Source organism: Dermacentor andersoni, chromosome 1, assembly GCF_023375885.2.
Source record: "Dermacentor andersoni chromosome 1, qqDerAnde1_hic_scaffold, whole genome shotgun sequence".
NCBI lineage: Eukaryota > Metazoa > Arthropoda > Arachnida > Ixodida > Ixodidae > Dermacentor > Dermacentor andersoni.
In genome coordinates, this window is record NC_092814.1 from 96,945,779 (window position 1) to 97,017,867 (window position 72,089).

The 72,089-nt window shown below is 46.7% G+C and overlaps 1 long non-coding RNA gene across 1 annotated transcript; it reads left to right on the forward strand.

The window, feature by feature from the left end:
- The first annotated feature begins 22,956 nt into the window (after window positions 1-22,956).
- On the forward strand, window positions 22,957-27,307 carry LOC129388213 (uncharacterized). The gene is made up of 2 exons (XR_008615245.2): window positions 22,957-24,120; window positions 27,136-27,307. It is a non-coding gene; the product is annotated as an uncharacterized lncRNA (long non-coding RNA).
- Window positions 27,308-72,089: the final 44,782 nt, after the last annotated feature.

Here is a 72,089-nt window from a genome sequence, read left to right on the forward strand (position 1 = left end):
CTAACTGCTAGGTCCGTCGCGTTTGGTTATGCTCAAGCTCCTCACAGGCCGTCACATAGAAATGAATGGGTTTTGTTGTGCTCGTGTCAAAGGTTGTGAGCAGATATGCTGAAAAGGGGGCCAATCGCAAGCCTATCGCGATTTCTCGCTGCGACTTATGGGGCACATGGAGAGGAGTAGTCAGTAGTTAGATGTTTTGTATCATCAAAATTAATAATGTACGACACATACGATGCTTGTCGCACATGACTATTTGTCGCTCGAGGCGCACTACACCATCGTTGCCGGATGGTGCATTGTTGCTCCGGCTTCCGGACACTTGTCAGGAAGCCAGAGCGCACCATTATTTCAGAGTTACATGAGAAGCATCAGCCGCTGCTGTCATTGCACAACATAAGAGACCACGGGCGAGACGAAGTAGTTGTCTTTACTAATTCACCGGCCATCCTAACCATTACTAGGGCTATCAAGCACATAAAGAAGTTGACAGGAACAAATAGCAGATGACAGCAGTTACTAAACTTTTGCTCACTCTGTTTTCCTATCAAGCAACGCGCTCCGGAAGCATTCCTGACAGGGTGCACGCCGTATTTTGTTTGTAAATCAAGTCAAAGAAGACAAGAAGCATTTGAAGAAGAGCAAAAAGTATGTGCTGAAGAATGATGTACCAGACTGAGTTCCCCTTCCTGCTCCTCCACTCTGCGCGACAATGACCCTTCCCTTTAGTTGACGTAAAGAGAAAAAACATTAAGCTTATCAAAATTTCCGTGTGGCGCGCCGTTCTGTTAGCCACTTCACGAACAATGCTGCAAAAATAATTTCTAACGTAAGTTGCCGTATAGCGTTCCACTTCTCTATCGAGCGGTCCGCGCGGGCCGTCTTGGGCTTCACGCTGGCGACAGTGCGACGATCGAGTGCCGGCGCAGAAATGGCAATTAAGCCGCAAACGCGGAACACGGCAGCACGAACCGATGACGGCGAAGAAGAAGGCAGCGACAGAGACTGACTGTCAGATGTCCCTCGGTCCCTCGTCGACAGGCTCGATAATTTACGTTAGCTTAAATTGTATTAATTGGCGCGTCCGTCGGCGCTCCTCTAATTAAAATGGAAAATGGAAGGCCCCTGCTGGTTTTCTTGCGCGTCGTCTGTGAATTGATTATCGGAAACTCTCACTCTTCTCACGCCGTTCCCTCCGCAGAAGAAATCTGCCGACTCCCTCTTCCCCAGATAGCAACATTCTGCCCACGGTTGGCTTCTTGGTAAGGAGCAGGACACTTGACGACCCCCATCAGATCTACGGATCCTGAACAACAAAGGGTTTACGGCGACAGCTCAAGCGCGTTGCCTTACTTTCTATGTGAGCGTACACAGTAAAGTCGCTATAGTTCCACCTCGGATAATTCTAAATGTTGGTTAATCCGAACAAGACTACGAACATTTTTTTTCAGCTGTAGTGAGCCGTTTTTAGAGCATTCTAAAGCTTTTTAAACTGAGAAATATGACTCCGTTAATTCAACCTTTTCCTTTCCCGCGACTCACAAAGCACTGCTAGACTTTAGCGGTGTGTGCGGCCGACGGTGGTCGAAAAGCCACCTTTCGCCTCATTCGAAGACTGCATAATTTAGTCACGACTCGTGAAGAAAGTTTCATCTTCAAATCGCGTGTGTTCCCAATGTAATCAGCTAAACACAGTTGATTCAGAACTTTACGATTGCTGCACGTCAAACTTCTTCCGCAGATCTCCCGTTACAGCTTAGCGTGCGTAAGCTGATGTTACTTGGTGCCATCTAAAACGGAAACGCAAATACTTTTGGTGCGTACCACTGTTCGTATCTTCAGTAATGGTTTTGCCTTTGATCGAATTTTATTAACTATTAGGTAATAGGAAGTGTAGGAGATTTATGGTCTGCAGGAGCTTTACGTAATGAGAATCGACTGGAAGGCGTATAATAGGTAGGATTAACAAGGGTCCAACCGGAGTGGTTGGAAATCAACATGCTTCCAGATACTTCATTTCCCTTACCGGTAAAGTATAGGTATATCGTACCGTGGATTTGGTCCAGGTGCCGTTTTCCTTGGTTCCTTTTCCCTTCTTTTTTTTTTTTTTTTGCGACGGAGGACCGATGTCGGTTCTTTGAAACCAAATTATATGCATAGCTCTATGCTCGGCCCACACGAAAGTAGCCACTTTTGTATTATAGTGCAAAAAGATTGAAGGGGAGATAAGCAAGTCTGTTTTGCCGAGTTTACTATGAGAACTTCACTCGCAACAGTGTAGCACACCGTCAGTTAGCCAGCATAAAGTTTAAAGCAATATATAAATCTTTCTCTCTCTTTTTTTTTTGTTTTCCAGATATATGAATTTATGTGTACTGATGCCGTGCAGAGATCGAGGTAAGCTTCGGTCTCTATGGTGCGCAATACGGGAACGCTGGGCAGAAGGACTGACAAATGACGTATGCTTTCCCTACAACACATACAGTGTAAACATAATAGAAAGTAAGGCCAGCTTGCACGGGGCGGACAGCGTCCACCTTGATCTTATGCAATTATTGCGAGAAATGATCATTATATTTCGCATATATACGCTGGCCGCTCGAACGTGACGACCATATGAACTCCGCCGCCGTCTCCGCGGAGCGCTCTCTCAAAGTAATGGAAAAGCGGCTGAAGTGAAGAAAGTGTACGCGCGCTGGGAGATGGTCGGCCCACCTCTTGGCCGTATCACCTTCTCCACACAGCACCGCGCGCCGTCGTAATGTATGCCTCGACATTTCGCGCGCGCGCACGTTGATGCGGCCGATGATCCATTTATTTCGTCCCGTTGTTTTCCCCCGAGAGAGGGAGAGTGCCGGATGAATTCGGGATCGTCAGGGCGTTTGAAAAGCGCTTCGCCTAACAAAATAATGAGGGCAAAAAAACACACACACACATCTTGGCGGGTGCGAGTGCAGTGTGCGTTTCGCGCTCTAATAAAAGGGCATCTCGCCAGAGCCTAGCATTGCACCCCCCCCCCTTTTTATTTTTATTTTAACTGGCGATCGTCTTAGTCCTGGCGGCTTCTTTTCGCCTCGTCCGCTGTTGGCGCCGGACAATCTACTTTGAATTCAAGATACAGTTTCCTCGGCCGAGCGCCGAGTGAGCCCCGTCCGTGTGGCGCTTCTCTTTTCCATCTGACTGTGGCCTGCCATACGTGCGGCGGCTCCCTTTAATTATCGGACGTCTCTTAATTAATGATGCCATCTTTATTTTCCCTTCCATGTATGAAGTCGATTCTTCTCCATCGCTGGCGGCATATTTTTGTCATTTTGCACCCCGATCCCGGGTCCGCGGGGTTGCGCGTTCATTCTTTTCCATTCTGAAACTGTCGTCGGGACGGAATGTCCCCCAGGACTATCTTTTTTAGCCCGGAATGAGAAGGAAGGAAAAAAAAAAGGAATGAATGAAAGAAACACAAGTGCGACTCTAAAGAAAGCGGGAGAGAGGGAGAGAGAAAAAAGAAAGTTCTCTTTCGAAATGCGGCTCCTTTTTAAATGGCAGCTCACTGTATTCGTTATTAATGGGCGGCAGAAAGCGTTAGTTGGATCGCATATATTAATTCGCTCACGTTCTCCGGCTGCACAGTGCGCGGACTGCTTTGAACTTAGCGCAGGAAGTCTCTTCCGGAAGGTCAGAGAAGGCATTTCCATCTATGACGGTGTTTGCGTTTTAAAAATTTGTATTCACACAGGTCTGCCTGCGATATTGATTGGATAAGAGCGGGTGGATCCTTCGTAACCACCCTTTCTGCTTACGCCTGCCTCAGCCATCCACCGCCTCTGTTTTTCCCATCTCCTTTATTTGTTCCCCATGTCTGCGCCCGTTCTTTAATGCGATGCGCTCTGCCATGTTTATGAGGGGCGCGGACACCGTATGAGCTTCTCGGCAGTGTTTATTGGCTCGGTCTTCTGTGTGACGTGCATGCAGTTTCGTAGCATCCCTTCCTTTCCGTTGACAGCGCGCAGCTGTAGACTGGTGGGCGCGCCGTCGCGGCACACTCGTGAGTAGCGGTCAGCTTGGAGCGGTTGCCCACGAGGCACCGGCCGCCCGCAGATGCCTCCGGCACCCTCCAGTGAAAATAACGTGGTCTGTGTACCTATAGAACCGTAAGGAAGTTGTTTCACATGGCGGACGGCTTGCCCGAAATGTAAATGTGCGGATCCTGTCATTTTGGTCGTCAGGTGGGTTCAAGTCTCGACCAGCCAAAGGCTCCCTTTCTGTTATATGCGTATACCTTCTTGATTATACAGGGTAGCGCGTACTCGCTTTTCTCCTGCGCATAACACAAATAGCGCATTTTATTTCGCCGATATCTCTTACGCAAGAAATGAATGATGTGGTTGACGTGCCAACACCACGATTTGATTATGAGGCACACCGTAGCGGAGGACTCCGTATTAATTTCGACCACCTGGGGACCTTTAACGTGACCCGAATGCACGGGACACGGGGGTTGTTGCATTTCGACCCCGTCTAAATGCGGCCGGCGTGGCCGGGATTTGATCTCGCGACCTCGTGCTCAGCAGTGCATAGCCGCTAAGCCACCGCGGCGGGTTGAAGCAAGAATCCTGAATTGTTGACTTTCCTCGTAAGAACCAGACCACTGATGATAGATAAACGTTTTTATATTAGTACTACGCTGGTGCTCAGAGAGTCAAGGAAGTGTTTCTTACAAGATGCGCGCTGCGCAAGGACCGCTCCTGAGAACTCCCACTGTCATTCCCGCGTCTAGTATTAGCGATGTTTTTTATAGCGATCGTTGTCCAACAGGGAAGTCAGCGCTTCAGGCATCTCTTGCGTCAGGCATCTCTCACAAACAGACTCGCTAACTATTGAGCATGACATGACAGGGAGCTGCCTATACGTGCGCAGGAAAGACGTCTTTGAAAAGATGACAAAGTGTATAAGGTACAAATTTCGCCATTTGGAGGAAGAACCTGCTTTCGTGTTTAAGGCACACACTTTCCCCTTTGGTGTCATCCGCATCCGCACATGCAAGAAGAAAAAAAAAAAAACGACAGCACACACAGTACAGACAACCTATCATTAAGGAAGCGGGAGAAACAACGTTGATGTCCCCTGAGCAGTCGACAAAGCTTCAGCTGTGCAGGTTGTTTTGTAAGGAAATAAGTCGAGGCAGGGAAATAAATAGCCGCCAGATCACGCCAATTAAAATTATTTAATGAAATTACGAGCTATATTTTTTAACATAGACTGGGCGGCCGTATCCCATTTATTCTGGAATCACAATACATTTAACAGGAATTTACGCCTGTTCGACAAGCTAATCTCCTTCTACGGCGCACTAAAGAAGTTTGCGACAGATAGACATCGCCGCCAATGTAACTTAACTAAATAACAAATACATATTTCCTTTTTACCAAGTACTGTTGTTAGAAACTGTCGCTGCACTATACAGCACAAGACTGCAGTTGGCAGAAAGCAGAAGCATACAATTCTGAAGACGACTCCCACCTTCGTTATAAGCGGATATGCTAAGCTGCCCCGATATGAGGCTCTTCTTGACAACTTTGCCGCAGCGTTCTGATGGCACAACAAACAAACAAACAAACAAACAAACAAACAAACAAACAAACAAACAAACAAACAAACAAACAAACAAACAAACAAACAAACAAACAAACAAACAAACAAACAAACAAACAAAACAATGACAATGAGGACAACCAAACATTTGTTTTAAGAACTACATCATCACCTTTTTTTCTTTGCTTCAATACCAACACTATAGACTGAAAGCCCTCCCTGGAAATTGCCGCTGCAATCTGCTGTCTCTGGACTCAGAGCCTAAATCAGTGTATTGCAACTCAACATTGCCACAATGTAGTGCCGTGTTCTTTCTGACTCATTTTACTTTGCACTGTCGCATCAAAAGGAGAGCCCCGGAGTCAATCGTGATGGCAGAATAAGTAATGCTAAAACATAAATAAATAAACAAAAGAAGAAGAATAGGCCAGCGACCATGCCAAAGGACCAATATGTTTAAAAAAGATTTCTGAATGTACTTCAAGCTTGCGCATACAACGAAATACTATACCTATCATTCTTGCAATCCGCGTGTACGTAAACCATGCACCCACACCCCAACGACATCTTCCTGTCTCCTGGTGGCCCTTCCTCCATTCAGCTTCACCTGTCTTTGCTCTTTTCTAATGTTTCTAAACTTTTCTGTTGGAAAGAAAGACTCAATCCTGAAGGAGGAGAAAAAAAATTAGACAATTTAAAGTAATTCAATAATAATGCGAGAAACGTCATAAAGTTTCGTGACGCTCGGGCATGTAATATGATTGCTAATAAGCGCACAAAGCTCTGTTCACGCCAGCTGCTTGCTAGAATATTTCTCTGTATTCTTCGGTGAATCGTGTGCAGAGAACGTTCCCAACGGCAACTATATATAGAAAATAATGACAGTAATAACTGAAGGCGCACCGGCGAAAGGAAAACGAAAGAACGCTGATCGAGGTAGCGCGGCCAAGTTTCTTTGTTATGACAACTGTGAAGACATCTTTGGACATTAACCATAATGCGGTGCCTCCTCTATAGCAGAAGTGGACCGACAATGCGAGCGTCGAGTTTACGCCGGCGTCTGAGTTAGTTACCTGCGCGCTGTTGCGCCCCAGAAGCAATTGAATTACTTATTCACGCGGCCGGTGGGTCCCGAAAATCAAAGCTAACGGTTGCTTTCCCCGCGGATGCCCCTCGGTGCGGGCAGAAATGAAAGAGAGAAAGAAATACACTGGAAAGAAAGGGGGCAAAGTGCGCGCAACTCGCCCGCCCAGAAGCATCCATATTCATAAACTCTTGCTGCTGACGCTTTTCTGGCTCCGCAAGCGCGCACATGTCGCAACCGCGGCCATCCAGGGAGGACGAGGGTCCGTAGAGGGCAGGGGACCGGACTATCCTGCGACACCTGGCCGCAATATAACGCGACTTGATATCGAAAAGGTAGCGCGACGCTTGGTGCACGCGCGCGAGCAAGGCGAGCTGATAATAATGAGTGCGTCGCAACAACGGTCTTTATTTTCCCAATTCCAGGACCCCTCAGCCCTTGTCAGAAGTTGTGCTCCTAAGTGAATGCGCCACACGCGGCTCTCTCTACGCGAGCTCGGCGCGCGCTTGTCATTGGGCCGCGTTCTTGTTTTTCCCTCCTTCTTCTTTCCTTCTTCGTAAGAATCGAAAGTTATCTTGTTAAAAATCTTGCGTTGCACCTTCTAGCCCTCCTTGAGTGGAGGTTCGCAAAACATAGAAAAGCAATAGTTAACGATCTCGGAACGTTACTTATTTTACTTTGGCGCCTTTGGCGGATTTTTGCCCGAACGTGCTAAGAGGATGCAAAAATACGACGCGAATAAGGACAACAAAGAAATTGCATTTGCCTTTTCTTTTTTTTTTCCTTTTATGATTATACCATGCCTTGCGTGCAGAAGACGGCCTAGTCCTACAGTCGTCGAGCACAGATTTCAAGACATGAATCCGTGGGAGAGACAAAAGAAATGAGTCCATTCTTCCCTACTTTTTTACGTAATCTATACACGCGAAACAAGAAGCAGTTACCCTCTTCCAATGATCAAAAGTATGCAGTGCGTACTATATGTTGGTGAAGACGTCTGTATATTACCACCAAGACGATACATGCACCACTCATGAAGCTGGCGCTTCACCAGTGGTTCTATAGTACATAAAAGTAGCTATATAGTTCATAAAGCTATTTATACTATATAACGTCCGACAAGGATATCCTCCGCCGATTCCTTGCCCAATATATGGCACATTGCCTTCATTATTTCTCTAAATCAACTAGAAAGTGATAACGTAAAATGTTTACCCGGGATAGTATATCAGATGCACTTCGAACTGTATGAATGTGGCTCAGTATTTTCTTGCCGCCAGCGTTCGAGAAAACTGGCAAAAACTTGAAATAGACCGTGATGTCGTCACATACGACGAAAAACAACCATGAAGTGCGTTTCAAGTACCGCGAAATGACAAGAAAATCCATAGTGCGCGTACACTTGGGAACCCACCCCACGATGTTGCATCTTCATCTCTACGCAAAGAAAAAAAGCTTTTACAAGATGAAACATCAGGAGATGGTTACTTTGTCAATGTATACATCGAAATGCTGCTTATGGCATATAACAGTGACACCTGAACAAAAAAAAAAGAAAAGAAAACGTTTCACGGTAGTAATATACCAGTCCGTAATTCGAGCCGACTTGAAAAGCGATTATGTTGCTGAACTGTCGTCAAGCCCCAGGAGGAAATAGTCATCGCGAACCGATACTTTCCTCGCTTAGCCAGCGCCCAAAGCGCTTTCTTTTTCTTGCAGTAGTACCTAGCCAAACTGAAATTACGTTGAGCGCATGTTTTTTCGCCGCGTACTGCTGAACGTATAGCTATAGAGGACGGCATAACAGCGCCTGTGTCCGTCCGTTGATTTAGCGCATCGTCTAGTTTGAGCCGTAGGTGTTAGCCACGCGTATTACCAGGTTAGACTAACACGTTCTGGTGCAGCCCTTCGATCCCACCGGACAGCGCAAGAGGCTGCCAGGTGCCGCATAGCCGCTGCAACGCGGCTCCCGACCCAGCCGAGCCCTTGACAGCAGTCGGCAGAACGCGCTCCATGGTCGCGGCACGGCGCGCTCCATCGGGCGCTCCTTAGCGCCCAACTGTCTGCAGAGCGATGCGCCGTCTCAATCAGCCGCTGCCCAATCGCCGGGACCCAGGTCGCGCGGCGAGCCCTTCGCGTGACGGCCCCGACCAGCCGTAAACAGCGGCCCGGCCTGGTCCCTTAGCACGCTTCCAGAGCTTTATTTCCCAAGGGTGGCCGGGGCAAGAAAGCATGAGCGCCAAGAAGACACCGCGGCCCATGGTCAAACACGGCAGCAGGAAGCATCAAAACAGCGGCCGACGCGTTACAGCCACCGCGGCGTCATCCTAATCACGCAGCCTCCGTAGAAAGGGGCGCAAACTAATCAAGGGGCTTTAGCTCGTAAAACCCGCAAAGGAAGGGAGGCAAAAATTAATCTGGCCTGCGCGCAGATCTCGGCTGCCGGGCGATTGGCGCCCGGTCGTAAAAATGAAATGGGAAGACCACTGCGGTCCGAGTATTCATGAGCCACCAGTCGTTAAACAGAGGTCGATGGCACGCCGGTTGTCTCGGGCCCGTTTCCTGCCAACGGCTCACGCGGCCGGCTTCCGAGTTGCCACCCGTTGACGCACACGTCAAGCCGCTCGCCGCGAGGCGCCCGCCGACAGTTTTGTCTCCCACAGTGCGGCGCTGCCAGGGACGGACAGCCGTGTCCGACTGTCACCATGCTTTCTCTCGCGCATAAATAGGAGCTTCTACGCAAGAAAGCACAAGGGAGCCGGCGAGAACTAATAACCAACAACTGCGAGGGTGACAGAGCGCGAAACTACGGAGCTCGCTGCCCTCCTTAAATCACGGGCTAATGCGGCTCTTTTGAAGCAGAATCGGCACGCAAGAACAACGTCGAGCGAGCGGCTGGCCCGTGAGGATCGCAAACACAGACGCTTTGTTTATTCGCTTCTTATTTTCTGCCCAAGTAAGTTGTAACTACAATGTTATACAAGAACGACGTGAAGCGCACCCATCTTTCCAACCATGGGCGATTGATGCGGCACGCCTGCTGCGCTGCTCCGCCTGCATTGCAAATTGACATCCCCCGGACGACGTTCATGGGATACGCGGTGTCGTCTTTCGAGGTGGTTGAGCCGAATCGTTGATATTCAAACGAAAGCAGTGAGGAACGCTGCTGTCAACGCTGTTTCGCTGCTTTGTGAATATTCCATGTGTTACCATCTGGCAGGAGACATGATTTTGTAGAGCGGGGCTGTCTTCGAAATTGATGTAAAGTAAGCGAATCTGGAGTGGTACCGCTCACACCTGCGGAGCGTTTAGCATGGTCAGCAGTAAATAAAAGCGTCAACGCAAGCTGAATAGCTTCTTTGATTGACGGAAACACAGAAAGAGACAGTGGATCCAGAAAATGTGTCATGCGCCCTCCTTGTCGTGTGAACAAAATGAAGGTGTGCGGCATTACCGTGGTACAGCCCGACAATATTTACCCGCGTAAGCACCAACACATACCAGCAGCGCGGAAGGGAGCATACGGCCTGTTCTTATTTGTTTGTTCTTATTTCGGTCTGCAGTCCGGACAGGTTTTTAGGAATCAGCTCTTTCAGAATAGCGGAATTCTGCTTCTTCCGGGAGGGGACTTCAAGAGGCGTATAATGCATGATGAGTCGTAATTTCTTATTAGCTGTTCAGCAAAGCTTCACATCTTTAATGTTTGTTTATTACACTATGACACGTGCTACAATTGGAGAATCGGAGCCGGCCAGTTACGCAGGTTGCAATACAGCCAGCTGTAAGAACTGCAGTTTCGTTGATTGATTGACTGTTCCGACTCAAATACATGGTTGACTTCAACCACTTGGCGTTCTCAAATGTTCGCTGAAACGTGCGCCCGCATGCTCAAATCTCCGCATATTACCATTTTCGCAATGGGCGAGACGAAACCAATTCGCCTGACATTATTGTGTGAGGATAATGATTCAAGAACTCCCGATCTCTCCTCTAATTTGGCAAGAGAGCACACGGCTGGCGGAGGCTAATTCAAATAATAATACGAAAAAGACCAGACTACAGTGACAATAATAAAAAAAAAACTGCAGCAGCAACAGCGAGTACTATCGTTAGAAGAGTATCGGATGCCAGCAGGGGATGCAAAAGGTATTCGAATCGTGGGTCCAGCACATAAGCGAAGAATTTGTTTGTACACTCTGTGAAAGGTGCGGATGTGGCACCTCGAACAATACAAAGGGAAATACCCACATTTGTAGACGGCACTGACATGCCCTAGTTCCAAGCACCTATATCGCACTGCAGTCGTCTCCGAACATGAAGCCGTACCGCTTGCCTCACATTTCCAACCTTAGTATACTAAGTCACCTTAAGAGATACCAAGATACCTTGTCAAAGCATATATGCTTTGACAAGGTATCAGACGCAAACTCTAGTTCGATGCAGTGGAAAAGTACAAATCTATGTTTACTCAACATTTGGTTTGATGATGTTGCGTGTTTGCTGTTGTTCCTGCTCTCTTGGTCTACATCGGATATAACACCGGTCGTTGTTCCTTGCCCGTGGGAAAAGGACTAGATAGGGATATTTTCTTATCTCTGAATTGCTTTGAGTGCCATTAAAATGTCTGCATGCTGTTTTCTACTGTTATTATATTCGTCCGAGTGCTCATGCGAAGTTCATTCTCCTTTTTTTTTAATTACAGGGTATAACGTCCAAAGAGAGAGAGAGAGAGAGAGAGAGAGAAAGTCCGAGGACACATATACACTATCACCGCACACTACCACAGCACAGGATCGCGCCCATCGCAACCCGTTTTTACAGGTCTGGGCTATTGCACTCCATGGCTACCACTCCCATCTAAATGCGGCCGCCGTGGCCGGGAATCGAGCCCGCTACCTCGTGCTCAGCGGGAGCACGCAACAGGCACTTAGCCACCACGGCGCTCCTCATTAACTTGACCATAGGACCCACGCGCTCAGATTACAATGACTGCCCATTTTACGAATTTATATAGAATGATCGCCATCGTCGTCGTATACGCACGAGATCGCGCAACAAAAAGACAAGCAGCAGATGGTCACGCACGTCCATCGGCTGCTTGTCCTTCTGTGCACGTATATTATATTAATCTAGGCGTGGATCTGAGTATATCTTTCTGAAGTTCCGCCTTTTGGCTACAGAATAGTCACCGCCTGACTCCATCTCTTCCGTCAACGAGACCTCCGAAAACTCAAGAGCGACATCGCTGGAACTGATACGCTCACCCACGTCAAAATACCGAGGCGACGGGCATCCGGGATCCAACTGTATGTACGCCGTTATCAACGCTTAACGACATTTTCTTTTTGTTTAAAAATTATTCGGAATTCGACAACTTCATTCGTGATGTTTTAGCGTCAAATATATATGTTCCACTCTAGTCTTTGTTTCGTAAATAATGACCAGAGTTTTACACTAACGGCGATTCCGCTGTTGGTGGATAAGTGTTTAGCTGCTACATGAGAAAAAAGAAGCAGAAAGAAAAGAAAAGAAGAAAAGGAGCTAGTCATGTATCACTCGTGTATGGAGCGTCACGGGGCTGCTGTATATATTAAAAAAAAAACAGCATTTAGCCGTGTGTTTCTCGTATAGCCAAGGCCAATTATTATTTTAATTACTATGTACCAACGTAATATAAAAGAACACCATGGAATTCACAAACTGTTCGAATATTTTGGTAGTACGTTGAAGTTATTCGAAAACTATTGGGATTCATATTGAAATTCAGTGTCACTGCTATACGACTTGTACTAATTTAGCTCGAAGAAAGGAAAAAAAGAAATCTTCAGAGTCGGAAATTAAGCTACTCTTATATAACTCCAAAATTTCTAGCTCATTTTCACCGACCGATAGCTTTCATGAACGACAATGACACGGCATAAAATTTCGACGCAACACGTGACAAAGCGCCATTTCATTGCGCATGAAGCAAGAGTTACAGCTTGACAGGATAAAAATATAACCGCTCGTAATAGAACGATACAGCACGATTCTACAGGGGAGCGTAAGATACGTCATACGCATATTCACTTAATCAAGCGAATGGCCTTCGTGGGCGCGAAAACATTGTCGGAAACGTAACAGCCTTGTTCTGTGCCTACTTGATGACAATGTCAGTGGAGTAGCAGCCTGAAGACAAACGTCTAACAACGCTGAGCTGTGAGGTCGAACCAAAAAGGTAGCAAATATGGTGGAAAGCGAGACAGAGTACATGCGGTGCATTCATCTCGTACCTAGCCGCTGCAGACAAATGAAAAAGAAATGGAATAGAATTGTAGAAGAGTAAGGCTAAATTTAAGCACAGTCACTTGCAGGTGTTCTCTAAAACAAGACGGTTTTAGCTAGCGTTGTCTGCAATAAGTATACGTGCTCCTCTCATCGCGCTGAGGAAAAGAGAGAACTAGGCAAGTTGTCAACGTTTCATAATCTCACTAACCGAAGTGTAATGAAGATGACCAGAGAGAGAGAAATGATTTTTAATGTCAGAAAGGTGCAGAAGTCGGCCTGAGTGAAGTGCCTCTAGCCTGCTGCGCTAGCTCCATGCTGGGGTAACGGCTTCGGGGAATAACAGAGAAAGGACGTGAAGAGGAAGGAGGGCGGTGGTATGGTGAATGTGATGATGATGAGAGCTCCACAGCATACCGTACGTGCACACTTCTCAGTACAGCATAGCACAATTATCTTCGCGGGCAGAGGTAGAAGTTAATGCAGTGTAGCTAGGAGACTGTCTGTAGCTTTCATAACTTTTGCCGCTGTTAGCGCCACTGGCGCATTTAAACCAGACAGTAGCAGCTGCAGGGCGTTGATTATTTGTCGCAGCAAGGCTTTGATGACAGAGTCCGATGGTGACTTTTCAGTGCACTGTCCCTGCTCGCGCTGGCAGTCTAAGACCCGTGTGCGCGGCGGCAAGCGTGGCCATACATTCGATTCCTGGCTTTCGCGGCTCGCTTGAACCAACGGTTCTGAGAGCTCTATCAATGCCGATTCCTTCTGCTGGACCTGCGGAATTGGTGCGAGGGGGCTATTGCTTGGACCTACAGCTTGTCCACGTCGACGACATGATCTTTTCCTCTGGTGTTGCACTGATGCTGCCGCCTTTCTGTGGCACCTACTTGTGTTGCTCATTTGGTTCAGCATTTTTATCTCCTTTTTCTGTTCAGGACAGTCCTTGGAATTGACCTCGTAGGGTCCATTCAAATTCAAGCATTTTATTTCCTTTACTGTACATGAAGATATGTCATGGCTGCCCGCACAGCGGAGGCATGCCGTCTAGCCTGAGCAGACAGCGCAGACATGGCCTAGCTTCAGCCACTTGTAACATTGCAGTGATCGGATCACATAAAGACGCACTGGGTGTCTCACGTAGCCCACGTTGACATGATAAGGTAGCGTGTGTCCCTAGAAAAGGAGCTTGACGCTCGTCCAGCGACTGAAGCGATGAAATTCGATGACGTTCACTCTTGAAGCCTGAAGCCTTTGTAACTCTTCGTCGCTGATGTCTATCACGACAATGGAAATAACGCCTCCCCTAGTGCGGCCACCGCGCACAATGAACGACCGAACTTCTATGCGTCTTAGTATGCGCAAGGTTTTCAATTTTTCTAGGGCAGCCTGCGTCGCTACTTGCGCTGCGACTGTTTTTCTTGGTATTGAAACGCACTTCGTTAATTCCTTTCGGAGCTACATTACCATGGTAGGTGTTGAGAATCTGTATGTGTGCGGAATTTAAATTCTTAAGGACGCCGAGGGGCGCAAAATCAATCCTGTTAAGTCGGAGTAGGCGGTCCGTTGGGGCCCTGCTCACTCACGTCTTTGGTCGTCTTGCGGTATTTCCTGTTCAGTCGCTTGCCCTCCACGAGTCGGAGTCCATGGCTCGCTGTTGGAGAAACAGGAAACGGACATCTCTATGTCGACGTGCCGAGCCTTACACTATCTCACTGGGGAACGCAGTGCGAAGACGCGTGCTCGACGCACTGATGGCGTGCCGTCTGTCATAGCCTCGGACGGCTTCTCGCCCACGAAGCACAATTAAGCCTCCACTATGACAAAACTATCAAAGCAAGGCAAGAGATACGCTTGCTCAGCTCACTTCGCCTTCGTCTTCCTTCGAAAGATCTGGCTTTCACTCACAACAGGGAAGTCTTCGCGGCGACACCATGCCACACGCATGCGTAATAGTTTCTGCGCAGCGGGTCACAATTCATGTGGCGAGCTTGTTCTATACACATGTCATTCGTGATTGCATGCGTTACGCGCTTCACACTCAACACCACCTCGACAATATAACGTCCGTGAATGCGTTATAGTAATGGTGATGGTATTTATTGGCTATGTACACACGATCGAGGTCGTGGGTAAGAGGGCCGCACAACTTCGGCTGAACGCTGCTACAGTCTCTAATGCATTTCAGCAAAGCGGAAACAGGAGCATACGGAGATATCAGTACTATTAAAGCGCGAAACGGAATGGAAAATACAGTGCAGACCACCTCATAAAAGCCACATCGCTTCAGCATAGTATGCGATAGTAAAACACCGCATGGAAAGGGATCACGAAGTGCTACATGGAATCGAATAAGAAGCGCGAAAAGACCACAAAATGAGCGCAGTAAGCGTAGCGTACGCCCGTGCAACCGAATAGCGCGCCGCGCGCGTATCCCTGCTTGTTTGCCAGTGGCGCCATCTAGCATCACACGTTAGAACTAACGCTGCGCGCGGCCGGAAACTCCATGCATTAAGCCGTGCATTGATTGCTCATTTCACGATATTAAACCGCGCGAAGCACTGTAATATTCAGGAAGCCGTAATTTTAATATAGCGAATGAAACAACTGCTGCGATTTTCACCGAAAGAGTGTTTACAGACGTGAACTGAAAATAAGACAATATAGTATATCCTCGTGAGCACAAAAATTAACACTGCCCGCCGAACCCGTATTTCCTGAACGATGATTCTGTCATACCTTTGTTCCCGTCCTAAAGATGTCCTTCCATAACTAAGGCCGAGTTTCACGCATTCATTTCGATCGCAATTTGGGAATACAACCAAAATGCTACAAATGCAAGAAGAGGGCGCGGAATCAAATACCCGCCCCGGCAGCCGCATTTCGATGGGGGCGCAAAGCAAAATCGCCCGCGTGTCGTGATTGGGGGCACGTTAAAAGATCCCCTGGTGGTAAAAATAAAACTGGAGCCCCCGTCCCATACTACGGCGTGCCTCATAATCAACTCGTGGTTTTGGCGCGTAAATCTGGCACCGGCCATGGATGCTGCGAGGAAAGCTTTAAGAGTTGCGCGTTTCTAAAATCAAGAACCGACGTTGTTACGGTTTCTTCTTGATTTCTCCAGCCTACAGCGCACCGTACCTTCTTGATCTATTTTCACCCCCTACTGACGTAAAAAAGTAGCAAAAGAACAAAAAAAAAATGCAATTGGGAACAGTTCCCCCACCCCACGCCGCTTTCTTTGCTTAGTTCTTCGCTAGAACTACGCCCTGCTTCACTGTGCTGGAACAAAAGTGTGCGAGGTGATTGTAAAAATTATATTTGTAAAAACTTATTATTGAACAGCAAGCCAAACCTCTTGTGCTTTACTAAGCTTGAGTCATTCGCTGTTTTAGCATGAACGATGGCCCCCAGCCCGCATCCACAAGATGTTCTTACACTACAAATGCTCTCAAGAGCAGATGTCATTCAATAATGATGTTGTGCATATTATTAGCGAAAGGTTCCAGCGAGCGACAAAAAGTACTTAGCTTTGTCAATTTGGCCCTGCATTATTTACTGCAGGGCCAAATTTACTCCAATTACTACGTTTCGGGAAAAAGGTATTCATTACATCGTTTCCACAAACTTTAACTTCACACTTGTTCTGTTGGATTTGGAGTCGATGCCAGAGTTCGCATTGCCCCCTCACCAACCTGTCTCTTCACCACTTTCGCATTCAAGTCGCCGATGACTGCAGCACACTGAGCTTTGAGTTTTTAATTGCTAATTGCCGTCTCTTCGTAAAATCTCCTACTTTATTATCATACCTGCAAGTTGGTGCATAGATCCGTACAAAATTTAATTTATAGAAAGTTATTTAGCTTTATTACAACTACTGCAGCCCTTTCGTTTATACGATATACGGTATACGTTGAAGCATCAGCTATGGTTTTCTGACTCGCCGTGGTGCTAAAATCCAATACTATTCGTCACCGTCATGATCTAAGATATCACCAAGCCTCCCTCTCTCTCTCTCTCTATATATATATATATATATGCCTCACCATTTCTCATAGCCTTGTTAAGCCATAAGACATCCCTAATAATTCCTCAAAGAGCTGTACTAAGCTGTTTTCACTTTGTAGGGCTTACGTGTTGAACGTTGCCAGGTTCAGTTTCCAGTAGCGGCCTGTCTGGATCCCCAGACACTTAGCACCTTCTGCTACGCAGCAGGTCTGACCGCCGCCTGGGTGAGGCGTTCATCAACCGTCGCGATTCATTAAGAAAGTAACTGATTCCTCTTCTGGTGAGGAACTGCATTTCTGAAGCTCACTGGCACAACTGCAAGCCTGAAAACAAATTGTTATGGCTTGGACGAGGATTCCGCTTAAACACACTCAGCAGAGCAACGCAATGCTTTACCTCTCCTCAACGCCACCATCAGTATGATTATTATGTAGAATATTGCAAATATAGAAGTAATAGAGGAGGTATAGCGGCGTGCTCATTGCTCTAAAAATTCACAGTCCTTCTGCTGCTATTGATATTAGTAGCCAAATAGAAATACTTGTGATCCGCACGACATAATCTTCTGCGTCTCTTTTCGGATTCTGATGAAAAATCTTCCTGTCTTTTTTTTTTTTTTTCATTGGAAGCCTGTCTTTAGGTACAGTAGTTCCAGTTGATATAGTCTCAATTCACTTCACCTATACCAGCGTAAAAATTCCTATAGTTATATCGCTCCTTTTGGTGCCCAGACGCTGGCCTAATTTCCTGTACGAGTAGCACTCATTACTTTATTAAACTCATCTTTGGTTTTTAACTTACTCAACAGTTTCATCAAACAACACATCGGGAAAGTAATTTATATCTCATCCTTACATTCGCCATTGATAACGTCACCATTTTATCTTCTACTTCTGGGTTCAGTGTTGAGTAGCCACTTGCTCCTCTGCAATATTCCCCAATGCCGTCTTGTTCGCGTAAGATTATACAGAAGCACCTTCATACTTAGTGCACTAAAGCAAACATTGTTGCTCATTAGCCTGGGTCTGGAAATCTGCAAAAACTATTCTTCCTGCCTTTTCCTCTCGAATAGTTTCCGAAATTCTGGCTGATATAGATAAGGTATGTCACAAGCTATTACTATACAAACTAAGCCTTCTTAATATTGACTGTAACCTCTTAAAATAGATAGAATGCTTTTAACCAATCGTTTTCAGTTTGTCAGTGCTAACGACCATAACTCTGCCTTGACTAAAGTATGCTCAGGTGTACCACAAGGTTCTGTACTAGGTCCTCTTTTATTTCTTATCTTTATTAACGATCTTCCTTCCGAAATATCCTCAAATATTCACCTTCTTGCCGATGATTGCGCTGTTTTTTGCAATATAGGCAACTCCAATGGCATCACTGCACCGCAGGCCGATCTAAACGTTATTTCTAGCTGGTGTAAGAAATGGCTAATGAAACTTAACATTAACAAATGCAAAGTAATAAGAATATGTCAAGCGGCTCATGCCTCACCTAAGTATTACCTGGATAACATTGCCCTTGAATTCGTTGAAAACTATAAGTACCTTGGAGTTCATATTACGACTAACCTGTCATGGGCTGTTCATACTAATTACATAAATAACTATGCCAACCGGACGTTAGGTTACTTGCGCCGAAATTTTCATTCCGCTCCGCCAACTTTAAAACTACTGCTGTACACGACCCTAATACGGCCAAAATTAGAATATGCATCGGCTGTTTGGGATTCATGCCAAGTTAACCTAATTAATTCTCTTTAACTTGTTCAATATAATTCGGTTCGTTTCATTCTATCTATAATAGAACTGCAAGCATAAGCACTATGAAAACTAACCTCAACTTACCGCCATTGGCTTCTCGCCGAAAAATATCCCGACTAGCTCTGTTTCATAAATTATACTATAACCCGGTGCTACGAAATGATTTAGTTACGCCACCAATCTATGTCTCTCATCGCATTGACCATTCCGTCAAAGTAGGGTTTGTATCGTGTCACACCAAAAGTTTTTTTCAGACATTTCTTCCGCGAACATCACGGGAACGGAACCACCTTCCTCCAGACATCGTTACCATTACAGGTAACAATGTCTTTAAGCTAGCTGTAGCTAATACTGTATAAGTAGCAGCTATCTTGTACTCGCCAAACATTATTACTGTCTAGTTTTCCTAACATGACTTTATGTTCCTTTCACTTGTACCTTAGCTAACATTGTATAATATGAGCAATGATTATTTCTTCTTTTTTATTGTAACATACTGCATCCTTGTAACCTTTTGAAACTGTTAATACCACTCCCCTCTGCAATGCCCCCTGGCCTTGATGGTAATACAAATAAATAAATAAATAAAAATATAAAGCAGCAATTCCTTTCGCTCGATTCTATTCCTTTCTCAGTATATACCGCTCTCCACCGGCCGATCTTGGTGATAACATAGGCGGGGAGCCATTCGCACCGCAGACGAAATGCAAAAAAAAAAAAAAAAGAAGAATTAGAATAGAATGGTTAAATTATTGCCGACCTGGTCACTGTTCAAACAAAAGCTAGCGGCCTTAATTCATGCGCACCAACCACATATACCACTGAGAATAGATTTCTATAAACAGCAGTGCTATTGACCGCTATTATTGCGATAGCAGTTAAATGGACACTCCAAGCGCATTTTTGCCTTCGTCGTCGCCGTGAGGTTTCCTATAAAGTCAAAGGGCGATGACACCGTCGCCGCACGCCCTGCGCTGTGTGTGCCAGTGAAAGCAGGGGAGCCGACGATCGGGCGGCTCAGTGTTGCCCGCGCGACGCATGCGAAGAGGAAGCGCGGCGCGCCGTCTTCTCTGGCGCGCGAGCCGCCCACCCTGCGCGCGGTCGCGCGGCCGTTTCCCGAGAGCGTTGGGGGCAGGCAGGTACGTCGGCGGCTCGCAGCTTTGCGCGTTCTGTGTGTCCTCGGCGCTCGCTTTGCGTTGAAGCGACAGATGGCACGAATGTCACTTCGCTCGCTGCTGCTGCCGCCGCGTTCCTCACGCCAGCGTTCTGACAGCGAGTGTGCGCTGCCATCGAGTGTGATATCTTCGTGATTCCTGTGCGTGGTGACACCATGCTTATTAATTTAGTTAGCAAGCGAATGTTTACAAATTTATACGGCCAATAAAACTACTATCCTTAAATCGTATTACTGCCTGCTAATTTGCTATCGCAATCGCCTTTCAGGCGAAACTGCGTTTTTATTATTATTATTATTATTATTATTATTATTATTATTATTATTAGTAGTAGTAGTAGTAGTAGTAGTAGTAGTAGTAGCAGTTTTGAAAACATGTACACACTTGACAGGAAAGGGAAAGCGAGGAGCAAGCTGGCAACTGCCACCGGACGGGGCACAGGGCCTGTCTACTCTTCAGAAAGGAGGAGACAGAAATATAGAAATGAAATAAAGGAAGAAGGGAAGGAAATGGGAAAGAAAAAGATGAAAAATCTCAAAGAATAAAGCAGAACGCACACAGTACAGGTCACGCACGGTAGGACCGGCCGCTGCAGGTCACGCTACTAAATTGACATAGAAGAAATAGTGTCTGAGGTCTTGGCATTTGAAAATAGAAAAAAAGCTACAAACGTGAACCTAAGTTAGTTACGTCTAGACAAGTAAGGAGAGTGCGATGAGCCTGATTGTGTCGGGATGCACAACCACTGAGGTACAAACATTCGTCGAGTGTCGTACACCGCGAGCCAAGGAGACGACAGTCCCTCATTGACGACGTGCGCTGCGCAGTGAAAGCGGGACACTCCAATGCCAGGTGATGAAGTGTCTCGCAGCAACAGCAAGACGTACACGATGGACTCGCCACATGTCCCTCTCGATATGAACGTTCGCACACGTTTGCACAGCCAACCCTTAGCTTGAGTAGTTGTGCTCTAGCACGACGAGGCAAGCCTCGACCGCAAACACAGGGCGGGATCAAAAAGAAACGTCTCTCTTTAGGGTTGCTAAACGCTCAGACACCTTTCTGCCTTTGGCGAAATGCACGGTCACGGAAAAGATATACTGCCGCAATTTTCGTATTTCCAGGCACACGTTCCCTTCTTGTGACGTGCTGTTATCCCTTACAAAAATGACTTTAGACTGTCTATAGAAAGTCTATAGACTTTTCATAGACGACCTTTCCTTTCTATAGATTTGGACTTTTGTTGATACAAAGTCTATAGACTGTCTGTAGACGAAAGTCGATAAAGTTTCTATTTCTTTTTGTCTATTCGCAGTCTATAGACGGTCTATAGAAAAAAGTTGATAAGGTGTTTGTTTCCTTTTTGTCTACTTCCCCTCTATAGAATACCTACAGACGAAAGTCGACACAGTCTCTATCTATTTTTTTCCATACTTTGTCTATAGACTTTCTATAGACGAAAGTCGATAGGGTTTCTATTTCTTTTTGTCTACTCGCAGTCTATAGACGGTCTATAGAAAAAAGTTGATAAGGTGTTTGTTTCCTTTTTGTCTACTTCCCCTCTATAGAATACCTACAGACGAAAGTCGACACAGTCTCTATCTATATTTTCCATACTTTGTCTATAGACTTTCTATAGACGAAAGTCGATAGGCTTTCTATTTCTTTGTGTCTACTCGTAGTCTACAGACGGTCTATAGAAAAAAGTCGCTAAGGTGTTTGTTTCCTTTCTGTCTACTTCCCCTCTATGGACTACCTATAGACGAAAGTCGATACTGTTTCTATCCATTTTGTCCATACTTTGTCTATAGACTTTCTATAGACGAAAGTCGATAAGGTTTCTATTTCTTTTTGTCTACTCACAGTCTATAGACGGTCTATAGAAAAAAGTCGATAAGGTGTTTGTTTCTTTTGCCTACTTCCCCTCTATGGACTACCTATAGGCGAAAGTCGATACAGTTTCTATCCATTTTGTCCATACTTTGTCTATAGACTTTCTATAGACGAAAGTCGATAAGGTTTCTATTTGTTTTTGTCTACTCGCAGTCTATAGACGGTCTATAGGAAAAAGTCGATAACGTGTTTGTTTCTTTTTTGCCTACTTCCCCTCTATGGACTACCTATAGACGAAAGTGGATACAGTCTCTATCTATTTTTGTCCATACTTTGTTTATAGACTTTCTATAGACGAAAGTCGATAAGGTTTCGATTTCTTTTTGTCTACTCGCTGTCTATAGACGGTCTATAGAAAAAATCGATAAGGTGTTTGTTTCTTTTTGTCTATTTCCCCTCTATGGGCTACTTTTAGACCAAAGTCGATACAGTGTCTATCTATTTTTGTCCATATACTTTGTATATAGACTTTCTATAGACGAAAGTCGATAAGATTTCAATTTCTTTTTATCTACTTGCAGTCTATAGAAAAAATTCGATAAGGTGTTTGTTTCTTCTTTGTCTATTTCCCCTCTATATGGACTACCTGTAGACGAAAGCCGATACAGTTTCTATTTATTTTTGTCCATACTTTGTCTATAGACTCTCTATATTATGGACAATATAGTCGACAAGGTTTCTATTTCTTTTTCTCTACTCCCGGTGTATTGAATATGTTTAGAAGAAAGTCGATAATTTGTAATTCCGAGTTCCCATACCCCCCGCCCTCTGCGAACGCGATGATATGGCACTGGTTCATGCACGACGGCACCGCAACTCCGGCGCGGCGGGCAAACCGTGCAGACTGCTAGTCTGCGTTCGGTGCAGCTGCCCCGAACGAGGATCGCGGTGGAGCAGGCACCGTCCGAGTCACCAAGGTCTTCCAGGCACCCGAAGGCCCTAAACCTGGCTGCTTCCCGGACGTACACTTCGCGAAGACCAGGTGGTGAAGGTCAGATGGTGATGATGTGGCAAAGGTGGTGAATAAGTGGCGAAAGCCGGCAGACCAGGTGGTGAATTCACCACCTGGTCTTCCTCTGAGTTGTCGTGGTCTTGCATGTCTATAGATTAACAATAGACAAACATCGTTAATCTGGGCCCAACTCGTGTACGCTGTAACCAAGCGCAGGTACCGGTGGATAATACGTAGCTGCGTTTGATATAAGCCACTGAAGTTGTATACTGCTGAGATTGCTGTAGAGCCTATTTGTAGACATTAGTATACACATAGTGTATACCTCCGCATTTGTTGACCACATGATATCATCTACGTAGCCGCTCTCGGCAATCCCAAGACAGTCTTCACAGTTGTCGCATCACTTTTGCGGCAGTAGAATAAAGTAAGCAAAACGCCGATCCAATTGTTATAATAGATGTTATGAACGCCAGCTTCAGCTACAAGTGGATTCCAAACAGGCATCAAGCTAACAGCAAATACACTCGTAATGTTTGTAGCTGACAACGCGGACTTTGTGAATGTGCGATGAACCGATGTCGCGCATGTGGTCTTCGCGTTGTGTGTCGTCCGATTCTCGGATACATTTCACATTGTCTTCATATCTCGGCTGCGTCACTAACATCGGGCGGTTTTTTGTTGACTGATATCCTGCGCTATAAACCTATCAAAGTTTCTCATTCACTTAAAATAGGTGCCAAATTCTCTGAGCCCACCCAGTATTTCGCCGGCGGTATGCCTGCGCAGCCACGCATATGAGTACCTCAATGCTGTACTGATTGCTTTGACCTATCATCGGAACAGAAAATTAGCACTAACATACGTGCGGGCATCACATTTGGCGGTACGCTGGAAGATATGCTACAAGTACGCTGTATTACTAATCGACGCTGGCAATAATGCGTCTGAAACGTCTGAAGGGCCCTGTAACGGCTTTTACAAACAGCGCATTCATGTTAGCGTTCCAGTCTCATACGATAGCCCACAGCGTTTGTCATACAACCTACCAGCGCATTTCCTTCGTCCATGAAAAAAGATGAATAGTGGTGTTAAAGATGAATAAGCCACCCGTTCCGGCGCGCATGGCGCGCAGAGAGAGAGAGAGAGAGAGAGAAAGAGACAAAAAAAAAATGAAGGAGGAAAAGGCGCTCACACTCCTCCGAGCGCGCACGCCCTCGCGCGCGGAGCTCCTGCGCATGCTCGGAGCTCTTGCGCATGCGCGGCGGTGCGCCGTCTCAACGAGTGCGCCAGGCACGTAAACGGTTGTACCGGTGTGCGGTGTATGCCTGAACGTCGGTGTCTGTGTATGCGTGTCATCTTTGTGGCATCACACGTCAACTACACTGAACGGTAAGCTTTAGCAAAGACGTTTTGCGTCAATAGCTCATGATTATGTGAGCGCATCTCTTAGCGCGAAGCGGCTGCATGTAGCGCAGGCGACTCGGGTATAGTGTCGGTTTGTCGTTGACATGGTTTGATAACGCGCTCTTGTTCTCGCTTCTACTATACGGAATGTTTTACGGCGAGCGATCGCTCGGGCTTGTTGATTTTAGCATTATAGTTTACGTGCGTAAAGAAGGACGTACACCATGTTTTAACTTGATACTGTATGTTGTGTATGTTGTGTATGTTGTGCATTGTGTATGTTGGGCAGCCAGTGCGGTAGATCTAATTTCGTGGCGCTTGATCCGGCCGCGATGAATGCTGCGCCGCATGTCTAGTGAAATTCTCGTGACACGCTTTACGTATATATCTCGAAATTGTGTTAGCATCAAGAATGTTCAGACAGACACGTATAGTTGAATAACTGCTAACGTACTCGAATGAAAGGCCGTGTTTGCGGGGCATGCATCAGCAGTGTGTGCGCTGCCGTTTTCGCATCGTTTGGGAACTTACCGCAAGTTAATTTTGGGAAGTTACCGCAAGCAAAACACGAGACTTGAAGAAATATCAAGCAAAAATCTCTAATTCACCCAATCTATTTATATGCAACCACAAACGCTTTGGAGCATCAAACCTGCGATAAGCTCAGTCACTTGCAGCTTCGCAACTTAGCCGAAAAAATTGGAGAACACTAAATTAGTCGTTCCGGGAAGCACCTTTACACGTTTCAAACTGAAGGCATTGCGTTTGACGGTAGTTGGAAGATTTTTTTTTGTCTCTTTTTTTAAACAGTTTAGCAGCAGAAGTTATCTTTCGAGCTATATGAAAAGCGTTAAGCGCCTTTCGATGCTTCGGCGTTATGCAGTTTACGTGCTCTTAATCACTAGGCAGCTGCTGGCGCAGATTCGCATTGTGCCAGTCGTGCATGGTATGAAGCCCTTGTCGTGTGTAATAAGTGTTCCGGTTTTCATTACTGTTGCATGTAGTGCCGTCGTCTTGGACAGACTGCATACTATATGCGCTGTACAAAAGAAAAAAGAGCCAGATTATCAATTTGGTGGTCTTTTCTTAGTAGATAACGCACAGATTATTCAAATAATTCAGTGGACATTGCATTTGTTCTACCCTTATCACCACGAATAAGAGATTGTAACATGTTTTAGTTGCTAAGTAACCTGATCAGTACGCCCCCATTCATGTGCATTCTACTGAAAGTGTGGCAAATGTATTCATCTCGAAGTATGAGAAAAGAGACATTGCAGACTGTTCTAAACGGAAATAAATTGCAAATGTTAACGTGATTGTTCAAAAGTGCAGTCAGTATGCTGAGCATGTTCGTTCGGCACGGGCATATTGCATTAACACCTGAAAAATGTGCACAGTCCAGCCGGGTATCTTTGTTTCAACAATTATTATTATAGGAATCGTTTGGGATTCTCGCATTTATTTTATTTTTATAAGTACACTGTGTGTCACATGAACCTGTCTTGAAACGAAACGTACCGTTGCTGGCACCGGCGACCATTACGGTTGTCTAACTGCTTATCACACTGTAATATAACGAAACATCATAATGGTACTGATTAATATTGCCATGTAGTCTTTAGTCAGAGAAACAAAGTTAAACTAGAGGCATAAGTGATGAGAGCAAATTATATAAAAAACTACTATTGAACCGTAAAAATATCTCATTGTATAGTTTTCGCTCACATTGTTGCATTTGTTTTACGTGTGTCTCTGTGTCTTCCGTGCTGTACTCGTGTGGCCATCAATTAGGAACTTGCCGAAGCCCTTGTCAGCTTTATTAAACAAGGGATTCAAGTCAGTTGCATCTAATACTACATATCAAGTGACCGACGTGTTATTCGTTTTATCTAAATATTATGGACTGGCAGTACTTGGCAAGCATTAAACCACAATATTTTTTTTTATTGCACTTAAGCTGCAGGCGTCATAGATTGCCAGAAAATTTTCATGAAAACAGCCAGGGAAGGCTTGGAAAAAGATCGGGAAATCTTAAAATGGCCACATAGGTATGCTGTCTTGTCATATGTCATACAACGTTACCAGAGAATCTCTGTGTTAAATATATTTTTAAAACCTTTCACTTCATAAAAATTGAGGGAAATTGGTCCTATTTATTGAAAAAAAAAAAAAGAAAGTCAAGCATACTGACAAGGCATTTCTTACTCAATATGTTTTTTTTGCGTTAACGTCCTGAACCTCGATAGCCTAGAAAAAAATTTCATCTTTCAAAGCACCTTAAATAATTTACTGTGATAGAATTCATTCGAACTATCTTATCAGTTCTGTTTCCTAGGAGGTGCATATCTGTCGTGCCATGACACAAAGTGCTCGTGTGGTATTTCGGGTGCTCATGTGGTATACCTAACTTGGAAACCTGTTAGCATGCCCAAGAGGCCTCATTACCTGTAAGAAATTAAGTGACCATATCAATACAATCAACCCATCTGCCTTCTGTTGAAGTTATGGCCAATGACCATTCATTTAAAAGTATGAGAAAGACATTTAAATGTGTATTAAGCAAAATGAATTACAATCTTAGGCATGATACTGTGAATATTCCAGTCACGTCTTCTGAAAATATCCCTCTGCACGGGCATACTTAACTACCAGCCAAAAAATTGTACAGACAGCACAACTGGGTAACGTTTCAGCAATAAATATAGAGACCATTTGGGATAAGTACATTAATGCATCATATATGAACTTGTCATAAAAGGGAACATACTGTTGCTGGCACGAGCAGCAGTTGTGACTGTTTAATTGTTCACCATACCATGCAATAAAACATTGTATAAAGGTACTGATTTGTATTGACAAGCAGCCCTTAGTCATAGTTAAACCGCATTAAGTATTGACTTAGATGGTTTGAGCAAATATATTAAGCTGCTTAATGAACATACAAAGAATACACACTTGTTATTTTTGCCTCATATTGCTGCATCTACTTATTTGCAGCATACACCTGCAGCACCTTTGGGACTAATGACACAAAGGTCAAGGCCAGCCTGGCGACCATGCTTGCCAAGGAGTAGTGTAAATATGTAATCTGTTTCCATAATTAGCATAAGACATGAATTTAAGGAATTCATATATTATATCGAGCAATAAAAACGGTTAATGCATTGCCGGTGCATTTGTTTTATTTTTTTTGCACTGCATGATTCAACACTATATAAATTCTTTCTGTTTATGCAACATATATGAAAGTACAGCTGGTTCAGGAGCATTATTAATCTGCTAACGGTAATGCATAAGTGCAGATGAAAAGGAACAGGTGCACATGCATAAATACATTCAAAACGTTTTGCTACCGCATGTAAAGAAAAATGTAAACTAACTTGTAAAAAAAAAAACTAGTAGGTAGCCGCTATGGAGTTATGGCCTTATACACTCTTTGTAGACTTGTCTATAAAATGTCTGTGTCTATAGAGTGTCTGTAGATTAATGAAAATGCATGTTTGTTGACAAATGTCTGCAGAATGTCATAGAAGAAAGTGTATCGGATTATAAAGTTCTGTTTTTGTAGACTGAAGTCTATAGAATGTCTATAGACTATCTATATACATTTGTCTATAGACATTCCATAGACTTCAGTCTGCAAAAGTAGAAGTGTATATATAGTTCTACTTTTGTAGACTGAAGTGTATAAAATGTATACAGACAAATGACATCTATAGACATTCTATAGACTTCAGTTTACAAAAGTAGAACTGTAAGCCTATACACTTGTCCATCGACATTCTGCAGACAACTGTCTACAAACATGAATTTTAATTAATCCATAGGCACTCTATAGACTCAGACTTTTTATAGACTAGTCCATAAAAAGTGTATGGCCATAAGTCTATTGACAGTCTATAGGCTCAGACTTCTTATAGACTAGTCTATAAAATGTGTATGGCCATAAGTCTATAGATAGTCTAAAGACTCAGACTTTTTATAGACTAGTCTGTAAAAAGTATGGCCATCAGACTATAGACTGTCTATATGTAGTGTATAGACAGTCTATAGACTCAGACTTTTTATAGACTAGTCTGTAAAAAGTATGGCCATAAGTCTTTAGACTGTCTATATGTAGTGTATAGACAGTCTATAGACTCAGACTTTTTATAGACTATTCTATAAAAAGTGTATGGCCATAAGTCTATAAGCGGTCTATAGGCAGTCTATAGACTCAGACTTTTTATAGACTAGTCTATAAAAAGTGTATGGCCATAAGTCTATAGACCGTCTATAGACAGTCTATAGACTCAGACTTCTTATAGACTAGTCTATAAGAAGTGTATGGCCATAAGTCTATAGACAGTCTATAGACAATCTATAGACTCAGACTTTTTATAGACTAGTCTATAAAAAGTATGGCTATAAGTCTATAGACTGTCTATAGACAGTGTATAGACTGTCTATAGACTCAGACTTTTTATAGACTAGTCTATAAAAAGTGTATGGCCATAAGTCCATAGACTGTCTATAGACAGTGTATAGACTGTCTATAGACTCAGACTTTTTATAGACTAGTCTATAAAAAGTGTATGGCCATAAGTCCATAGACTGTCTATAGACTAGTCTAAAGAAATGTCTATAGACAGTCTATAGACTCCATAGACAAATGTCTATAGACTGTCTATGGACTTTCTATAAAAATTTTTGTAAGGGATTGATTAAAAATAAATCGGGAAAGTATTGAACAGCCTCTTCTATCAACACCACCATGGATATTTCTTTGCTGGATGATTATAGGTCACAAGCTACACCAGTCAAATGCACATTTCCGCTTAGAAATTATAGTGTATACTGGTGTATTTTTTACGGAGGGGGGACAATAGTTCCAGTTCCATTAACTCCAGCATTTAATAAATGAAACTGAATTATAGATACAGGAATCACATTGTCATAGCCGCCGCCGCTATTTCATAATTGATAAATTGTTCAAGTATAGACCCGCACAGGAATTGACGATATGAGCATAAAATACGTAAGCCCATCGTTACTGTTTTAGAATGACACTTAGCGACATTTTTTAGCATTCCTTATTAACAGGCGAAATACCGCATGAATGCCAAATTAGCAACGCAATAACCCTATTGAAATCAAGCAACAAGAAAAGCGTTCGCGATTACCACCCGATGTGGTTAACGAGTCTTTCCCGCATACCTCTTGAGCACGTAATTGCGCCTTACATTGCCCAGTACTTGGACGCCAACGAATTTTTCTATCGCAGCCTACATGGCTCAATATAAACACATCCACAAAATGTATGTAGCACAGAAAAGCGCAAACGGACAGAAGAAGCGGGACGACAGACGAGCGCTACCGACAGAATAGCGCTAATCTGTCGTGTGTCTGCATATTTATTGTCTTTTCAATATATTTGGATTGTGTTGTGCGTTGTCTACTAATAGAATCACTACAGCACTACACTCGGTAAATAATTTCCTTTGATTCCGTAGGCAGTTCAAGTTCGCCAAATAATTTTCTCCTCCTCAAGATGATGTCACATCCAGTGTTCTTGTCCTTTCTTTTTTTTAATAAATGTTCTCCCTCCTCCTCCTCCTCCTCCTCCTCCTCCTCCTCCTCCTCCTCCTCCAAGGTATTGTTGTTGACCCTTTATTATTATTTTTAGTGTACAATAATAACACGTCATTATGAATCTCTTCTATTATTCGTCTTTTCGTTGATGGTTGCATAAGTTATTGGGAAATTCGTTCAACAGAATTTCGCCTTACTTTTCAATAGTGTTCTCAAACGATGCTTATTACTGATAAATCTAAATAATGATATTCACCTTAAAAATATTTTCGATTTCAACCGTTCCCTTAATGACAGCAGCGTAGATCTCGTGTCATGTCTATACAAGCACCTCTGCGTGCATCAGCCGCCCAGCTTTTCCTGGAAGAACCACATGGATAAAAGTCCAGCTCAAGCATCACGCGCGCTCGGCTACTTAAATCAGAACATTCATGATGTACACCCGTGAGCAAAAGTATATGGACCAAGGGGTCGCTGAAAAAAGAGAATTTCGTCGTAATTAACACGCATAAGCGGAAACTGACGAGGGCACTAGAAAATTCGTAACGCCAAGTTTGGACTGCAGTCTTTAATTTCAAGTTGCATTCAGAGACAGAGGAGAAAGTGAGTTTTATCGAGCAATCCCTGGTCCGTAGGCTTTTGCTCACGGGTGTACTTTCAGCCCCTTCCCCCCTTCCAGCCAAGAGCTTGCGTAATAAACATTTATTTTTCCTCATTGTCACTACAAGAACAGGTTCGAATAATGGCCCTTGAATATGTCCAGAGTCATGCCATGCGTTTCATTGCAAGGCACTGAGTCAACGTTGTCACTGCTTTCCTTGGATTCGCGCAGAAAAATCGCTGTTGTCTGTCTATGGCATAGAATAAATTTCAGCCAGCACCAAATTACCTCTATTTCTCGCCACCACTTTGCACGCCTCGCCGCTTGCACAATAATCATCGCTCCAAACACGTTTTCAAGCTTGCCAACACTTTCAATTCATCAGCACTACTACGTCCCCTTGAAATATGAAATGGTCTGCCTGATAACCTTAACATTCGTGACCATTCAAAGATGAGACAGAATTTAACTGCCATATTCCTTACGACGTTTTTGTTCGCAGAGAACAGAAAGGAGAAAAGGAAACCGAGGGATCAGCCTATAATAAAAATATTTTCGCACACCATGTGCAGGTTCGGCTTGTGGTGCATGATGGCCTGATGGTAACTGATTACTCCACGCTCTCTTCGTATCATCGAATATGGCTGCTGTGCAAACTAATGAAAGAGAAAAGTCACTTTCTGTGTAAATGAATGCTAACTCACCTCTTCCGTGAATCTCAACTAATTTTGCATGTTTCTCTATAGTTGAAGTGTCCTGCATTTTAACTGGATAAAACTGTGTTCGCTTCTGAACTCCCCATTTCCTTCACACGCTGATACGAAATAGAATTCCATCGATAATTAGACATATTCAATTGAGCTCTTACTAATTTTCACTAATCAATCAGGTAGCATATCCAAGCCGCGAAGAAGGCGTACTGACCCGCCGCAGTGGCTTAGCGGCTATATGGTATTGCGCTGCTGAGCACGAGGTGGCGGCGTCCGCATTTCGATGGGGGCGAAATGCGAAAACGCCCGTGTCCCGTGCATTGGGGGCACAGATAAAGATCCTCTGATGGTCAAAATTAATCCGGAGTCCTCCATTACGGCGTGCCTCATAACCAAATCGTGGTTTTGGCTCGTAAAACCACAGAATTCAATTCAAGAAGGCGCACTGCTATGGCACCCAGTGTTTATGTTTCTTGCTGGCGAGTACGTGTTTTGCTTAAACAGAACAATATACCGACGTTACTCAGGAACACCTGAAACTGCGATGTTACGATTGTCGCTGATGTACCATACGCGGCGGCCCCACGTTATGCGCCGCGTGTGTATCCGATATACCAGCCTCGTTCAAAGACAGATTGAGTGGCGGGGAGACACCTCCATCACAAGCTGCATTACAAGCTAGTTTACAGTGTCCAAGGTGGACGTAGGCAAGGTAGACGCAGCGCAGGCATTCGACATCGGCCGCACCCGCACCGCCCATATAACCATTTCCGCAGCAAACTGGGTCACTCGTAAGAATTTTCCACCATTTTCCAGGCACATGTACTTCGTGATTAATAAAGCTAGGAGGACACAGATGGTAGCATTCTATAAGAGACGCATAGGGGGCAACCCACATGTTGCCTACTACTGTACAAATGCTAGCGTCCAAATCAAAGGCACTGTCATCGCGGTGGTAGATTACACCCTTCGGACGATGAACACTGAATGAATTTCAAACACCGATAAGACCGCAGCAGAACTGCAAGAGGTAGTAGCAGCGATACATCTCCTGGTTACTCACTACGCCCTCATATTTACCGACTCCATGTCAGCATACGTAAAACTCGTTCACGACGACTCATTTAAACATGTCACACAACAGTTTCAAGAATATCTCCATTGACCACCAGAAATTGACCTGTTGTCTTGTAAGGGCTAGGTGACCTAGCCCTTACGAGACAGCAGGGCAAATTCACCCGACCAGCTCGGAAGAACACCCTATACTTACTCCAGCACGCAAGTACCTCGTCAGAGGTCTATACTCACTGATGAGTCCCTCACTGTAGCCACTATATGGTGTCTACATACCGCACATCCTATGGCCATCCGACAATGGCCTTCTTAGCCAAAGCCTCATCCCTGCCACCAAACCCTGATTTCAGCAACCGCCCTTCACCACCAACAGTTCTTTACGCTCTCTATTCACCTGGCGCTGAAACACGCCGCAAGGGACGCCTTGGATTGAGCACGTCTATACTCTTTCTTTTTCTTCAGACAAGTGATCTTTATCTTTCCAGAACAGATATTTGTCACTGTGCCACAAGAGATATAGAATGCTCAAATATATTTAAACATATGTTGTACTTCTCTGTGCGTACACCTGTCATCCCCATTTTTTTCAATGGTGAGGAAAGGTCCTTGATCTGAGTCCTTGTGACATCGTTGCTTCGACGTCTCACACTGTGTATCCGTCTGATTTGGTGTTTGCACTTCGGCGCATCATGTGAACAGTGAACTGCATAAACATAAACTTGTCACTATAATAATGTTGTGACCTGGGGGGGGGGGGGGGGGGGTGCGCCAAAACAACGTAAAGTTTCTTTGCTGTAGAACAACAAATCAGTCATCATGCCATCGCCGTGACGCTATCATCGTCACCATCGTTTTCAACTTACTGCTGTCGTCACATACACGCTTGCTTCATACACGCATATGATCGCCTTACACAATCATGTTCGCCTGTCTGGTGATGCTTTGCGTGTATCAATGTGTCTATTCTTGTTTCGGTTTTGCAGTATTACTCTTTTATCATGTACCAACAAGTACAGTGTGCTCGAAGGATGCTGGATAGCCAGTGTTGTGAAACTAGTGGTCCGTACGGCCTAAAGGTTCCATGAATGCTGCCGTGCCAGGTGCCGGGAGAAAGAAAGCTAGGTTCCCAGCGACATCCAAAGAATTAGAAAAGAAAAGTTTTTAAACAAAGTACATGATCAAGCTTTACAAACATGGCTCCAACTCTCGTTGCATCCTACATGCTAGAGTCCTTGCATGTCCGATCCTCCCCTTTCACAGCCGTTCAGATTCGCTTTTACAGAGAAAGCTGTATATGACTAACCTTCCATAGTTTTTCGGTGTCCGGCAAGAGAAACGGACCAAGTGATTACTAACAAACCCATACGAGTGCAGTGCGGCGGCGCAGATGTCAAAATGCAGAACGGATTAGAACGCTCGCCGTGAGCAATAGCGTGACATCAAGGTTATTGCATTATATAAGCAGGAGGTATCGGTGCTAAAAACAGCTGCGTTATCAATGGGGCAGACACGTATGGTTCGTACACACGAAGAACAACATGCGTACGAGGAACGCCAGAGGGAGCAGCAACGAGAATATAAATGGCGCCGGAGCGAAACGACTACCGACGAAGAACGCTCCCGCGATGCTGAACGAAAACGTCAATCGCGAGCCCGGGCACCTCCAAACGAGCAACGACGCCAGACTCGCAACGCAAAAAATGACAACCATTCCATTCTGTGAAGATGGAATGGCAGCGAAATCACTTGGCTTTTCGTTTGAGAGCTTTGACTGTCGTCAGCTTTCGCTGCCATTCCATCTTCACAGAGTGGAATGGTTGTCATTTTTATGCCGTTTTTTTCCTCTTTCACTCGTCGAGGGAATTCACTGGCCAATCAAACATGTCAAACCGTTCCCATTCTATCCCGGCCCGAACGTCCCAGCCTATTGCAGCACTCCCACTCTTTTCTTTTTGGGGGGGAGGGGAAGGGGGGGGGGGGGCGAGACGAAGACGATGTATCTGCGAGCCAGGACGCTATTTCTCTAGATGAGCTGTTTTCTCCTCATTTCTGCGCACATATTTGGAGAGCCGGCATGGTTCGTGGCGCGGATGCAAGCTGACGCCCCCGTGCCTCTGCCGGGGATGGCGACTTCAGCGGCGGCTGCATCTAGGAAGCGTACCGGCCTCCTTAGCGACACGGACGGCGATGACACCAGCGTCTGCTCGCTCAGCAGTGAGGACTTCTCCGATGATACCATCGAGCTTGTGCGGAGCCGCAAGGCGAAACGGAGACACACCACCAGGGAATCCATGTCTTCGAGCACGCCAACGAGAGGACCAACGCAGTATACCGCAGTCAGTACAATTCTATTTGTACCAATACTCGCTACCGACAACCTGAGGTGACTCAACAGACAGTCTGTACCGGTGCAACTTGAAGCGGTGGCCCCAAATCAGGTCACAGATGTTAGAGTCAACACACGAAAAAATGTGTTGGCTATTGACGCCACACATGAGACTGCGCTGAGAAATTTGACTAAAGTTACAGGACTAGGTGGCGTTAAGCTCCGCTCGTACATCCCACTGAACAGTGGTTCCACTACTGGTGTCATGTACGACGTGGACGTCTCATTCGCCAGCGCTGACTTACCGATTCTTGTGATGCCTGCCATTGATGGCGTCGCCATAAAACCCATGTGCATCGCCTCGGCACATCCCGCTTTGTGAAAATAATTTTCAAGGGCGAGACTCTCCGCTCGCACGTCAAGGTGGCCCACTTTAGGCACCTTGTGCGACCATTCATCCCAAGGCCACTCCAATGCCGCAATTGTATGAGTCTGGGACACGTGAGCGCCGTGTGCGAGAACACGAGAGTTTGCTCACGCTGAAGCGAGCCCCACGCTGCAGGCTCTTGTGCAGCCACGGTTCTCGAATGCACCAATTGCCTTGGGTCCCATGATGCTTCCTCAAAGGACTGCCCCAAAATGAAGAAGAAAAAGACAATCTTGAAGCAGATGGCAAGAGACCATTCGTCTCGTCGGGAAGCTGTTGCGGCCGTTAGAAAGCGACGCACCCGACGCAGTCGGACTTCAAAGAACGCTGATGTCTCTGTGAAAAGTAACACCTCCTTTTCTGCACCCTAGGCCAGGCGCAATTCAATCTAAATTTGACAAGGTCATGGCGGAGAACAATACAATTTGGTCCGCACTACTAAAATAACAGGCAAAGCCAGAACAACAGCGGAAGTCACAAGCGAAGCCGCAGCCGATGCCACATTCGTAGCCGGAGCCACGTCAAGTGATACGGCTGCGCACCGCTGTAGAGTGCACAGCGCGGGTTCCTGAGAAATTGCCCTAAGAAGACCGGCAAGTGGTTGTAATACTCCGGTCTCTCATGAATACTTTTCGAATGCTCTTGAATAACCTGCACACTCCGTCAGCGCGAAGTGCAATGCAAGTGCTGGATGCTCTCAATTCAGTACTTGCAAGTCTTGAGTGAGCATCATAGCTCACCCGTAGCATTCTATTTGCACTGAAATAAAAAAGGCTGGGGTTTACCTTAACAATATACTGCCACGTACTCCAACGTACTGTTGACGCCCACCGGCTCCTTGGTCTTCACTGGCGACTTCAACGTGCATCACCAGCTATGAAGCACCAAGATTAGCTTCAGACAGAATGACGGCAGCCTAACGTATCGACGGAGCACTTGCTTTGACTTGAGTGATTTCCAGGCGCTTTGCTGCGTGCACAGACAGTGTTCCCTCTATCCCGCTCTCCTCTTTATGTTCCCCCTTTCCCTTCCCCCAGTGTAGGGTACCAAAGCGTACGCTCGTCTGGTTGACCTCCGTGCCTTTCCTCTCTTTTATTTTTTCTGATTACGACAAAAAACACTCGGTAACCTCCATGCTCGCCAGGGCTGGTCTCACTACGGTGGCTGTGCGCAGGAAAATCGCGCGCCTTAAGTTTTTATATCAACTCTATCGCAATAAGCTGAACCTGAATTCCAGTTTGTATTTGAAGCCTCCTGGAAGGGTTTCCCCACGAATTAACCACAATTACGCTATAATGCCTTATGTGCCAAGAGTTGATGTCTTTAAGCACTCTTTCATTGTCAAGACAATTGTTGAGTGGAATAACTTGAATTCTTGTGTGTTTCCGAGCAATAACAGGGTTGACTCTTTTGAAGGAAACTTGACGTTCTTTGCGTGAACTTTGTGCTCTGTATTCCCACCCTGTAACAGCCCGGCAGGGCTCACAGTATTGGAAATAAAAGAAAAATTACAAACAAGTACACAATACATGAAATATAGTGCAGAGATGAATAAAAAATCGGGGGGGGGGGGGGGGGTGCATGAAATAACCTAGTACCACGTGCGATTGAAGCTTTCTGCAGCAGCGAATCGCGCTGCACACTGACGCCACCAGGACCCACCAAACAAGAGCTGCGCAGTGTTGTAATTACTCCCTCGACACCATGTGTATTATGACCACAGAGCGTCCTTATGGTGCGCTTGATATTCAGACAATCTGTTTTGTTTTGCTGTGCTTGTGTTTACCGAGCCGCTGCTCGGCTGGCATTTTTACTGCTGGTTGGGCGCAACATCTGTCACCGTTTTGTCGCCGCTGGCTGACGCTCTGTAATTACACCAAGTCAGCGAATACAGTAATCGACTTTGACGAACAGAGGGCGTCGCAGACACGGGGCAGTGCATGTTTGCGACCCGTAACGCCTTGACGCGCTCGAGCGAAACTCTAAACTGACGTTGCGACACAACGATGGCAAGTGTTGTGCGGTGAAGAACATAGAAAGGGGAAAAGGCAGAAGAAGAGAGAAACATGGACTTCAAAAGAAAAGAAATATAAAATGCGCAAAAAAGGAAAAGCAACCGTTCGCTCCCGCTTTCCACAGTGCCGCTAAAATGCGTGCGAGCTCTGAAAATGCAGAAGCAGGAGAAAAATAGTAAGAGGAAAAAAAGAACGGGGGGAGGGGCGCTGGGGGGGGGGGGGGGAGGAGGATATCGGGGAGCACCCCACAGTGGGTGGCGTCAGGGCCGACAAAATTTTCTAAGGAGAACAGCCCTCGTTGCTTGAGTGATTTTAATGAGCCGCTGACAAAGAGGATTAAAAGTGTTAATTTGTAAGACGTCATCTCAGGTTTTAAGTATTTTCTCCGCTAAATTTTCAGGGGAGTGCGCCACACGGCGGAAGCGATACAGACCCAAAAGAAGCCGGTGGCCTCGAGCATGAAGGGAGCGCACTCGTTGTTTCGCGACAAGCTTGCGGGTTACTTACTCCCACGACAGCTTTCTCTTGCTTTTTCTTTTTTGTATTCCCCGTTAGTGGACGTCTATGTGTCTGTCTTGGGCCGGCACCTTGGGGAGGTCCGTTTTCACAGATTATGTCGGTTAGCAGTCGCTCGAAACTTTGGCTGTTCTGAAGGAGATAACGGCGCCGGCTCGCCTGGGGCCGTCACGACGCCGTCAGTTCCGCACCGGTGACAGACCTTTTAAATGAAGCGCAAGAAAATAAGAGGCCGTTATATTTAGCGCGCTCCAGCGGGACCCGTATGAAGGTTGTTTCGTTAGCTCGCCAGAAAGCGTGAACGAGCCATTCGCGCCTGCTCGGGTGGCACGCGGGGTAGGGGGGTTGGAGGGGACGACGTCTCCCCCTGCTTCGTGCTCTCTCCCCTCAACACGGGTCAGGAGGTCCGGTCGCTAAACTTGTCGGGTTCTAACGTTCGCCTACACACACACACACACACACACACACACACACACACACACACACACACACACACACACACACACACACATATATATATATATATATATATATATATATATATATATATATATATAGATGTCATAACGTCGTAATCAATTAACTTGATGTAAACTTAATGCTTGTCTTGTAAGGTTGCGGGTTCGGCTCCCACTGGTGCCAAGTTGTTTTTTCGTCCACTTTGATTTGCCTTCAGCTTATAATTCCTAAAGTTCAATTGAAACTACAGATAATTTCCCAATGTTTTCCTTGACTTCATTAACTGGTGGTTTCATGTGGTTGTGATTAACAAAATTCGGGCCTATCGGTTTTCCTTCTATTCCTTCATTGTCTGTGGAGAGACAGACGTTGACGATCCGAACATTTCTTCCTTTTTCTTTTTCACCTAATTTACCCTCTCGTAGTTATTGTTACTGCTTTTGTTGTTGCTCAGCCGAAGTGACTGCATATGTGGGCAGTGAAAGTCATTTATGCGTTTTTCAACTTCGGGCACGGTCTTGTGTTTTCGTGTCTACGCAACTAAAATTATGGAGGGCCAGCTGGAGGAAAAGCCTCAAGTGCTACCCAAAACTGTGGTAGATGGTCCGGCGAAATTGACGACAATGAAGCCAATGACACATAGCGACAACGGCGGCAAGATGACGTTGGCAAGACGACTCCTACGGCCAGAACCCGCCGTCGAATCATCGGTCTGTCAAAAGCGAAGAGAGCACATTCACGTCCTAGCTTCGGAATGAACCCCGAAAAGAAACACCTACGACTCACTGAGTCTTCTGCTTCGAAACAGGCAGGCTAGCGGACGCCAGCACGTACACTTTTACTCAATATAGTCAGAAAAAAATAAAAGAAGACAGAAGGCTCTCAAACAGCACGTGGAACGGGGTGGCAGCTTGGGTAACTATAAGCGCATGATAGAAGCATCTGAGGTCGGAGAACTCGGGTATAATGTCGCAGAGCATGGCATAATACTCCTGACTTCTTGAAGGGACCACGCAGAATCCGCGGCGAAGTGAGAGGGAAACTGACGTCAGCTCCATATGAGCATTATATATATATATATATATCATGAGAAGTCATGATGTCAGAAGTCATGAGGAGTCATATCATGAGAAGCCAACAAACACTGACACCAAGGACAACATAGGGGAAATTACTTGTGCTTAATAAATGAAATAAAGTAACGATAAATTAATGGAAATTAAAGTGGATGAAAAACCAACTTGCCGCAGGTGGGAACCGAACCCACAAGCTTCGCATTTCGCGTACGATGATCTACCAATTCAGCTACCGCGGCGGCGTTTCCCCATCCACTTTCTTGAGTATTTATGTGTGCTTGTAGAACCCTGGGAGTTCTCTGTCGAACCGAATTCACATACCATACTGGTGACTCATTCATTGGCCACACTCTGTCGTCATCCTGCAGTTTTTCTTCAGAATACATTTGCCTAACATTAGACTATAATCTGTTCCAGATCACGAACCAACCTACCCGTGGCTCTAACGTCTTAGATCTTATACTAACGAACGCCCCGGAGACTATGGAACAAGTAACGTTCTCAGATGGTTTCAGTGACTACTGGTTACTTCATGTGTCCATCAGTATCCCATTAAAATTTACAGGTGTCTCAAGAAACTCAGTTCGTGACTACAAGGGCAATTATGAAGTAATGAACAAAGAGGTAGAATCCTTCTTTAAACATCCATTTCTACCCTCCTTCCACACCAGGCCTAGTCATCATAACAAGGTCATGTTCAGAGATAAGTTATGCATATTGGTTGACCAGCACATTCCTCTAACAACAATAACTGACGATAAAAACAAACGGTGGTTCACTAAGTCCCTACACCTAAATAAACAAAAAGAAACGTTCGTACAGAACCGCAAAATGAACTGGCACCACGTCAGCTTGGGAAAGGTAGCTTAACTGTTTAAGTGCATACTGCTTCGCTCTCAGTTTAGCCAAGAATAAATACTTTTTCCAAGAACTTCCTTCACAACTCAAATCTAATCCTAGAAAGTTCTGGCAAATTTTATTTCCTGAACGCCACACTAATGACATTCCGTTACACAATGAAAACATACCCCTATTTCTAATAGTGAGTGCGCAAAAGTATTCAATAAATTCTTTTCGTTCGTATACACGAAAGAAAGTACCACTAATTTGCCCGTTGTAGTAAACCTAGATTACCGGTACATGAAACCTATTGGCATTACTATTGATGGTATTGCTCAACTTATTAATAACTTGAAAGTTTCGTCTTCAGCAGGTATATTGACAATATTAATTCTGAAATGCTTAAGAATACAGTCTCAATATCTAGCAGGTATTTATACCACATTTCCGTCAATGTTTAATTACAGGTCAGATTCCCCAAGATTGGAAAACCGCCATAGTCATATCCATCTTCAAAGACGATAACAGAAACTTGCCTGAAAACTACCGACCGACATCGCTCACGTGCGTATGTTGTAAAATGATGAAACATTGCATCTCATGTTTACCATCCCCTAGAAACGAACAACTTTTTCGTAATCAGCAGTTTCAGGAGAGGTTTGTCGTGCGAAACGCAACTGCTAGAATTTACGACAGATTTACATTCTAACATGGACTTAAACCTTCAAACTGGCTGCGCCTTGGTGCATTTTTTTGAAGCGTTTGACCGCATAGCCCATTGTCGCCTGTTTCTGAAACTATCATCATTAAAGCTTGATTCACTAACTTTATGCTGGCTTCGAAATGTTCTTTCAAACGGGCAGCAGTTTACTTTCGCTAACAGGTTCTATTCGCCCCTTTTCCATGTTTCTTATGGTGTACGACAAGGAAGCGTTCTTGGTCCCTTACTCTTTCTAATGTACTTTAATGACCTACCAAATAACTCGTCATCATGCATACACATATTCGCTGACGACTCCATTTTATATCGTCCTATTACCAGATTATACCACCAGATGCTTCAAAACGATCTTAACCAAATTACTAATTGGTGTGACACATGGCTAATGATTCTAAACACATCAAAACCTAAAGTGATGTTTTGTCCCAAAGTCCCATTATCTCGGGTCTCATCATTTAAATATCTAGGCGTAAATCTTTCTACAAACCTCTCTTGGACTTCTCGCATCACCACCGTCTGTGTCAATGCTTCTCGATCACTGGGTTACCTGCGCCGCAAGCTTCGAAACGCACATAAACTTATCAGTAAACTGTCATTTCAAATATTCGTTCGCCCACGGCTTGAATTCGCCGCTCCGGTCTGGTCTCCCCACCAAAATTACTTAATTCACATACTGGAATCAACTCAAAATAGGGCTGCACGTTTCATTTCCCAGAATTATGTCTATCATTCTAGCGTAACTCAAATAGAACTTCATCTTTCAGTTCAGCTGCTGAGTAACCGTCGCGACGTAGCCCTTATGTCATTATTTCATAAGTGCACCACACACTAATAAATGCTCCCTGTGCCTAGAAACTTCATCGCACATGCCGCACAGATTACACAATCCCCTTAGCTCCACGCGCATCTACGTAAAACTGAAGCATTCAACTAGCTTGCAATTCCACGTGCCATTCATCTCTCGAACAGTTTCCCCGAAAACAAACGAAACTGACCGAGAAAAATTCAGTCACTCGCTCAACTTGCTTATCCCTCGTTAACCCATGCTCTCATACTCACTGTTTGGTTTTCTTTTGCTACTTTTGCTTTGCGCTGTAGTACAGTTGTTTACAGAGGTATTGAGTTGTTTATACACCGAAACTGTATACCTGTACCTCCAATGCATTTGTCGTGTCCGTGGGAAAAAACTCAACCAATCACAGCGGGAGGCGCACGTCGTGTGCGCCGGTGAGTTCCTTGCAGAACCACCAGATGGCGCTCGCCTCCGCGCATCCGCGGCAGCGGCGGCGCTGGACGTGCAGGGGAAAGAAAAAAGAGAACCAGAAAGCTCGCCTTCGCGCATAGTGTTCGCCGCAAGTGCTTCCAGTAAAGCTTACGGCTGCATGAGCTGCAGTTGCTGGGAAGCGGCAACTGTAGCATGCGAAGCAGGGGGTGACGTCATTAGGCTTTCATATGTAAAAGAAGAACCCTCCTAGCAATTGATCTCATTTGTGTTTTGATAGCTCTATGGAAAGGCCGCGCATTGTTACCACTTACGAAGAGCAGCGTGAACACAATGAGCGGTGACGGGAACAGCAACATCAATATGAACAACGGCGTCGTGTTCAGGCAAGGCAGGACGCAGTGGTTCCTGCCCAAAGTAAGCCACCCAGTTAGGACGCCTGAAGAGCACCGCGAATGCGATGAGCAATGAAAAGAACATCAACGTCAGTATGCACAACGGCGTCTTGCTCAGGCTCGGCAGGAACTAGTTCAAGGCTACGGCCCATTGATCTGTCGGATCAAGTGATACCACAGCTTCGCTGGCCAACCACCTTGACAGCGTAGATTGGAGCCATTTTCTTTTTTGCCTTATGTTAGCCGTTGATACATACCTGGCGTCGTGGTCCAGGTACAAAAAGCTGACCCTATTTCCAGAAAATTTTCCAACACAAGGCGTATTACATGGCGGGCGTTCCTCACTGGCGCTCGATGTGCGTATCAAGTTTCAAACCCTATCACACTGTTATGGATTACAAACAGTTGGCCCGCCTGGGGCCAAATTTTGGCAGCCAACAGATCGAGGAACGCTGTGGTCAGCCCGTTATTCTTTTTCCTCGATTGTTTAAATGCGCAAAGTACTCTCGGTCATACATTCTCGCCATGCCCTCAAGCACAGGAAGGCCCTATCAAACCCTTTCAACGCCGTATCCCTTCACACAGCTGCAAATTCTTGAATACTAGCTCACTCTGCCACTCGTACGTCAAGCACACGCTGGGAAGCTTTTCCGAGAGTGAAAGAAGCCCTCAAATGCACGCAAAATTGCCGCGCGACTGGCCGCTCGAGGCACTTTGCATGTATACGCGGGCTGCTTTCCTCCTCGGAAAAACACATTTATGTAAAACGTATTGAGAAACTGAAAGCTGTTTCGGGAGTTTTTCATGTCGCTCTACAATTTTCTCATTGACACTTTTCATCTAATTATAATATTTGAGAAGTTGATTAACTAATTAAGACTAATTATCCAATGAGGCGAAATGAAACAAAAATAGTTTAAGTATCTCCAAGCGGCGGCAAACAACATTACCTTGGTTCTGTCCAGCTACGTGGCATTCGGGTATTTTTAAACTATGTCTAAAGTTAGCTGGGACGCCTTGTATAGATAGAACAAGCCAGCCTCCATCCCCCAGCTCAAGTCCCTTCCTCACTCTCTAAATACATTTCATCTTCTCGTTCTGTTTCCTTTACGCTTTCTAATTGATGTTGTTTTTTGTATTGTGTCTTCTTTTAACTATTTATTTCTTTTTGTGATGGGTACTAGCGTCAGTGAGGGCTACCGCTTCATTGCTTCACCGGTACCGTAGAGCAATTAATAGAGACGTGTAGGAAAGGCAGGGAGGTTAACCAGAGGCGAGTTTCCGTTTTTTTTTACGTTGCAATGGGGCGGGGCAAATAAGGCTTGGAAAGAGGGAAAAGAGAGTCAGTTTCGTGAAGTGGACGTGAGCGTAGTAGAATCATTGCATGCAGTTACATGTGCGCTAATGACACGACAAAGAACTCTTTCAGGGAGCCATTGACGAGCTCAGCGCCACATTTCTTCGCGTGGATTATGAAGCAGCGATAGATAATAAAATGTAGGGCCACGCGAAAGACGGGAGCGCGCTTTCACCACGACTTTCTGCTCGCATTTCTCAACAGGTGAAAAAATAATGGCGTCCTGTATAGCACAAGGCCCCCTCCCGAGCAGTCTTTCACCTCAGTGGCGCTGAACAGAGGGTCTCGACACCAGCGCGATCGAAGCCACCGCCGCTCGCTGGGCTTCTGCGGTGCACGTAAAGCCCCTCCTACGCGGTGCCCTTCAAGCTGCTGGCACCTGCTGGCTGCGCTCTCAGCGCACCATCTTCCGCACCTGTTCCGGAACGGCATCCTCCAATCAGCTCGCCGCATTTGTCTCCGCCGGGACCAATCGAAAGTCCCCTCCGCACTTTCGTCGAAGCTCTCCTCACCTTTGGAAGGCCCTGCGCGATATTAATTCTTAAGAGCGCTCGAACTTGCTTAATCAGTCTCGACGCCTGCAGCCCGGAGTCACTAAGTATAGCCCGGCAGTGCTAGCGAATGCCGTCCACCGTCTGGGGACGAGTAACGACGCCACGTGACCCGGCGCGCTTTGGCGGCGGCGCCACACGCTGCAAGAAACGAGACTGTTCCCGTTTAAACTATTAAAAACCCATTAGCCTGCGGGTACTTCGCAAACCAATTTTTCACAGTTAAGAGACGCGCGTCAGGGCGACCCGTCTTGCAGTGTGTCTACGAGCCGAGCGCTCACGAGCTGCGGCCCGGCAAGTGGCAAATGCGTCTGCCGATACCAGCGCCAGCCTCCCAGTGGCTCTATCCAAATGACTCGCTTCTGACGTAAGAGATGCGCGCTATCTTCGCGAGATTAAAGCCGCAGGCGTGCGCGGAGCGGATGCGCTGTCAGAAAGGGGGCGTGCACCGGGATGAGCAGCCGTAATGTGGAGCCGGAAAAGTCGGAGCACAAATAGCAGCTATCGCCGCCCTGTCTGCCGCCGATGGGAGGCCGACGCGTTGCAGCGCCGGCTCGGATGATGGGCCCCGACGGCAAATTGCAATCTCCCGGGTGGTGAGAACTTCGGATAGGCCGAGATTTAGGTGATAATCAGCACTGAAACCCACGCTCGTGTTTCAGCGGAAAGATTTCCGCACCGTGAAGACACGCAAAATGCGCCCGGTCGTGGTTAATCACGCGTTTTTATGCTCTACTCGGTCGGTAGATACGCCGGTTCAAGGAAAAGTGATGACGCCATACGTTAAGCTTACAAAGATGTTCTTATGGGGACGTGCACCCCTACAAGAAGTCTTTGGATGAACTTTCGAGAGTAGCGCACTAGCAAAGATGAGGCCATCGAATGTTTTTTTTGTTTACGTTTTCGAGTATGCGAAAGGACACACGGTGACTATCGTTAGTATTTAGAGCCATTCCCCGAACAGGATAGCGTGTCAAGCACCATTTGCAGAGAGCTTCTGAAATATGTGTATATGGCACCTCATATTCACTGACTTTTACGACATACATGTGAGCCAATTCGTTTCAGATGGAATCATAAGCACTGTCTCGTTTTCTTTCTCTCCCCAACTTGTGTTGCGTCGCTTACTTCGTTGCTGGCTTCACATTCGCTGTGATGTTGCAGCATTCATCACTCGGAATTTCACTCGTGCTGCAGTAGCGAAAAAAATTTTGTAATTGCAAAAAAAGAAATTTTAAGGTCATCAATGAGGAAAATGAGCGCCGGGCATAAGAACCTCGGATTGGAGCCTCATCTCTGAGCATCTCAGCCCTTAGGGCCTGTTCACAATGGGCCCCACATTGGCCAATGCTTTCCGAAACCGCACGAGAACAATAGTATCGGCAGCACTGTAACATTGGACAAAAAGAAAAGAAAAAAAAAGGGCGGGGAACTATTGTTGGGACACGTGAGTTCAACCAGCGCTCACTTTACTCGTTACAATTGGCCAACAGTTGGGCAGCACCCTTTCTAACCAGAGGGCATGTCGGACATGCCCGGGGGCTGTTCCAAGTCTCTCATCAAACGCCATTCCTCTATGATTGCCTTTCTTTTCATCCCTTAAACCCTTCCCCCTATAGGGTAGCAAACCGGACGTGCGTCTGGTTGACCTCTCTACCTTTCCTTCCTTATTATCCTCTTCCTCCTCCTCCATGATTGCTTTCTTTTATTTTTCCAATTTTAGGCATCTTTAGTGCAATCACAGATGCAGCATCGGCACAAGTGGAAGTCCTAACATAGGCGTAGCGGCGTCCATTGCGACAGGATCTGAGTAGACGACCAACCTAATTAGCGTTCATGTTTTACGCAGCGCGTATGGGAAGTATGTAGACTGGAATAAATTAAAGATAATTCAGAAGCGTCTTCGTGGTTCGTGCCACTCAGCCTGCCACCACCCCGTCGGAGCCAAGGCAAGCGCACGGTCACGCGCAAGGACGCGGTGACGTTTAGATTACGTTGTGGGCCGAATAATGTGGATTAATGTGGGCCGATCCCGGAATAGAGCAGTCTAAAAATATGAATATAGTGCCAATTAAGGCAGCCCGAGTGGCCGGTACCGTGTTTAGTGCAAACAAACATCGGATATAGTGCTAATTAAGGCGACCCGCGGCGGCAGGTGACGCACGTGAGAGCTGACGTGAGCTCAAGCATCAACATGCCGTCGTCATGCTGTCGTCTTCATGTCCTCATCGTCATTTCACCGCCTTCATTGACATTGTGATGATTTTTTATCATGTCACCGTCATCTTCTCGCCGTTTTTATCCTATTGATGACGCTGCGTTGTCACATTGTCGTCATCACGCTGTCTTCGAGCCTTCGTCACCATACCGCCGTCATCATTCTATCGTCTTCATACTGTTGGGTTCGTTCCATCGCCGTCACTTTGACGTAGAGATTGCAATGTCGTCCACCCATTGTCGTCATACCTTTTTGCTCACGCCGTCGTCATGATTCCACCGTCGTCATCCCTTTGTTGCCATGCCATCGCCGACACGCTGTCTTCATAGAATCATCGTCATACCACTGTCGTCATGCCGTCGTTGTCATTCCAGATCCGTCACACCATCGTCGTCATGCCTCAGTCGTCTTATAATCGTCGTCATACCATGGTCGTCACGCCGACGCCTTCACGTCGTCGTCGTCACACCATCGTCGTTGTTGCAGCGTCGTTACCTCATGGTCTTCGTGTAGTTGCCGTCACTCCGTCTTCACACTTCCGTCGTCAAGCAGACGTCGTCACACTTCCGTCGTCACACCGCCTTCGTCATGCCATCGTCATCACACCATCGTCGTTGCTCCAGCGTCGTCACCCCGCGGTCTTCATGTAGGTCTCGTTACACTATCGTCGTCGTACCATCGTGCCCACTACGGCCAGCGTCGTCTAAGCATGTTAGAATTGCTTGGCATGACATATATAATCATCAAGGATTGTTTATAAGCATGAAATCCTTTTAGCTCCTGTTGTCGACGGGCTTCAAGTGACCAAACGCCAGAGCCGTTATCCGGGCACTCAAACGAGAACATCCCGGCAAGTTGCGAGAACGAAACGAGATCATCCGGGCAACCAGTCAAGACCCCATTACATATGCTAGTTACTTCCCAAACAAGTTACAAAAACTATTGCTCCCGAGTTCTTCCTAATGTTTGTTCACAATATCACTCAATCTGTGACTTCTGGCGCGCTGAAGTTTTATCTGTCATTTCCAATAGCGGCGTTCAAAAGGCGGATGCACGGCACTATATATTTGATTGTCATATTTTGGCATTGAGGACTCTTTTCAACGCCAGTGGTCCACGAGTTCCGCCACGTTTGCGGCGCGCCGGCAGCGCCGGCCGCGTCCGGCGTGCCGTGAATGGCCGTTTGACCGAGACGATATTTGCAATGAGGTTCTGTCTGCGACAGGAAACTATTGCGTCCATATGAACCAGTGCGCAGTATAGCGTGGTGCGGTATGATGTGTTGGGGTGTGCCATTGCGAACATGCATTACACCCATTTTATGATTGGGGCTAGTGTCATCCAGAACCAATCTGCTTTGCAGGTAGCCATTTCATGCTTACATCTACTTCGGGGAGAGCCAACAATTTTCGCGCTCACTTTTTTTTTGATGTTCAGGAGTGTTAAACATACTTAAAAATTTGCTCGGGGGGCATAGACAGGGAACAAATAACAAACATGGATCATCGGACACGTCACGGTGACATTGGTGCTTATTTTTTGTTTTGGTAGTTGAGACTAAACACGAAAAAAAAAGTTTCACAAATACCATTTCTAGCTTGTTCTAATTTCTTTTTCACCGAAGCGAACTGAGTAAACAACCTACGCCAACGATAATTCGGTTTACCTCCTAGGTCCTCGAAGGTTCGAAAAACGCGGTCGCCACGATCGGCGCAAGTGAAGCGGCTACGCGAAGTTCGCATCTGTGTCTACCGCAGCTTCGAAAATCGCAGCGCAAAAATCACTTCGTGTGAACGGGGATAATGCATGTCGGTGCGCTCAATAATCATGCGTTTTTGATCAGGATGCCAGCCAACAAATGGCGACGTTAAGACAATCATGCATTCCTCACCGCATGCTTTGCGACTTTAAAACGGTCTTACTAAATCCTCTGTGCACGTCATTCATCGGAGCTCCAAAGCATCTCGCTATCCTTGACGCTAATTTTAGCTGCTTCAGCCGTCTCTGTCTGAGCATCATCTGATCAAAATTTATTGACTTTGCACGGTTACATGGGGATATTTCCCTTGGCGTATCGTCATTTATACGTACATACACAGCGCTGAACATCAACTAGGGGCACTTTTTATATAATTAGAATTTCGCTATCCACCGAGAATCATTATAAACTAGTTATAATTTTAACATCTGCCAAAATTACTTTCTCTCTCTCTCTCTTTCTATATATATATATAGTGCAAGATCAACTGAAACAGCATCGTGGATACGAGATGGATTAGTCTCTTTGTTTATTTATTCTTTATCTCTGCGGAGAGAAACAGAATGCCATGGAGCTTGCTGAAGGATTAGCGCACGACTTCTAAAGTGCGCCTCCTCGCGTGCTATTTCCACAAAATGTACAGCCTAAGTTTCCCCGCTCACGGGCAGGACCGATGCGCACGTATCTCCGCTGTGTTGCGCTAGCCCGTTGCATAGCGCTTAGAGAACAGCGGGGACATTGGGGGCGTTGTTTAGGGACAGCCGCCTAGCAAACGGCTTCCCTTTGTTCCTTCGGCCGAGAGGAGAGAATAAAAAAAAAATAAAGCGGGGGGGGGGGGGGGGGGTTGGAGCACGCGCGTGCTTTCCTCACCACTGGGGAAAACCCGTAGCGCGGCTTCAATGGAATGACCGGAGAAAAGGATGAGTTCACGGGCCGGAGCAGAGCCTCAGCGCACCTGGCAGAGAGCCACTTTGCTCGCGGATGCAAATGAGCAGGAACGCGCGGGGTTAGCTTTTATCTCGAATCACGCACTTCGCGCGCTTTTCGGGCGCGCTCGCCGGGGCCCAATTAAGACGTCGTTGGCGCTCGCAAGGCGGCGCCTCCAGTGGCACGCCGAAGAGGCGGCCGGGTCCGTTGAGGTGCCATATTTCACGATCGCATCCGCTCGCATTCACCGGTCGCCTGACACGCGGTAGCTATGATTCCCACCCTTTCAGCATGCACGCGAATCGCGCGCGAACAACGGCTCGTTGTTCGCCGCCTGAAGGGGGAGGAGGTGCCGTCTCCGAGAGCACGGGCGGCGATTAATCAGCCATCATTGTCACGGTCCGAGTCGTTTCGAGCTCCTAGAGGCAAGGATAGGGCTGCGCGTGCAATTATTGCATCCAGCCCGGCTACTCTTCGCACGTGCGTCGTCAGCGCCGGGGGAGCTGCTGGAGGAAGCAGAAGCAAATGGGGCAAGCCTCTCCCCGTCAACTGGCTGGGGCCCACCCTCCCCTCCAACCACGTCCCGCTTGGGAGACGCCGACGCTCTTGGCGAGCGCCGATCATAACTCACCTTGGACGCTTCGCGGGAAAAGCCGTTGGCTGAAGCGGCGGTCCGGGGGAAGAGCGCAAGTTGCGCGGTTCTGCCGCCGCAACTTGTGACAGCGCGCATCGCCGCCACGAAAGTCCGACGCCGCGCGCGCCCGAGCCTCAGGTGCAAACAAATGCGCCACATCGGCTCAATTTATCACGGCACACAGCACAACTAATGGCCAGGCCGGTTTACGCAGCGCGAGAAGCTAGCAACTATCAGAAACTCGGCGAGCTCACTCCGCTGTTCGGTTACCTGGTGGCGATTGTCTTCTTTGCGCTTGATAACCGCTCCGTGCTCGGCAGGAGCACGGACCGCTCGCCCGGCCGACTTCGTGCGTGCCGAGCGAACGAGCGTGGCGGTAGCTTTTGTTTTCGTTCAGCGGGCGCATACGCGGCTCGCCTTTTTTTGCTTTCCAGCGACCGGTTTAGGCTGTTTAGGGGCTTCCGTGCGTGAAATCCCGTCGATGCTCTTGCTATAGAAGTTAGCGCCCAAACAACTTTCTGTGCTCAACTTGGAGTTGATTATACGTGTGCGTACCATTTTGAACGCATCTTCGGCTATTATGAACATGTTTCACTCATAGCGATATTTAGCGCCTAGGTAGTTTTGTTTCCTTTGTCTCTTTAATGATCAGTGTATACAGGCGATCATAATTTGCTGAATAACTCGCCGCGGCGGTTTTGTGACTACTGCGAGTCTGGTGCTGAGCCCGACGGCGTGGGTTCGATTCCTGACCATGGCAACAACATTTCGCGGGCGTGGGATGCGAAAGCGCTTGTATACTGAGCTTTTGGTGGACGCTAACGAAGCCTTACTGATCAAAAGTGATCCGCAACTACCCCTACGGCGTGCCTGATCGCCTGTAGCTGTCGCTCTGAGGCGTAAAACTTCACTCAGCATTGACATCCTCAACAGAGTGTGTAGAGGCCTTGAAACAACTTTACCTGGCCGTTACAGTTCCTAAATTTAGAAGAACTTCCGTCGTCATATACTATATCGTTACACAGTGTCCTCCTACGTCACTCATGAACCTATCGTTGGCCGGTTGGTTTCTCTGTGCGGGAGAGTAAAGCGTGCTCACAAATGCATCATTGGAAAATCTGAAGGATTTAGTATTTTTCAGAAAAAAGTAGGTGAACGCCGATGTCACGCACTTTGTAAACACAAATTGAACTTGAGCACGACAATTCAAAATGGCATCTACGAAAAAGAAAACATTTATTTGTGGCGATGCTTTGTCCGCTTCGCCATTAAAGAAAAAAAAAAAGAAACAGCGCGAGATGGCCATAGGTGAATAGCTATAGAAAACATAGGTTAGCGAACATCAGGTACAGGCGCAGGTTGGGACAAGTAAAATAGAGAAGTATCGTGCGGCTGGCAAACTTGGTTTTAGGTGACCCGCATTATTCACCGAAAAAAATTTGGCGGTATTGGGAAGCTCCTTCCCAATCTCGCCAATTTTTTTAGACAGTCCTAATTTATTTTAGTGATACAACTACGGGCCATACTCGACGTAAGTTGCGTTGTGGCTGGATTGTCGATCGGTAATAGGCTGAAAACTGTATCGAATATAAAATTGAAATGAAACAATCCAAATACAAGGGACAGGTGGTGATTTCGCTGGGCATGACCAGTCGAACATCACGGGTATTGCATAAGCTGCCTTCGCTTCCGCTATGAGGACAGATGAGAGGAAGGGTCAGGGAAGCTGCAGTTTCGACTACGAGTGTGCCAGAGTCGATAAGAGGAAGAGAAGGGACGCTCGTCGAAATTTCGCACTATAGTGTCAACTATGGAATGGTCATCGAGGCACTGCTATACCATTTTTTTAGAGCCATGCAGAATTTAAAAAAAAAATCATCTGTAGAATGATAGCGTAATTCTCGTCCTAGATTACTCGAAGCTGCGGGCATTACTCTCGCGAGAAATCGAAATGCATATTTCACTAGTTAAGTACCAGTTACAAAAACGGACGCTCTAATTAATTACTTTACGGCACATATTGTAATTTAGGAATTGTAGCCGGTGACTTTTCAAGGTATATTTGGAACGACATATAAAGACCGCACAGGTTTCGAGATAAGCGCACTGAAACTTCCGGTAAAGCTGAACCATTGTTTCATTTACTACTTTACCATGCCGCCGTTTTATTCATTGAAGCACAAAAGTAATTGGAACGCCCATGTATATTCTGGCACACATTGGGAATGTATATCTACTAACTGGTATCATTCTGAAGATCCATTCAGGGGATAGGCCTTGCTAAGTCATCGGATGCAATTCGTAAATTTCATTGTGTGCCGTAAAGTAATTAATTGAAAATAGAGTTAGTGATTTTTCTTAATTAGTCGATTATGCATTTCGATTTCTCGTGCAAGTTATGTCCGCCTCTTTGGGTAATCCAGCTCAATGACTAGACTAGGCTGCCATAGGCGATTCTTTAAAAAATTCTGTATTGTATAAAAAAAAATCCCCCTTTATAGCAGTGGCTCGATGACGGTTCGACAAGTTTTCATTAGAATGGTTTCAGCGAAAATCTTGGCGAAAGCCTCCCAAATTACGCAACGTAACTAACGGCGGCGGCGGGGTGTGAATTTAATTTGAGCGCGGTTCTATTGTTTCTTGAACTCATTTCTCCTAACAATGTCCTAAATGACATCACTCTTCTCTTTTGAATGCAAAGCTATGATGATGGCCGAGTTTTCTTTGATCTTCTCCGGAAAGTATCTAGCAGGCAATAAGAAAACTTAATTACGATGTGGTACGTTGCTGCAGAATCTCGGCAGATTCCACCGCAGTCTTCCTGCTTTACATCGCTTGCATCTTTCGCAATGGAAGCTGTTTGCAGTTCCACGCGAAATGCGACAAAGTGACACTAGCGAAAGCTAGTGCATACTCCCCCCGGTATTTATATATAATACTCAGTATGTTTCGTACCGCAGTATTCCCACTATAATAGAAAAACGCAGTGTTTCGTGCGGCTCTGTTACAGCAAGCATTTGCATCGGCGTGCAACTAATCTAGCGCGAGAAAATGAGAAACAAGTGACTTGGAACCCCCTCCGGTAGCCGCCGTGCTCGAGGTGGCAGTTTCGATCCCTGCCGCACAGGCAGCATTTCAATGAAGGCGGAATGAAAAACGTCCGTGTACTTAGGTTTAGGTGCATGTTACGCAACCTCAGGTGGTCAAAATTATTCCGGAGTCCCCCATTACGTTATAAGCCTCATAATCAGATAGTAGTTCTAGCATATCTTTTTTTTTAACCCCAGATTTTTTTACAGCGAAGCTGTTAAGGGTTACTGTCCCCGCTATCGTGTCCGCGTGTAGAAAAATATATCCAAGATAGTGCAATGTCGGGCCGACTCGCGGCGGAGGTGAAGCAGGCGTTAAGCATTACCCATACGTGGGCCGATCCCGAAGATAGTGCAATGGCGGGGGGGCCTACCCGCGGCGGAGGTGCAGTTCGCCATTAAGGGGCCGACATTCACACCTTCGCTGGTCATCCTTCTTCACAGAGTGGAAGGGCACTGAGTCTTTTTTTTTTTTCATTCTTCTCTCTCTGTCTCTTCCATGTGATTTAGACTGGAGCGCACGCATGCCAAGCCTAACTTACAAAAGATCTGCATCATGTCATCTTGCACAGACATCATTGTTATTCTAGTTGATCTGAGATATTTATCAATATAGTTAAGAAAAAAAAAGCGAAGCGAACGAGGATTCGTACCACTTGCTATCAGCTTCGGCTCATATCGCTCACCAAGATCGCACTACACGGAGCGTTCCTGTCGGCTTAGCGAAGTGGTCATCGAGTTCAGGAATCGACACCGCAATTCCTGGTCAGTACCAGGGTGCCATATTACGTACGAGTCATCGCGACGGGTGGGCGATCAGAGCATAACCGCAAACAAGGACTGTTAGCGGTAAAAACGATATTACCTCACGCCTTATACTATAAGACGCCCGAAAAGCACCACATTGTCTTTGACGCGCTAAAAGTTGCGATATCGATGATTATTCGCGCTTCACCGGTAAAAGTAAAGCAGACTGAAGATAAGTGATCCGTGACGACCCTTTTCGCAACACGTCTGCGCTAGGATGCGCCGTTTCGTTCGCTTGTTTTGAGGTGCGCTTTAGCCACGCTTGTCGCGGGGCTGAGTTAGTGCCTGCCTGGCGCAGGAAGCCAACGCAACGCGCGTTTCCCTTCGCCGCGGGCTCAAAGCCACGCACTTTTGAGAGCGAGCTTCTCGTTCACCGCGAAGCGCGCGCATAAATCAAGCACTGGACCACGCAAAACTAAGAGGCCTCTGTTTTGAGGGGACGTTCCATCGGCAGCTGAGCGGGGGAGAAAAAAACTTGGTTAGTGGTGGCCACCGAGAGAGACAGCGAGGCTGGAAGGGGCGCTGCTTCGGCTGCTGACTTTATATTTACGGCGGGGTCGCTTGACCCACACTGGCAGCGGCGCGACGCTGCGTACCTGCAGCCGAGAGACGCGTGCCATACCGCGGCGGCGGTTGCCGCCGGCGGACTGCACACTGAGCTGCTGCTAATTAATCCAATTATTCACCGGCCATTAGCGGCGTCCGGATACGCTCGGGGCACCTGCGTTTGGGGCGCGCATGCGTGCGCCACGCTGCGTGCGCCAGCTTTCGCTCATCGCAACCGCCGGCGTCGGGCTCAGCCAAGCTAGAGCACGCTGTTCGCACGGCGTCGCTGGTGGACGCCCGAGAGAAGGAGCGCGCGACAGGGGCGCACCGCCGCCGGTGATGACTGGCCGGGCATCGACGAGGCGCTACCGCTCGGCGAGGCAAGGAGTTCCCCACGAAATGGCTCTGAATCAGTGCATGCTGTCTCCGTGCAGGGAGCACGCATGCATCTCGAATCTCATGATGCCGCGAGGGAGCAACTGTATGCGTGCCCCTTTTGGAGGAAACGACGACCGTGTCATCGATAAGAAGAGCTCGTTCGAAGCGCAAGACACGTTTTTTCTTTTTCCTTTCGTTCTTTCGAAAAGCGCTCCTTATACAGCGATCACTAATGGGGGAACAGGAGTAATGATGCTTCTAAAGCAGTGCCGCGTCTACGTTGGGATTCCCAGCACGGACAGCTAGCTCATTTCTGGCAGACAGCGCATGGCTACAGCAGTCGGCTTTCGCAGCGGGTGGAAATGGCCCTCAAATCATAGGGAAACGTAGTTGAAAGCCATTTCATGCGTCGGACGGATACTCTGCTCACATGGAATACTTGTTTTGCTTCGCATTGCCGTGAGCTTACGTTGGTGAGCAGCAAGTAGATTATAACTCACGATGAAATGAAGCTATATGATGCAATGAGTCATGACACGCAAAGCTCTTAGTTTACGGAGCACGTATACGGACGCGCTACTCTGTTGCTGCCCTGCATGGAGCGCTGTAGCCTGCCATATTACACGATAGAGAAAGGCGTTCTGAACGTGGGCCTCACGGCCTGCGCACGCGCGTTTCAAGCAGCGACATAGCGGTTCACAGTAGCGCGTTGCTGAACAACGTATATCATAAAACGCACAAATAAAGCTACGCCCATTTTAGTTGCACAATTTTGTACGTGCAGTGCCTGGGGCGCACGTACGCGTCGGGAAAGCATAGGGTGCATGTCGTGCTCCATGAAGAAAGAAAGAAAGAAAGAAAGAAAGAAAGAAAGAAAGAAAGAAAGAAAGAAAGAAAACTAAACCAGAAAAGATTGTCCCATTCCGCCATCATGAAAATAAGCGGTATTCTTTGAGGTGCTTTCGTGTGGCATGCCTATTTGCATTCAGTGATCGCCAATTGAAAACGATCTTTTTTAAATGTCCGTGGTACACACAAAACATTATTTCGTTCGTGTTCAAATTACAGCTGTGCTACTTTCCTGCATCAAGGAAATATTTCGCCACTTTGTCAAAGGAGCAGCATTCAATCGCATTGTACCATGTGCGCAAGCCCTTACGCAGATACCGCGTTAATTCCTTGGCTCCCGCTGGGCCGTTCGTTGAAGCACTGCGCCCGAAGTGCAACCGCGGGTGCATCGCTGTTGGTGTTCCTGATTCCTAATCGTTTCTTGCAGCATTGAAAATTTTCTAAAACAGTGGCTCATTTTCGATACATGCGCAAGCATGCATTCTTTTTGCCGCTCTGTACAACATTCAAGTTGGGCCCCAGCTACCGCGTGTGTATATTCAGTATGTAGTTATAGTCTACCAATATTTACTACACTCTCACAAGACAGACCTGCATGTTTTGTATTGACGCGACAGGGCATAATTGTATGCAAACACTGACTATGCTCGCCGAAATTCCGTCCATATGCTGCTCATGCTGAGCGCCACGCGTGCGCGCCAATAAATCGCCCCAAGTGAGACAGTCCCCTTACAGCTTGCATCCACATGGACAAAATGTGCGGCGTGATTTCAGCACTTTTCAGTGCATTAGAAATGACTTCATTTGCCCGAGTCCCCCTTCACACGCCTGAAATGAAATAAAATAAACTAACAATTAAATACCGCACTCGATAGGCCAAAAAGTGGTGCCACTTAGGACAGATTATATGTGCGAGGCTCGGCATTGCTTAGCAAGTAGAGTTGCACGTTTCACTCGAATCGGACGCCGCAGCGCGCTTGCAAAACTCCGTGCCGGCTTGGCATAGCATCCCTTTCCGCAAACGCCATTGTCCGCCAAAACTGCGGGGGCAGGGAAAACATTGGGCGCTGGAGCGGAGCCCGCTGGGCTGACACTTGTCCGGATCATTAACGCGAGCCTGCAGAAAGCGCCGCATTCGTCCTTTTCTCGGTGGCTGACTGATTTAAGGGGTGAATTATTAGCCGGCGAGCTCCGCTCAACCGGCGGCTCGCAGAGCGGGCGGAGGGTGCGTGCGTGTCGGGGCCGCGAGTCCGGTCGCCGGTGGCCCAGCAGACGACGGGCGCCATGTATGAGGCGCGGCGTGCGAAAAGAGCGCCTGCCGCCGCCGGGGACGGCTGCCGCTCGCACGTCAGCCGCAGCGGCGCCGGCGGCCCGGCACCAAATGAGGCGCGAACACGGATGACGCATGAGTCCCCTTCCTGTTTGCACCTCGTCGACGTAATTAGTTAGAGGAAATGCGGCTTTGTTTATGCAAATTAGGGACGCCCAAGAACTCGCTCGGCGCCGCGGAAGCATGGCGTGATGAGAGCGCGCGGTGCTTTGCCGCTGCTGCGGCGCCACACGTGCGACACCCTGCTCACCTGCGGCGACCGCCCTTGAGCGGCTCGCGAGGCCGAGCTGGCTCCTTCGGCGCGACCGACGACGCCGCGCACATGCCCGTGGCAATGAGCGAACACAAGGGGCGCCCCGGACATGCAGCACCTGGTGACAGTGGCGGGAATACGAGCAGATTGCTTAATCGGTGCAAGCCTCACGGCTCTTCCTCAGGCCGGACTTTCATTCCGACATTGATTCCGACTTGCTCCCTTTTGTCCAGTAGGGACCACGACATCGGCGCTGTGCCCTTTGAAGATTCGAATGTTGTCTTGCGTTCGTACACCGCCTCTGCATCTTTAATTGCACGCATCTCTTACAAATCGATCGCGAAATATGTTGCTATTTCACCTTGTGAAACTGTAATACTTCAAGGCCCGGTTGTTCGTTCCGCGAGAAATCACGATGCCCGGTTTAACTAAATTACAACTAACTTTAAAGTTTCAAACGCGTAATTGAAGCCGCCGATCACTGCTCAGAGTATCTATCTCCTTTTGATAGGAATCTGAAAGGACTACAACCAAGCGGACTATGAACTCTATTAGGCAATATTGTTCATTTATTAAATGCGCATAGGGATTTGTAGTTTGAGTAACGTTTTCCTCTTCAAGTATATCCTATATTAAGGGACCGAATTCCACAGTCAGTTGAGCTCTTTTTTTTTTCTTTAATATGTTATGGTCACAGTTATGGTCTACTACATGGTATATGCCGCCTCGACTCCACAGGGAGCGAATTCGCAACCATGTAACGAACCTAAGCGTGAAGGACGGGCACAGGAATTTGAATTCGTACATGCCAGAACGAAATAGTTTGTGCGCTCGCGTGTCCCCTGTAAATTGCGTCAGAAAAATGCGTGAAGTATGACTTACACACAAGCTGCAGACATGATTCCTTCGAATTGTTATTCGAATATACGAGAAAACACAGACCTGTTGCGCGGAAACTGAAAGACAGCCGCCGTTTGAAGTCTGTCTGAGTGGCCGCGGCCGCTAGGAGCACAGATAGCGTACATCCTCATTCTTGTAGACCCTCCGCCTAGCGCAAGTGCGTTGTTCCACCAATTGAATTTCTCAAAGTAAAATGCGCTCGAAAATTCGGAAAGTACGACTTACAAACAGCCTGCAGACATGATAGCATCGGATATCCCGAGCAACTAGAGGCTAACAGCTTCGCTGTAAAACAAAGTCGGTATTCTTTCTCAAATTGCTCACGACCAATATTTGGTGATGCCGACCATAGCATTCTTGATGAAGCTACGTTACTTAACATGCGCCGCAGCAATTTACAGATACACGGTGACGCAGACCACAGGCATATCGCAGGGAATGCCGATCCTGGCCAAGCCATCGGCATGAACTATGTGAATATAATAAGTGCGATATGGCCAATCATTGAATTGAATTCTGGGGGTTTACGTGAAAAAACCACGATCTGATTATGAGGCACGCCGTAGTCGGGGACGCCGGATTGATTTTGACCATCAGGGCATCTTTGCCCCTGACCCCCATGCACGGGACAGGGGCGCTTTTGCATTTCGCCCCCATCGAAATGCGGTCGCCGGGGCCGGGATTTGATACCGTGATCTCGTGTTTAGCCGCGCAACACCATAGCCGTTAAGCCACCGATGCGGGTAGGCAATCATTCTAAACGATTAGAACAGGATGATGTGATGAAGAAAGAAAACGTTAACGATGCGAATGAAGAAGTACATGACTGGAATTATAGTTGGTTTTCAATGTGGGGAAATTCAAACCATGCATCAAAAATTTCTATTGTGCTCGCATCGCTATGTTGTAAACGCCACCTTCTTCGTAGTGTTCGTGGCCTGATATAACAGAATTTGAACTTCTGTTATTTTTAACGGAAAATTTATTCTTCTTGTATTTCTTTATTCATCACCCTCTTTTCATTCCTCCCTCTTTTTTCCCCCTTTTTCTTCTTCTATGTCTTCCATCAGCTTCCAGGGCAATGCTGTAACAGATTATCCCTCACGCACACTTGATTCATCCGATATTTGAAGCAGTTCCAAGTGATGCTTTTCAGCAGCATGCCCATTTCTCTGCTGTGGCCGCGGTGCACGCAAGTTATGGTTATGCGATCGTTCTGGCTTGTGACGTGTGGCGATTAGGTGTGGGAAGCGTTGCGCGGCTGTTCTCGTGAGTGATGATTGCGGATGTAGCAAGCTGTTCTACAGCGGGGAAGTTAAAACTACATCTGTATCTCGAATGTTGCCTTATACTCGCCGCGGTGGCTTAGCGGCTATGGTGTTGCGCAACTAAGCGCAAGGTCGCGGGGTCAAATCACGGCCGCGACGGCCGCATTTCAATCGGGGCGAAATGCAAAAATGCTGGTGTCCCGTGCACTAGGGGCGCGTTAAAGATACCGTGGTGGTCAAAATTAATCCGGAGTCTCCCCCTACAGCGTGCCTCAGAATCAAATCGTGGTTTTGGCACGTAAAACCGCAGAATATATATATATATATATATATATATATATATATATATATATATATTGCAAGAGGCGTCAAATCAATTATTATTATTTGTTTTGAACACATATACACATATACACAGGTATCAGGAAAGGGAAAGCGAGGAGCAGGCTGGCAACTGCCACCGGAAGGGACACAACGCCTGCCTACTCTTCTGAAGGGAGGTGACAGCAACACAGAAATGGAAAATAGGAAGGAGGGGAGGAAAAAGGAAAGAGGAAAGGAGAGCAACAGGACAATCTAAAGACCAAAGTAGAACACTGCAACAGGACAAATCTAAAGACTAAAGTAGAACTCTGCAGCCGGAATTAAAGTGACGCCGCGTCGAACAGCCTCCACAATTATCAACCACATCCATGGCTAGTTCGCTATGCGGTTAATTGTGTTCTCCACGATGAGACGCCAAGTAAAGCTGCACGTAATCACCGTTTCACCGGTAGTCAGTTCACAATATACACTATGAGGTGTTTGAACGCGCCACCTCACATCTTCGAAGGAAGAAGCGTTAGGGTACAGTACTGATCACACACAGTAGGGCCGGTCACTGAAGGTCACGCTACTACAGGATGTTGAATGTTCATGCTACAAACGTGAACCTAAGTTAGTTAGTTCTATAAAGGTTAGTAGGGTGCGATGGGCCTGATCACGTTTAGATGCACAGCCACTGGGGTATAAACATTCCTCGAGTGTTGCACACCGCAGGCCAAGGAGATGATAGTTTCTCACTAGCGACATGCGCTGCGCACTGAAAGCGGGACACTCAAATATAAGGTGCTGAAGTGTCTCGTAGCAGCCACAAGACGTACACAATGGACTTTCCGCACGCCCTTGTCTGTATAAACGTTCGTGCACGTTCACCCAACCAACCCTCAGCTTGAGCAGTTGTGCTCTAGCGCGACGAGGCAAGCCTCGATCACGCACACGGGGCGGGAACGTTCCATTTGCGACGCGCTGATCTGGATGCTGCTTGAGTAGGTGGCGACGAATCAGCAGACGAGCGTCATCAAGCTTGCACAAAATTTCTGGGCAGTCACAGTTGTTATGAACGCAACTTGAAGCGAGCCGATCAGCCTCTTCATTTCCGGCGATTCCTACGTGTGAAGGTATCCATTGAGCAACGAGAGATACCCCACGTGATGTAATTTTGCTCGCAGAGTCATTAATGCTGCGCACAAGTGGACAATCAAGCTCACTGCGTTGTAACCTGCTAAGGGCAGCACGGGAGTCCGTAAAGTGAAATAAATGCGTGCAGCCCTGTTTCAGGCACGTACTGCAGCAATGCATTCGCGCACTCGTTGTCCTTCTCCAACGGGTAAAGTCATCTGAGACATTCGGCTTTAGGTTGGCTTTAGGACACAGCCACAAGAAACGACGACGGTCCGCCGTAGACACAGATGCCGGGCACTTAGGATACTTCGTAGGTTTGTCACTTGCAGATCCCCAGGCGCAGGTGACCACAGGTGACCGCAGGTGTCAGAGCCACCGCAGCCCGAAGCCTCGGAAGACAAACTTCCTCCAGCCGGAAAGGAAGCAGACACCGGAGGTATAAGTGCACGGGTGCTCTGTCGGGGGAGGATGGACTTCCGCACTTGTAGGAGAGCCCGCGGTCCCAAGGAAGTGCTGGTGGATTGTCAGGTAAAGACGGTGAGTGAGCCATTCGGTCAGCCAGGTTGTTGAGCGGACTCCCAATGTGTCCCTGACTCCAGTGCACTGAACGCCAAATTAATTAGGTTTAGCTGTTTTCAAACATGCAGTAATTGTGAAATTATGGAGTTTGTCGTCCCAACGCAACTCGGAGTCCACGAGAGACGCCGTATATCGCGGAGGCCTCCGGATTAATTTTCACCATTTCGGGGATTTTCTCTAACGTGCACCTAAAGCGCGGTACGCGAACGTTTTTGCATTCCGACAACATTGGAATGCAACCGCCGCGGCCGACAGTCGAACCTGTGACTTCGTGCTGCTCAGCGGCAGAATGCCACGCCCAGCTTCGATTATCGCTCTCAAGATTGAGTATACACAAGTACATATAGGCATGTATTTATGTAGGACAGTGACTTAATTTGGCTCAGTTGCTGCAGCATTACACGTAGAGCATGACGTGGTCTCGTGGAATCGCGCGTTGATACTTTGACTTTCTTTTTTCCTATGGCACAAAAATTAAAGCAAACAGAAATAGAGCAAGAAATGTTATTGCTTTGAGCGACTGTTGACTCCTGCAGCAGCTACTCAATTCACAAGAGTTAAGCAGTTCTATGAAATTATACTATAGCAGGCTACAGTTTTACGTTACTCTACCTAATATGTTAAATGAGCCAGACATTTGCCTCTCTGTTCTCTGCAGCCAATTTTTCTGTTGCTTCGTAATGAAAAACATGCTGACCCGAGCAGTGCTGGAAGGCGTTAACATATTTGCCACACTGCCGGCGCAAAGTGGAAGTGACGAGTGAAAGTATCAATAGCTAGGGTTCAGTGTACGCTTTTTCAGCATAAGATACAGCCGAGCTCTCGCTGCATGCGTGTGTCACTCGGACGCCCCATGCGAGCGTATGTGGCTAGACAAGTTTATGATATATAGCTATCGAGAGCAACCTTCAGTTGCCATAGAAGGTAGGGGAAAAAAATACTGCCTACGCGGTTCCGTTGTCCCGCAGGACAGCTCACTCAGTCTGAAAAGTGCGAACGTTCGAAAGCAATCAAGCTGATCCTGGCTATAGTGCGAGCGTGTGCGCGCTTTTGAGCGTACGTGGCACCGGTGCGACCACTCACGTTGAAGATGGTTCGTGCTTCCGGGAGTCACAATCGATCCTGAGCACTTTGGACAAAGTGTAGTGGGCTATAATGATTCTATTGGCTATCTTTTTCTTTGACGAGAAGAAGAGGAAGACGTATGGCCGCCCGTCTTCCGCGGCGTCGTAATTATCGCGTACACGACTCTCACACCGCTCAAGTGCGTGCATGAGTGAGCGAACGGCGCTCTTCAGTACAAGCGAAGGTAAATACATTTTCCAAATATTTCTGTTGCCCGTATGGCTCGCTCTCGTTGAGACGTAATAAATGAAGGGCTGGGGCCCTGCACCAGGGGCGACTTTAAATTCTCAAACGTACGCAACCGCGGTAGCGTACGGGAGGACGGCCCGCGTGGATCCCGAAGCACGCAAGCCTCGCTTCTTTGCGAAGACGCTGGTGTTTCGTGCCGCAGGTGAAACAAAGGAGCAAAAGTTTTTTTCTTCTCGCGCCGTTTCACCAGTCAGACTTTCGTATTTCCGTAATTAATCGACGTTTTCGCGATCTCTCCTTGTTAAACGAACGTCTTAGTGATCGCTAATCGCGTTAATTTGGCACGCTAAATGAAAAATTATTTATCGCTCAACGCGTGCCTCCGCGCGCGCGCGCAATCTACAACAAAATGGCGCGTGCGCAGCCCTCGCTAAATTTCTGGTGATGCATCGCTCCAACTTTGTGCACGGGCGCGCGGATGTTCTTGCATTGTTTCGCGTGATTTATTGGACAGGCCAGTGTTATAAATACGCATCCGCGCGCGCTCGGTGAAGAACAGGCGAGTGCGTGGGCACACAACAATAACGCGCCCGGCGAGGCGAAATTGTAACTAGTAAAAGAAGTCTAGTACCATTTACGAGAGGGACAGGGTCAGCAACACGTGGAGTCATTAATAACGAGCGCACGCTTGCGGTTCGCAACTTGCGCGCGGCACTCTCGGAAAAAGCGGGCCGAGCAACAAAAAGTTAAAAGTGCGCATGCCACATTAGAGAGTAACCCAAGCAGGCCTCGGACGAGGACGCGCCACGCATCGGAGTAAACCGGGCCGCCCGCGCGGGGAGTGCGACGGGAAGATAAGTCGCCAGCGACATCACGCTGTGAATCGTTTAATTAATGTCGGCGCAAAATGACAAGCAGAAGATTACGACGCGCACGTGACAGCGCTTGAAGGTGCGATTCGTGCTCGGGCCATGACCAACAAGGGCCGAAGAAGTTCGGCGCAGTCCCAAGAAAGACCGCGCATACGAGAATTTCTAAGTCACGCGGCTGCTGAAGTGGGAAATGTGAATGATGCTTCGCGTATACATTGGCCTGAACTCTTCTTGCTTTTCTTCTTTTCTGTGGCGTGTCTTCTCTCTGACTCCGACTGATTACTGTGAAGGAATATGAGGCAATCACGCGTCGATAACAAAAAAGCAAGAAATACAAAGATTTCGCCTGATTGCTTAGCGCTTAAAATTTTCTAAAAGCGGGATGCCTTCAATGCAGCCTTGTGCATGCCAATGCTAGCGTTTCGTGATACATTTGACGTTTTACTGTAACCTGTAACTAAGAACTAAGAATTCGCGAGTATTAGAAGCAAGGATTCAAACCACGATAACATCATTTGCATGTTGCCGCACTTTCGCAACTGTCCGCAAATGCTGGCTCAGGAGGGAAGAAGTTAGGCGGCTCAGTACGAGGTTGCGAGTTCGATACCCTGCCGCAGCTGCCGGATTCCTATGGGACAGAATACAAAGATGCCCGTGAGTTGAAATATTTGTGGGCGTTAAAGCACCTAAGCTGGTCGAAATTAATTCGTAAAAAGAGAGGGAGAAGGAAAGGGAGCGAGGTTAACCGTGGGCGCGCCCGGCTGGATACCGTACACGTGGGGAAGAGGAACAGGGGAAAATAAAGAAGTTACGAGGAAAGTCAATGACACGAATAGATCCGTGTTCTCTCACGTTTAGTCACAAGAGACCGTACGGTCCAATTGCCTAGTGAAAGCCCATTAGCGCTTCGATGGCTTTGAGCATATTAGATTTCCTCATCCAAAGTCCCATGGAGGACCATTTAATTCTGAAGTGTCCACTACGATTTCTTTCACAGCCACGACAGCCACAGCCTTGCGAAAAAGCCCTCCGTACAGATAGTTAACCAGCGACGCTGAATCATGCGCCCCGGTGTTTATCACTGGGTTAATCCGGACGGTGCATTAACCTACAGCTTGGTAGGCTGCTGGATCCTCGGTACACAGTTGCTGCTTGCGCTCGACTGCACTAGTCTCTTCTTGTGCCCGGGCAGCAGCACCGGCACGGCGTAGACGAGCTCGTTCCCGGTTCCGATCGCGGCGTTGCTGATCGAAAGCTGCCTGCTCCTCAGAAGTACGTATGAGGCGTGGCCTACCCATTTCGGAGCCGGACAGAAACTCCTACGCGCGCGCTTGGCTGCGACGGAGGGCACCGACGTCACTACTGGCGCAGCCAATCGCGGGCCTCTGTTTCTCGTTTTTTTTTTTCACGCGTGCGGCCTCCGTGGCTGATTACACAAGTGTATTCGTGTGTGTGCCGTGTATCGTAATAGCCAGGGTGCGGTTCATCTGGTGGAATCGGGAAAAGTGAAGGAAGATGTGGATGAAGCTTTCGTTCATCTCGTAATTCTACCTGGCGCTTCCAAAACGAATCCAGAAATATTATTATTATTATTACTTTTGAAAACATATACACACTTGGCAGGAAAGGGAAAACGAAGAGCAGGCTGGCAACTGCCACCGGGCAGGGCACAGCACCTTCCTACTTTCCATAAAGGAGCAGACAAAAACCTGGAAATGGAAAATAGGAAGAAGGGGAGGAAACAGGAAAGAAAGAGAAAGATGACAAATCTCAAAGAATAAAGTAGAACACACAGTACTGGTCAAGCACAGTGGGTCACGCTACTAAATAATATTAAATTAGAAGAAATTGTGTCTGAGGTCTTGTCATTTGAAAACCGAAATAAGCTACAAACGTGAACCTAAGTTAGTTACTTCTAGAAAAGTAAAGAGAACGCTATGATCCTGGTCGCGTCAAGTGACGAACGCCGCCACATAGGCACTAGGTGGGCAACATGATCGAATCGACCAGGGATTCTGATGACGAGACTGGATATACCAAACTCCCGACTGCAACATTTTACTTAGTATATTAAATTCTACAAACGCCAAGATATTGCTGGAACAACAAAGACTGTTGACTTCAGTGGTTAAATTGGCTGGAAGATAAGACATACATACATACATACATACATACATACATACATACATACATACATACATACATACATACATACATACATACATACATACATACATACATACATACATACATACATACATACATACATACAAGTGAAGCACGTGCCTCCTGCACGTGCTTTCCCTTATATATATGCTAAGATGCTGAGAGAAGTGAAAAGTACTAAAGAAAAAGTACGTAATAGCACAAAAAAATGAAGAACAAATTAAATGATGGATGACGTCATGTCATATTGAGCGCAATGATGAAAAAGATAAATCAAATAAAATTCGTACTCATCCACACTCAGTACAAAGTATAATAATAACAATAATAATAATAATAATAAAGGTAATCACGAGGGGACACCAAGGAATTAAATGCTTGAATGAAGTATTTATTTCAAGAAATTGGAGCTCTATGACTAGGTTAGAGTTTAACTATAAAGAGTTTGTGGGAACGACGGTTCTGGGCGTGTCGGGTCGGGTCAGGTGAGGCCGATGATGTCGGTTTTCTCGGCTAATCCCCACAGTGTCCCACAAAATCCAGCGCCTTTGTGTATCCAAGGGATATTATTTGATGGAGAGATAAAGATGAAAATGAAACAAAGGGGTCCACTATTTTCCGGTCCTCGTAGAGCCACTAGCTTCAGCAAACTTTCATTTGTCCTTTGAACACAAACAGGAGTTAAGCAAGTCCTACGCATTCGCTCTGCGCTTCGAGGCTAAGTAGTTTAACAAAAGAGTTTTACATGGTGCGCAACGTTCTCTTCCCAGAGCCTAAAAATGGACTGCAATGACCGCATGCACATTCTGAGAATTCTAGGCTTCTCGCCTACATTATGCTTCCGCTCGTCATAAAGTGGGCGCTGTAACAGATGGAAATGTTCTTTGTGACAAATGTGCTAGAAAGAACGCCAGTTCAAATCCGACCTGAGAGATTCGGGTTTTTTTTTTCTTCCACTGTCTGTTTATTTTCCCGTGTGTCACTTATCTGAAGACGAAAAATGTAAAAAAAAAAAAAAAAATTAATACTAGTAGATTAAAACACGTGATTTCACACCTGTGCCTATCTCAGTTGAATGATTGTTGGTTTCTTTAGCAGTAACCTATGTAAATCGAGCCTTTCATTATCCCTGATGGTTCTAGCGATAAATGACAGATAGTGCGACAGTGCACCAAGCATAAAGGGAGAATTGGTATCAAACCGCATACGAAGCTAATAATTGGGATAGAACATCAACGCAAAAGCATCTTCACATCTGCGGAGATTTGCCACAATGCATCACTGAGTGTAGTTCCCGAGTTTTTATAGTGAATGCACCAAATGAGGAGGAAATTATTTAGCTGGCACTGCGTAAACACTCGGACATAAATTCTGATTCAGTCCTCAAAGTCATGAGTTCATTTCCCCATACAGCACAAAAAAGTGCAACGACGCTGAGGGGTGTAGGCTAAAAGCCACAGAGGCTTTGCCAGAGGCCTACAATCTGTTAGAACATAGACACAGCAGGATGCAGCAATTAACAATTTCCTTCATTACTGGATCTGAAAAAAAAAAAATCGACAGAGACACTTAAGACTGCTTATGAGTGGGGATGCGAAAGCATTATATTCCTTTGGGGAAATGTTTTTTTTTTCTTTTCTGCGTGCCCCTTGTCTGCGTTTTAACTGCGCCTCGGTAAGGCCAAATGAAAACTCCCCAAGCATGTCAACGCGCTCGCTTGCCCGCGAGTAGTTCATAATTCGAAGCACCGTTCAGCGGCGTCTAATTGGACATTAATGTTTTTTTATACGCTTATTTTACGCACTCATGACTCACCTCCTACCCATGCGTCACCTCCTACCCATTGGGTGCGCCTCCACGTGCTCAATGATGCCCGCACTAGGCACACATTTAGTCAACCAAAACCGTGGAGCCTCCGTGGCGTCGGGGAAGCGTGCTCGTCGCACACCCCGGAGGCCCGGGCTCGATTCCCACCCAGACCGAAATTGACCTAACATTCTTTTCAAAGGCGTTAGTTTACTTCGTTTACAAGAACCTTCCTGAGAAATTTCGTGTCAATCCGAGTATTTTTTTTGGCGTGTTTTTACTCATTGCCGTCGGCAATTTCTGGTACCATCATTCGGTCAGGCCGCCGACTACAATGCCGAATTTTCGCGTAATGGGGCATGTAATCCTTTCGCATTAAAAAAAAAAAAAAGAAGAAGAGCTGCCGTGCACATATTACATAGCGCGTTGAACCGCGTGCGCCAATTTACTGCCGAGTAGAAACACTGAAGAGGGAATTATTGTCACTGAAGCACTAAATCACGACACCAGATGCATGCTCAATAAGAGGTACAGAATTATCGGCGGTTGAGGAAGCGTAATTACTGGTCACAAACAATGACGACTGAAGGATGGAGTCGTATTATCAGCGGCGTGAAACTCAACGAGACCTTTCTATAACTTCAAATGAATGTTACGGCATTCTAAACAGCGTAACTCTATTTATAAACAGACGAGCACATTTTCACAATTTATACCTCACCGGCGCTCCTTACATTAAGTAATGGTAATATCCAATTGATTTTAGATGCTGTGTGTATTCTATGTCAGGCCTGAAATTGGTATCATTCGGAGTAAAACACAACGGAGCGAAGCAGGCAACTTCGGTTCAACTTATCATATTACAGCATCTGTGGTGTTATTACGCAAGGCTCTGGATTTAAGTCTGTATCGCCCCTGCAGTAGACTTTGGTAATGATGACGCAACCTTTTGAACTAACGAAAAATAATGAAACTGTCCAAGCCAGCATAGCTGGTGCCATTAATCAATGTAAAAGAGCGGCTGTTTGCTATTATTCTGTAAATATGAATAAGTTTCACGTTTAAATTTAGCAATGAGCCACCTACGGAAATCAGCATGCAAACATGCTTGCTCGTGTTTTTTCTTTCTTTTTTTTTTTCGAAGCGGCTACCTTATTATGACACTGATTGCTTCAGCTTCTAGGCAGCAATTGTAGTAAGTATAATACCGAAGCATTTCTCTTATGTAAACGTGATCTGCGGAACAAACTGCTGCTCCCGAGTGGGAACGGCATTAAGTGCACGCTCTGCGAAGATAGAAGAAGAACGCCGTCCGAAATTAAAGGCAGGAATGAATTGGACGCTCGCGTGATGGCGCGAGAGGCGCACAGATGTGCCTCCGGCGCCGTTATCAGATCACACGCTCGACGTCATACGGTCGGTCCCCGGCGCGCAGAGTCGTCCGCAAGCAGTGGCGGAGGACATCAGGGCCAGAGCAGTGGCGAGAGACGGAGAGCTTTGTCGCGCAGCATTGGAGATCTACTTTCTTCGGTCAGCAAAAACAGCCGAGGACGACAGCGGGACATGCATCACACGAGGCCCGCTCTATAAAAGACTTTGTCCCTGCCAACAAAGAGACCTTATTAAACGGCCGTCCGGAAAGGGACTTAATCTTCCATGATGAAGCAGAGTCCCCACGACTGGGGCCGGCGAATCGCCTGTCTGTCGCGACGCGTCCCAAAGACAAAAGAGTTGCTCGCGGCCGAACAAGAGCAGCGGCGCTAGGAGGGGGGGAGAAGCGAAATCGTAGATGATATAAGGGCTATCTCGGCTCCTCTTCGTCGGTTGCATCGTCATCATCACCGGCAGGCCCCCGCTGGCTGCTTTTCTTGCGCTTTGGCAATTTAGCCCTCGGGCCGAAGACAAATGTCTTGGTGTGACACGCTGTTATGGTGCCTGCCCTCAAGACGTATATATGGTTGCGATATAGAGCCTCTATCGCCCCGTCCTCGGCGAGTCCTTTTTCTTCCCTTGTGTTCCTGCTCGGAACGTGTGTGCCCAAGACGACTGGGCACCAGCGAGGAAAAGCCGTGTATGCCCTCGTTGAGTGTCGCTCTGTTTGTCCGGCCAGCTCATTGGCCGCTATCGTTTTGAGAGATGTGCGGCCCTGAATGGCGGCGGTCTTGTTCCGCCGCGCGCCTGGGCGTGAAGTTTCGCCACCTCGGCTCCGCTGTGTTTTCAAATGAATGGCTGTATCTGCTGTAGACACGCGCGGCCCACAAGTAAACCTTCCGGCTGGGTCGCTTTATGTACTTCGTGCCGCCTCCCGGAGCTTTGACATGGCCGAGCTTCTCGGATCACTTCTGAGACCCTCCGCAGCGAGGCCCCTCTTCGCTGCCCGCAGGAGGAATTACTTCGAACTTCAACTTCCGAAAAGAAAAATAATACATGTGACCACCTCCCTTTCAACCGCTTCTTTCTGATTTAGTAGTAATGACAGTATATTAATGGCCGCCTTGTCCCTTTCTTAAATTTGATCTACCCCGACACGGAATAAAGCTAGGCGAACAGTGCCACAGAGTTGGCGAATACAGCGCATAGTCCATTCATATAATTGACCATTTACTAAGTGCAAGTTTTGTAGCGGGAAAATGAGAGATTGGCACTATGGGACCGGTCCGTGTGTTACTGAGGGAGGGTAACTTTCTCGGTGAAGTACGTGAAACTTATTGGCATGTATCTATTTAATAAAACTAAGGTTAAGACGTGGTGAACTTTATAGTTAGAGATTGGAGGGCGGTAACATGACGGCTGTTCACATTAAGAACGTCCCCATACGTTCCTACAGATGAACAGGTTGGACGTAAAAAAGGCATCTGCAAGGTCTTGGATCACTTGGGACTTCGGAGCACTTGCATACAACAGTCGTTAATATGATGCGAAAGGGAAAAAAAAAACGTTCTCAGAAAAGTGTTACTTTTTCTTGTTCCGTCAAGCTAGATTAAAGTCCAAGTAAAAACAGCTTTCGTCGGTTCGCAAGCACAATCGAAACTACACTACAGATGGAAGTCAACGTAACCTCGAGACAAAGCAACTTTACCGAAAACACATAGATACTACAGCTAAACTTTACACCTCCGCGTAATTTTTTTTTTCACTACAGCAAAACGAACAAAGAAGAAATAAAGGCAATTGCAGCTTGTCGCGAACCGCAACCGAACACCGACTGAGCTTGAAGGGCGGCCTTTTTGCCACAATATTTCGAGACCTTTCAAGGGCGCAGTTACAGGTCGTGGGCGAACAGACGACTCGGCGCGGTGGGAAAGAAATTGGCCGAATTGCAGAGGGGACTCGGCACTGCGAGCCCACACGCACGCACAAATCGAACCGGTCTCCTGCTGCAGAGCAAGCAGGTCGAGCCGAAGCGAAGTACACAACTCAAAGTCCGCGCAGCTGCAGCAGAGGACAGTCGGCGAGCGAGACCTCGGAAGTATCATCGATATATCGCTCCGGGACACGCTCTGAGCAAGGGAGGAAGCTATCATGTTGTTGTGGCAGTTAACTAATGATGACCACGGGCCGCTGCTGCAAGACTCGGCTGCCGCCGCCGTTTTCGACGCTGTGCTCCTGCGCGCTGCCTCGGTCCTGTCCGTGTGGCAGCGGCTTCTATGCTGCACTTCTCGCATTAGTTTGGCTTCCTTTCTTGTTTTTTTTTTCGCTGCAGTTCGCCTGTTCCTGTTCCCGTGTGCTTTCGTCTTTTTTTTTTTCCTTCTTCTCTCGCCGTCGCCAGCCAGCGCTGGTGCACACTGTGATGAAAGCCCAGGCGTTTTCGTTTCACGATCATTTTTTCTTCTTCACCACTCCCCCCCCCCCTCCCCCCTCCCCGTGTCTTCTCCTGACGCTACTACCACCTCTTTTGCTGCAGCACCTTTCCTTTTCCTCTTTTTTATTCCCCGGATATGGGTTCGTCTTTATGGACATAGTTCTTGCACGCCTTTCTTTCTTTTTTCCCTGCGCGCATGATTCCCATAATTTTTTTGCTCGTATTCGGGAGACTAAATATGTGCGCTCTTAAACGACGTACTCACAACGAGGGCACGCACAGGCTTTGAGATGCTTTATTTGCTGTTACGTAAGCTCCCGCAGCGCTTCGCCAGAAATAACGGTTCGGATGCCAAAGGTCCACTCGTAATGAAGGACGCTATTATGGTTGTAGTAATGACACTTGAAAACTCTTCGGACGGATTCTACCGACTCGCAGGCTAATAGTTCGTTGCATATAATCATGAACTCCTCGAACATCCACTGATCTTCAAGGAGGCCGGTGGTGACCAGGATATTTCTCGGAATCTCGTCGTATATACTGCCTCACTTCGGATATAGGTATATTTATCTGATATGTACAGGACCAGTGCCTTCCATAGCGGTAATAAAGGTCATCCCGCCATGCCTGCTATAAAGCCTGTTAAGAAACACTCTCAACTGCACATTTTATAACAAAACACGTCCAGGAATATGGTTAACCAACACTCTCTTTTAAAAAAAATCGAATTAAGATAGGTGCGCACATCCTAATTGTTGCAATTCCATCTAAATCAAAGTACAAGTGGGTGTTTCGAGTCATATCGGCAGAGAACATACAACAAAAACAGGCGAAGTTGGCAAGTTTTGTCAATACGAAAGGACTGAGCGCTAATTGTAGACAGGGCAGTATACGACTGCAAGTATAGGAGAGGCGGTACGATTCACGGCGGAGACAGAAACACCAAACACATACAATATAGTAGCGTGTAGCGTGTGTGGTGTCTGCGGCTTGCTTGCTTGCTTGTTTACTTGATCCTCCTTTCATGGCGCTTACCCACTATACGGGGGATTCGCCAAGAAGCCGGTGGTTAAATTGAAGGGGGTGGGGGGAAACTTGAAAGAGAGAGTAAGTCAGGGTAAAGTAGAAATCTTTTTATATTTAGGAAACA